Source organism: Apodemus sylvaticus, chromosome 9 (assembly GCF_947179515.1).
Source record: "Apodemus sylvaticus chromosome 9, mApoSyl1.1, whole genome shotgun sequence".
Lineage (NCBI taxonomy): Eukaryota > Metazoa > Chordata > Mammalia > Rodentia > Muridae > Apodemus > Apodemus sylvaticus.
In genome coordinates this window covers 90,280,065-90,352,153 of record NC_067480.1, presented here as the reverse complement: position 1 = coordinate 90,352,153, position 72,089 = coordinate 90,280,065, and the positions used below count along the sequence as shown (strand labels likewise).

Here is a 72,089-nt window from a genome sequence, read left to right as displayed (position 1 = left end):
AGCCATAATCAAAGTAACTCCAGGGTTGCCAAGAGGGTCTTAGGAGCAGGATGAGTGCAGCTGCAAACTCTCACTTAGGATCAAGTGCAGATTCTCTAGAGTGACAGTGTTTCTTCAGGTTTCAAACAGTCTCACAACAATTCTCAGCCTCCGCTAATTGACCCAAACATAGCAAAGACTTTGCTGAAACAGTTCACTTAAAGCCAGACATAGAGGCTTTACTATACCTTTCATTTAAAGTCAGACATAAATGCTTTACTGTACCAATCACTACACACACACACACACACACACACACTGGATTTTGGTGGCTTACAGGCTGTCATCCAGCTAGTCCAACAACAGCTGTCTACCAACAGAGGGTCCAAGAATCCAGTAGCTGTTCAGTCCACAAGGCTGGATGTCTTCAGCATATGCCAGGATTCCAAAGAAGTAGGTTCTAATGCCAGCGAAGGAAGGGACTTACTAGTGAAAGCAGGCAGGTAAAGAACAAGCACGCTTCCTTCTTCCATGTCCTTTATATAGGCTGCCAGAGAAGGTGTGGCTGGGATCTTCCCACCCATAAGAGGTGAGGTCTTCCCACCTCATAAGATCCTAAGGGTGTGTCTTCCCACTCCAGATTATTTAATTAAGAAAAATCCCTCACAAGTATACCCAGCCACTTGGGTTTTAGCAAATCCCAGGTACAGTCAAGTTGACAACCAAGAGCAGGTACCATATCTGCTTTTCCTTTGTAGCTGTGTATCACAGCAAATCGTCTAAAGTCATTACCGGAGATGACTACACCTATTCACAAAATTCTTTTCTAGTACTTCTTCCTTTCTCTCTACTGTGATTCATTCCTGTCTGCTGCCTCCTCCTCCTCCTCCTCCTCCACCTTCTTCTTTTCTTCTTTTGGGACAGCATTTCTTTACGTATTCCTTGCTGACCTCCTGGACTTCTCTATGAAGCCCACACTTACAGAGGTTTGTCTGTCTCTGCTTCCTAACGCTGGGATTAAAGGCATGCACCACAGCTGGCAGCGCTGCCTCCTCCCGCTGCTCCTCCTCTTCAGACAGTCTGGACTGTGTGTGCCGCCATACCCAGCTCTTGTCCCTTTTAAAAAAAAAAAAAAAAGAAAGATCCTTTTTTCTTTTCCTAGTGTATATTAGCTTAATAAGGATCTCACCCTCGGTATTTGATTAAAACCCTCAATGAGTTGATTATCATTGTGTCAGTTATTGAACCCTTGAAAAGCTCCTGCCTTTGCACCCTACCCGACCCATTGACAAGGATGGCGACTGGGAAAATTAGTCACGATGAACATCTCAGCCCATCAGCTTCCCACTCCTCAGGACCTCGATGCTGCTGGGTATCCAGGATCCATGGCGAGTGTCTCACCATGATAGGCTCACACTCTTGAAGGTCCACAATCTCTCCTTTCATATCAGTTCTCTTGAAGGAAACCCCAGGACACATGAACATGCTGAGGAGCCTTTCTGGCTGGACAGTCTGGATCTATCTTCCCTGGTGTGTGCAAGGGAAGGAGCTTGTGGGACCAGAAGGGTCAGTCACACTTGAGGGAGGAGTCTGTGTTTGAGGAGTGACTTCTGTCCATGTGCTTTTCCTTCAGAGAAAATCCTACTAGTCAAATGATCAGCAGTGTGTCTTTTATTGACTTTTGTACCACAGAAGTGCATGGGTAAAGACAACTTCTGTGGTCTGTGCCCTTTAGAAATTGCTACTCATCCTGAGAGATGAAATTCCATTTAGAGTCTCTGCAGTGGTTTGAATATGGTCTGTCTACTGTGGTGCTTATGTTGAGATGCAATTGCTATGGTGGTAGTGAGCATGGTGGTGGTAGAAGGTTTTGTCTTTGGGGTGACTAGGTCATGGGGCAGCTGCCTCCTGAGTGGATTAATGCCTTTGTCTGGTGAGTGAGTTGTGACTCGTTAGTATAAGAAAGTGTCGTTACGAAGCGAGGTACCTTTTGCTTGTCTCTCCAATGTTCTGAGGACTGTGCAGACACCACATTCTTAGATTGTCCTAGCCTCCAGAAACTTGAGTCACCACAGAATTCTCTGTTCTATCTGGTGTATGCTGGCACATGCCTAGGGTCCCAGTCCATTGGGGAGTGTGGCAGCTTCTAGGCTGAACTGAGCTTCACAGTGAAAGTCTACCTCAAAAAACCAAATCAAAACCAAACAACCGCAAATAGGATGGAAAAACAGTAAGAACCAAAGGAAGGGGAGGGAGCCTTGGAATGCTGGCTTTGGGTCATGACATGGTCTTTGCAGTCATGGTGGACCAAGCTTTAATTTTTTTGCACAAGACTTGTGCATAATTGGGCCCATAAACACTCCATCATAGATCGAGAAGGGACTCATAAGGCTGGAAGATGTCTCCTAGGGAATCCGATGGTACTGGGACTGAAACATCCCCTTTAAGGGCTATTTAACCTAATATCCTTCACTTCTTTGACTCTCTATGTAGAACTGACTTTATGGTTTCCAATCCTGTGGTCTCCCTACTCTTCACTTCTTAAATTCCCAGAACAAATTCCAAATGGCTGTGTCTGTGTCCTGTTTTATGTCAGTGATGATTTTTCTATCCTTCTCTTTTCTGCTGGACAAAAATAGCAGGCCTTGACTTGGGGTGGGGGTGAGAGGGACACCTGGCCAGTGGCATGTCCCCAGAGTAGCCTCTCATCCCATTCCCATTATCGTCATCCTCTGGAGCATCTTATCTTAAAAGAGGACTGACCTTGCCGAATGTCCCACACCTGTGATCCCAGTTCTCTGCAGGGAAGGCAAGAGGACCACAAAGTCCAGCATCTTATGTCACCTTGACACACAAGCTAGAGTTGTCTGAAAGGAGGGGTCCTCAACTGAGAAAATGCCTCCATAAGATACAACTGCAGGGCATTTTCTTAATTAGTGATTGATAAGAGAGGGCCCAGCCCATTGCTGGTGATGTCATTTCTAGGCTGGTGGTCCTGGGTTCTATAAAAGAAGCAGACTAAACAAATCAGAGGGAAGAAGCCAGCAAGAAGCCAGCAAGAAGCCAGCAAGAAGCCAGCAAGAAGCACTCCTTCATGGTTTCTGCATCAGCTCCTGCCTCCAAGGTTTTGCCCTGTTTGAGTTCCTGTCTTGACTTCTTTCAGTGATGGTCTATGATGTGGAAGTGTAAGCCAAATAAACCCTTTCCTCCCCAACTTGCTTTTGGTGCTCTTGTTTCATCACAGCACAAGTAACCCCCTAAGACACACAGGAAGACTTTGCCTTAAAAGGGGGACTGGAGGTTGGTAGGAGATGGCTTAGTCTGTAAAGCACTTGGCAGGCAGCTATGAGGACCTGCGTTCAGATCTATAGCACCTCTGATGTCCAGCAGGTAGATAAGAAAATTCCACCTTCACATAACTGTAGGAAAAAAGGCAAAGCTTAAGGCTACAGTTATTCGGGAGTCATCGGACAACACCTCCATGGAGAGCAGCTAATCAGCTAAGTACTTTTACTCGTGTTGGGATAATGATAATTATAGTAGCCAATGTAAAGAAAGCTGAGATATCAATGTCTAAACCTTAATATATAATGACCTCAAAGAGGAAGTAAATGATAGTGTGACTCAGACCATCCCCATTGTGGTGGTTTAAATAAGAATGGCCTCCGTAGGCTCCTGTGTTTGAATGCTTAATCTTCAGGGATTGATGCTAGTTGAGAAGGATTAGGAGTTGTGACCTCATTGAAGGAAATGTCTTACTGAGAATGAGCTCTGAGGATTGAAAAGCCCAAGTAAGACAGGCTCAGTGTCTCTCTCTTCCTGCTCTCTGTGAATCTGAACATAGAACTCTCAGCTACTTCTCCAGTACCATGTATGGCTGCTTTCCTTTATAAGAGTTGCCGTGGTCATGGTGTCTCTTCACAGCAATAAGACATCCATGTACTCAAAATGTTATTTTCCACCCGAGTCATAAGGAACAGCATGAGACACCGTGCCCAGTTCAGTTAGGATCGGAACATATACTTCTGGAAGCACAAAGAATCAAAAGAAGTGCTATCATAAAATAGGGTCCCCTCCTCCTGCAGGGTCAAAAAAAAAAGTTGCAGTGCAATGTTGTTTGGTTTAAAAGCATTTTATAAAGCCTGAAGATAGAGCTGGTGATGCGCCAATGAGACTGATCCTATACATAAGGAGGCTGATACTGCTGTGGCTGCCAGTTTATAGCTATAGTAATAAAGTTAATTGCACCTAGAATTGATGACACACCAAATAAATGAAGAGAGAAAATGGCTCAATGGATGCTTTGTTATGGGCTAGGCTTCCCACTAACAGTGAATATACAGTTTAGCTTGCACCTGCTCCTACTTTACCTATAGGGAGAATTAAGAAATACATGTTATTAATCTGAAGAAATTCTGTACCAGGAGCACCAATCACTCAAGGTCCCAAACAGTTACTGAAGCTGCTGATTATTATAGATATCACTATGAAATGATTATGACAAACTTATGAGCTATAATGACAACATTATACATTTAGTCATCACCTAATAGGCTCCTAATTGATCTAATTTTGCTCATATTAGGTGACTTATGGTAGTTCCTCCTCTCCCTGCCTATGCCTCAAAAAATAAGCCATAAAATCCCTTTTTTAAAAAAAAAAGATTTTATGAGGTCCCATTTGTCAATTCTTGATCTTAGAGCATATGCTATTGGCGTTCTGTTCAGAAACTTTCTCCCTGTACCGATGTCCTCAAGGGTCTTCCCCAGTTTCTTTTCTATTAGCTTCAGAGTATCTGGCTTTATGTGGCGGTCCTTGATCCATTTGGATTTGAGCTTAGTACAAGGAGACAAGGATGGATCAATTCGCATTCTTCTGCATGCAAAAAAATGTGGTATATAGACACAATGGAGTACTATTCAGCCATTAGAAACAATGAATTCATGAAATTCTTAGGCAAATGGATGGAGCTGGAGAACATCATACTAAGTGAGGTAACCCAGACTCAAAAGATGAATCAGGGTATGCACTCACTAATAAGTGGATATTAACCTAGAAAACTGGAATACCCAAAACATAATCCACACATCAAATGAGGTACAAGAAGAACGGAGGAGTGGCCCCTTGTTCTGGAAAGACTCAGTGAAGCAGTATAGAACAAAATCAGAACAGGGAAGTGGGAAGGGTTGGGTGGGAAAACAGGGGGAGAGAAGGGGACTGATGGGGCTTTCAGGAAGTGGGGGTACAGAAAAGGGGAAATCATTTGAAATGTAAATAAATATATCAATAAATTAGAAAAAATAAAAAAATCACCTCTTAAGCAAAAAAAAAAAAAAAAAAGATTTATTTATTTATTCTATGTATATGAGTACATTGTCACTGTCTTCAGACACACCAGAAGAGGAAATCAGATCCCATTACAGACAGTTGTGAGGCACCATGTGGTTACTGGGAATTGAATTCAGGACTTCTGGAAGGGCAGTCAGTGCTCCTAACCACTGAGCCATCTCTCTAGCCCCATAAAGTCCCTTTATCTTGAGAATAATTATTCTCATATACCTATGTTAACATAGGTACTACAGCTGAATAAGAATTAAACTATAAGTCTAAAGACAAAGGTTTAAGGGATCAAGGAATGGTTGGCTAGTAACTATTTCCTAACAATGTTTTTTACCTTAATTCACTCATAGCTGTGGAGATAAAAGACATTCCTCATTTAGCACTGGAAAGATACTCCGGAGTAATAAAGCTTCCAACTGTACACACACACACACACACACACACACACACACACACACAGAGAGAGAGAGAGAGAGAGAGAGAGAGATGGTTGTTATGATGATGATAATAATATCTATTATGGTTTGGGCTTCCAAATATGGACAGGGAAAATGGTGGCTTTCAAATAACAGGGAATCCAGGTACTGTGATTCTAGCAATCAGGAAGCTGAGGCAGGAGGATGACAAGTTTAGTATACTGATCTGTATAGTGAGTTCAAGGCTAGCCTGGGGAACTTTATGGAATGGAGATGCATTTCCAAAAAACTAAGGGCTGGGATGTACCTCGGTGGCAGAGAGCTCACCTAGAGTGTGCAAGCCTCTGGGTTCATTCCCAGGACTTCAGGATCCCTGCCTTGCATCCTGCCAAAAGTGTACAGAGAATGGTTTTGATGTCATCCATCGGGATGGCTGAAACTCTTCTTTCGTCCCTGTCACATATGCACTGTAGCATGAAAAAAAAAACAAACCCAGCAGATTATATTCTTGTAGCCATAGTCTTACCCTAACCGGGTTTTAAAGATTATAGTGTTTGTGTAGACCAAAGCCAAGTACCTTCTGAAGTCTTCTGTTCTCTCATAGCTAAGATGACAAGTGATACCCACTGATTGTTATTGAGTTGCAGATCTGTCTTGGTTGATCTCCCTGTTGCTGTGATTTTAAAATACAAAACAAACACTCAGAGAAGAAGCAACTTAAAGGGGAAAGGTTTGAGTTCAAGGCCGAGCCCATTGTGTTGGGGAAGAAGGCAAGAGCTTCAAGGAGTTGGTCACCTCACACCCACAGTCAGGAAGCAGAGTGGGCATGGACCTTGATGCTGCTCAACCCTGTCTCCATTCCCACAGCCCAGTGTCCAACTCCAGAGGACAGGTTTTCCCACCCCAGATACAATCAGGGTCATGCCTCATGACATGGCATGCCCAAGGACCCATCTTCCAGGGGAGTCTACATCTTATCAAGTTAACAATTGACACTAGCCATCACAGGTATAGTGCAGGATTATTGTATGTGCACAAGTGAGTATGCCATTTCTATGTCATTCAGAAGACAATATAAAGTAATTGGTCTTCTATCATGTGGAATGGATTCCACATTGGATACTAGAAATTGGACTCTGGTGCTAGGGTTTGGTAGTAAGCCACTTTCACCTGCCCTAAACCAACATATATATACACAGATATATGTACATACATATATTACATACATATACACACATACATATAATATGTGATATGTGATGTATGGTATATGGTGCACGGTATATGACTGATGGTAAATGATGGTATATGGTGTATGTTGTATGGTATATGGTATATGATATATGATGTGTGATGTGTGGTATATATGATATATAATATATATGATACATGGTATATGATTGATACGATATATGATATGGACATAGACACACACATATTATATAGTCATGATTAGAGCATAATTGGACCAGGGAGTCACACTATTCAGAGGTGTGGCCTTGTTGGAGTAGGTGTGTCACTGAGGGTGTGGGCTTTAACAAAGACCCTCATCCTAGCTGCCTGGAAGCCAGTATTCTGCTAGCAGCCTTCAAATGAAGGTGTAGAACTCTCAGCTCCTCCTGCACCACCCCTGCCTGGATGCTGCCATGCTTCCACCTTGATAATACTAGACTGGACCTCTGAACCTCTAAGCCAGCTCCAATTAAATGTTGTCCTTATAAGAGTTTCCTTGGTCATGGTGTCTGTTCACAGCATTAAAACCCTAACTAAGATATCTATTATAGTTCTGTGAATTCAGTGAGTGAGTTCCTGTGAATCTATTGATGCATCAAGCTCTTCCCTGAAATCTATGTGATGGATAGAAGTCCTGGTGGAACCCCAGATGGGATAAAGTAGCTGGTTGGAGTAGTTGACATTTCCAAGACATGAGATCTTGCTCTGCCAATGCATTCTAGATGGATGGGGCCTTACAGGTTAAAAGAACCATGAGCAACAGTGAACTGGTGGCAGTGTGGGCTCTGTTGGGATCTTGATACAAACAATTAAACCTCATGTTGGTTAGTTATGACATTTGTGAAGTTACTGGGAATCAAATATTAGATACTTAATGATGTCAAGGAATTGGTTAGTATTTTAGACATGGTAGAAGTATTATGATCTTTACTTTGGAAACATTTCACCTTAGCTAGATGTTGGATTCCTATAATCCTTGCACTGAGGCAGGTGGATTGTTACAAACTCAAAGACAGCCTATGCTACATAGGAAATTCTGGGTCAATCTGAGTCACAGATGGACAGTCACCTAATCTCTGAATAAGTACAAAAGTAAACAAAAATTCAGTAGATTTAAAAGAAGAAGAAGAAGAAGAAGAAGAAGAAGAAGAAGAAGAAGAAGAAGAAGAAGAAGAAGAAGAAGAAGAAATACTCATCCTTTAAAAATAAACAAGGAAGCACCTTGGGGGAAAGTGCCTGATTTGCTGACAGGATGGGGCTACAAATGAAATCAGGCTATCTACGAGTGGACAGTTGTCGACTTGTGTAAGGATTCGCTATACAGGTCTGTTTGATTTTTGTCTATGTTGGAAGTTTCTCCATAATACAAGAGCCAGACAAGGGGAAGAATAGAGGAGAAGGAAGAAAAAAAGGAAAGAAAAAGAAGAAGGGATGGGGAAAGAAAGACGGACAACCTCTGAACAAGAAGTATAGATTCTAATTCTGAGCCAGGCGATGGCAGCCCATGGCTTACAGCCGGCACTTGGAAGGCAGAGACAGGCGGATCCCTGTGACTTTGAGGAGAGGGAGTTCTAGGACAATCAAAGCTACACAAAGAGACCCTGTGGGGGAAGAGAAACCTGATTCTGTCTCTCTTTTACCAGTTCTGTGACCCGTTGAAAATTTGTTAATCTCACCCTAGTTTTGAAATGGGATAATAACAGCCAACAATAATAGTATTCACACTAATAAAAATTACAAAGTTGTGAAGAGCACAGAACGAGTTAGCACGGCAGCTCTCTCGGTAGTTACTGGCATCTTGTGAGTGCAATGACTGTGGTAACCTTTGTCTGGTTGAGAATTCCAAAAGGATAGTTTGAAGGGTGGCTGGGGACTGGGAAAGCTATAGATGATAAAATTAAGGTAACACTAAAAAAATAATGGGGAGGGGAACCTCGTAAAAAGTGTTCATTTTTCTGTGTATGGGTTTTTGCTTGCAGGAATGTGTGTTCTATGAGTGTACAGTTCCCGAGGAGGCCAGAAGAGGGCGCTGTATTCCTTGGAACTGGATTTACAGGTGATTCAAAGCCACCACGTGGGTGCTGGGAATTAAACATTGTGCGCTCTCTGTACTTTAATGAATTCCCTAACTGGGGCGAGCAGATATTTATTCACAGTTTCCCATGAATAGTGCAACACAATAGTGCACGTGCGTGCGCGCGCGCGCGCGCGCGCGCGCGCGCGCGCACACACACACACACACACACACACACACACACACACACACACACTCTCTTGCGCATGCTCAGGCATGTGAAAGCCAGGGGACAACCTTAGGGGATCGCTCAAGAGCTGTCTACTTCATTTTGAAACAGGATCTCTCTATAATCTAGAGATTGCTGACTAGGCTGAAGAGTGGGAGCCCACGGGTCCCCCATCCCCAGGTCTCCCTACCCCTGCCCTGCACCCAGCACTGGGATTACAAGTATGCAACATGCTGCTCATTTTTCAAAAATATGGTTTCTGGGGATTGAACTCAGGTCTTTGCGTTTGCACAGCAAAGTATCCTTTTGGCATACTTTTTTTCATGGGACACAAAACAGCTGGGAATTAAGGCGGGAAGGAAAAAGGCACGGTGAGGATTCTTCTATAAACTTGGGGACCACAGTGACAAAGGATGGGTAAGCAGGCCTGCCTGTAGTTTGGGGACTCTTCCCACCCACTCTCTGCCTAGGAGAGTCTATGATCACTGGAACTAGGTGGGCACCAGGGAAGAAATGTCAAAGAAAACAAAAGAAATTGCTCTTCAAGATACAGCAGAACTCCTTCTCTACCTTTATGTCTGGGAGAATGAAGCACATCTTTTTCTACACTGGTGGAGAGAAAGCCTTCCCAAATGCAAAGGTGCCTGCTCTGGGAGAGACGGTTGAGAGCCCAGAGAGAGGGTGCTGGGCTGGCCGTTATATAGAACCTGCAGCATCCTGTCATCGTGAAATGGTCGGAGTGGCCACCAATAGCGGCAAACAGCCCCAATAGCCAAGCTCTGGTATTGTTCCTATATCAGAACCAGATTCCAAGAGACAGTCTGTGGAATGCATATTTCTCCAGCTGCCTTTGAGAAGAAGTTGGCTCAGCCTGCACTAGTGCTCAAATCTACACAAATGAGAAACGGGGATGCGCTTACAGCAAGCATCGTGACTCCCAAAGGCATATGGAGAGATGATTTGAGGCCAGTTGGTGGCCCTTTAAGCAGGTTTATGGTCTAGAAAGTCTTTCTGGGGGTTATAGCTGAATCCTGGCACTGAGCACGTATGGAATTTCATCTCTGGCATCAGCCAGCCCAGTAGTGTCACGCTGAGGAAACGTGTGGCCTGTGTGTGCAGAAATGCACCGAGAACTGCACAGAAAGGTTTGCTTTACTTACTGGAGGATGTGGAGGGAATCTACATCGCACCCATCTATGAATTTAAAAGCTTTCCTAATTCACACGATGATGTGAGGGAACATTTTCCCCCCTGTGTTTGCTTGATTCTGATGGGGGAAGAATGGGAACTTCAGGCCTGAGCTTCTGGGAGATTCCATTACCAAAGTAGGTAGTCCTGTGTTGGTTTATTTGACTTATACCTCAGTTTCTTACTGTCAAGCAGGGACAACAAAAATGGCAGCTACTAACAGGCTTGTTATCAGGGCGTGTGCGAAAGAAACTGAGAAACTCAGGATCCATCAAGCATCATATAAGCTGTTGCAGTTATTTATAGACTCTGCTGACGATGTGCCATTCCATGTCTGCCCAGAAAATTACCCAGAGGACAATTCAAATGTTAACAGAATGAGGAAATGTTCCAAGTCTTTCTAGGAAGTGGAACCCGGCCTCCTGGGCAGTTTAAAAATACTCTGGGAACAATCTGCCACCCCCAAAAAGTCTACCCACAGGAAGGCAAGAGCTCGCTGGGACAGGCCCAGGAATCAAAGAACTTAACAATAACCTGGTTTTGGGTAAATGGTAGGAAATAGAATCATAATGAGTAAGCGGTAATTTAAAAACTTAAGAGCACCGGAACACCCACACCCTTATGTGCTCCATCCTAACCACCTACCTCTGTTCTCACCAGTCTCCTTTCTAAGCCGGCCTGCTTTGGACAAAACGCGTCCTCACCTCCCTTTCACAATGGATGGGTCTGGGGATGTCACACAATTGATAACACACTTGCCCAGCAATTAGAAAGGCCCCGATTGGACCAGAATCCCTCCATAAAATCTTGCTTGGTGGCACAAGTCTATGGTCACAGTCCTGTGGAGTTGTAGGCAACAGGACCAGAAGTTCAAGGTCATTCTCAGCTACATAGCAAGTCTGAAGCCAACCTGTGCTGCTGCACAAGCTTCTGTATCAAAACCAAATAAGGGCTGGGGTGATGGCTCATCTCTTAAGAGCTGATGGTGGCTCATGCAGAGGACCTGGGGTCAACCCTCAGCACCCACATGGTGGCTCACAACCTCCAGGAACTCCAGGAACTCTTTTCTAGCTCCCATGGGCCCTATACAGATTGGAAGCACAGACAGACTTAAAGGCACAACACTGTGTTCGTAGAATAAACCAAACCAAACCAAACCAAACCAAACCAAACCAAACCAAACCTGCACCCCAGTCCTTCAGCTCACCCCTCTTCCTTGCTTTTTCTCCTGGCACCAACAACTTCTAGCACAGCAAATACTTCATTTACTTGGTTTTCTGTTTCTCTACAACTAAGGGGACTGTGTGTTTTCTTTGCTACTTGGCACTCGGCAGATCTAGCTATGTGTGTGATGACTATCGGTAGATTCACATACGCACTTCACAGGCTGGGCTGGCTGGCTGGGCTCCAGGAAAAGGCTCTCTAACACAGTCCTTGCTGGGCATTTGAGTCTGAGGTGGCGTTTCATACAATTGTCTCAAGAGGAGAGGCAGTGTACCGCTGACGCTAAACTGGCATCATCAGGTTACCTACATAGCTTAATGTCTGAAGGGAGTACAATGGAGCTCTTGGTGCTCCTGTAAGCTGAACTGAAGACTGTTGATTTCGTACTTTAGAAGATGAAAGTAAATTAGTTGCTTAAAAATCTTTCGTTCCTTCCCCTGTCCCCAGGAAGTCTTCCATGGCATTATTAATGTATATTTTATGATTGAAAATGGTTTGATAAAACCTTTTCTATTTCCCTCAAAACATTTGTTATTAAATGGGTCTGTGGATTACCTTTTCTTCTCACTTTTCAACATTTTTTTCAGCATTCAAATATTGCTTTAAAAAAACAAAATGAAACAAACAAACAAACCCACCTTTCTACTGGTCTACGAAGTTTGCACAGCTCCTTGAAAGGTGGGGGAACCTTTGTAAAGCCCCATCCTAATCGTAGCTCTTATCTGTCAGGGGCAACCAAATGCTTGGGGAGGGACAATTCCAGTGACATGTGAGGGGGATTTGGGGTCAGGCAAGATTATCAGACAACTTTCTCGCAGAAGGGTCCAACACTATTTTCAACAGACAGACTTTGTGGTGCACTCAGGATGACTGAGGAACACACAGTGCTCTTTGATAGCCAACAGTTGGTGTGGACTCAGATCACTTTAACAGCAAAAGAGACAGCGGCATAGCTACTGCCACTCAGGAGGTGGTGTTCAGCACCAGAAGTTCCAGTGAGATCCGCAGGCTGCGCGGGACTGTTTTGTACACACTGCAAAAGGCTATAGATCTTTGGAGCCAGTGTTTCCGATCAGCTTGGGCCCTGAGGTTTTCGGAAGGGACAATATTTGAACATTACAGTGAGTTCTTGAGACAGCACCGCCTTTCTCATTCCCTCTAGATCGGCAGTTCTCAGCCCCTTTGGGGTCAAACGACCCTTTCATGGGGATCACCATCGGAAAATCCTTATCAGTAACAAAATTAGTTATGAAGTAGCAATGAAAATAATTTTGTGGTTTGGGGTCACCACAACGTGAGGACCTGTATAAAAGGGTCACGGCATTAGAAGAGTTGAGAACCACTGCCCCGCATCAGTAGAAACCCTTTGGCTCCCCTCGCCTTAAACCTAACTCAGCAGCTCAAACAGATATGAAGGGAAGAGCGCGCTGTGTTAAAACCTGATTTGATCAGTCCTCTTGGAGTCTTAGGATACCGCGAATACATCTTTAAGAGCACTGACTGCTCTTCCAGAGGCCCTAAGTTCAAATCCCAGCAACCACACGGTTGCTCACAACCATCTGCAATGAGATCAGATGCCCTCTTCTGGTGTGTCTGAAGACAGCTACAGTGTACGTAGATATAATAAATCTTTAAAAAAATGTCAGTATACAACAAAACCCTCCACTTTTGATATACTAGCAAGCTTATTCCCTAAACTTAACAAATCACACACATATATTCTGGTGGAAAACCCACATGACCTTCGTAAAGGGGGGGCATTATGTTCCTGAACGTTCTAGATTGCTTTTAGTAATTCTTAATTTTTATACCTCCAAATAATGTAGGCTAAAATCAATTCAAAATGCCAACATCTTTAATAAGGACTGCTAGGAATATCTATGCAATTATATTGAAATCCGCTGAGAAAGCAACTCCACATTTCTTCAAAGGGTAGTTTGTTCTGCCTACAAGTAGAGAACGTTTTTATGTCTTCCTAGTTTTAGATGGATGTAGTGTTCAGCCTCTTTCAGCTGGCAGTGTCAGGCTAAATAAAACCCAGCTTTAGAACGAGCTTTGGATCCAGGCAAGGAGTCGAAGAAGCTAGCTTTCTTTACATTACCAACACGACAAAAATCCATGTACAAAATCTGTTTAATGATTATTCACGTAAGTAGGTTTATAGAGACAGAAAATCATCCCACACTTTTTCTTTAACCAAGCAAAACACAGTTCTAGCAGTGAAGCCTTGGCGACAAGCTCTGGGAGCACTGAGTCAGACAACATCGCCCTCTGGAGGATCCAGGTGGAACTACAGAGCAGTAACCAAACAAATGGATGGAGATGGAAACAGGGCTAACCAGGCCTCTTATCAGGGCTCTGAACTCCGTTTCGTTTCAAGCTTCCAGTCCGTGGCTTGCACTATTATTGTTGAGAGATTTGAGAACTGAAACTGTAACCCTGACATCTTTAAGGACTTTAAAATTAGTTTGATTAGAATTGGATGTGGTGTTGGTGCCTCCTGTGTTACCAGCTCCTTTGGCCGACTACGACGGGAGAATCAATCCGGAGTTCCAGGCCAGCCTGGGATGGATACACAGTGAGGTCCATCACAAGCAAAACAAACAACCTCGAATCCGAAACAACAAAAACAGCTTTCACTGGCAAACAAAAGTCAGGATTCTGAAATGAGAAAAACGGCACCCCCACATGTATCCTGTGGGCCCCTCTTCTTGAACTAAGTAGGGGCCTTATGTCAACCCACAAGAATTTTATTCATGAGCAAATGTAGATGACTGATAGTTTAATTTTATCAGAGGCATTTACATGTTAATGGGTTGAAAGTCTTACTTAAGAGAGGCAGCAACCAAAACTTCTAGTTTTGGAGAGCAAGAGAACTATCTCCCTTATACCTTTCTTAACATTATGCTGATTTTGCAGGGTGGCAAACTCCACTGTAAAATCTCAAGAGGCATGCATACTCCTTTTAAACTAACCTGGTCTTTACCATACTGATAGGCTCATTTCAATGATACTGTTTGAGGAATCTGAAGAGTTAAAAATTACCCATTTTGTGTTTGTATTTGTAAAGGCATTTGCATTATTCCAATTAGATACTGGTGTTTCCAGGGAAGATCACAGTCCTCCACCTCAATGCCCTCCCCCCCCACTATCTATTATACATGCACTGTTCCTTGACCTGGCATGTAGGTCAACGGGGGAATTCTTGGTTAGCATATTGTAGGTCTTGGGTTCAAATCCCAACTCCATTGAAATCACTTTCTTTTTTCTTCCTTATCAGTTCCCAAAACAATAGTTAGCAATATCTGTATAATTAAACTAGAAATTGAATTCCAGTATCTCACGGTTTTACATGGTTTTACACTTAAGGTGTCGTAGACCCATGACGAACAGACTTGCGCTTGACACTGGGCTGCAGGACCATTGAAAAAAACAGATCTCTGTCCACAGGCTGAGTGCTGTGCACACCTTTAGGCCTGCCACTTGGGAGGCAGAGACAGGTTGATCTCGAGAGTTCTAGAGTTCAAGGTCAGCCTGGTCTACGTAAGGATTTCTAGGCCAGCCTGGGTTATACAAGAGATCTGATCTGAAAGAAAGAAAGAAAGAAAGAAAGAAAGAAAGAAAGAAAGAAAGGAAGGAAGGAAGGAAGGAAGGAAGGAAGGAAGGAAGGAAGGAAGGAAGAAAGAAAGAAAGAAAGAAAGAAAGAAAGAAAGAAAGAAAGAAAGAAAGAAAGAAAGAAAGAAAGAAGAAAAAAGAAAAAGAACACCAAAAAAAAGAAATGAAAGAGTAAAATCTTTGTTCACAGACACCACCACAAGAACACCTTCCTCCTCCCTTTCCCTCTCATGTTTCCCACCAACTTTTAAAAGAATACAGTCTTTGAATCCATAACAAGAGAATTTCTAACACTTTCTGGTTCCCATTTTAAATAGACCCTCTACTTGCAGCATTTACACATACACCCCCCAACCAGCCTTTGTTCAGTTCAAACCAGCTCAGTTTTGCTAACATCCCTGGGCATGAACTTGGCCTAGAACACTGGAAGCTTCGGTCACTTGGCTAGTTCATCTTCTTGAGCACAAATGAACAAAAAACGCATTTAATAAAACAGTGCAGGAGACACATGCTTTCTTGATTTAAAGGCAGTAGGGATACTTCCGTTGACCCCCTCCCCCAAATACAGACTAATAGCTGATTGACAAGTCACTCTAGTTTTCTGGGGTTCCTTACACAAAACAGATAATTCCATGTGTACATACATTAAAATAAAAGAGTTTAGACATTCCCATGTATAAGGCACAAAATTCACAAGTCGCTCACACACACACACACATACACACACACACAAAGATAGAAGACAAAGGTTTTAAGACTAGCAAGTGACCTAATAGTCGAGTAGGTTCATTAAACTGGAGTTGGAAACTTTAGCTTCCCTTTTTGTACACAGGGACTTTATACTGATAGGAAATGCACGCAGCCTGCGAGGAGAGGGCGTCTCAGCCCTTCCTCGACCACAGCCTCCTTCACTGGATTCATGCAGAAGACAGTCCTCAGGGAGAGCTGTGTGGTCAGGACATATCGGGCTGCGAGCATCACTCCCCTCACATCAGGGGCTGACAGCGATGTCACAAGCAGTGTGCTCAACCTTGGCCATCAGGTGTCTCCTTCTTACTCAACGGACCTTCAGGAGCCAACGGCAGCGAGCACACATTTACCCGGTCCTAGAACCCGTTTTAAGGTTTCTTCTCAAATCCAAGGTGGAGCCTGAACTGGGTGGGGCAGCTGGGTTGGTCCTTCATGGGACAGCATTTAACAGAAACTTGAACCTTGGATCTTAGGATCCGCTTGAAATAATCGGCTTTCTCGAAGAACTTTAGAGCAATGCTTTTGAAAGGCTCCGTTCAAACCTTCAGACAGTCAATCTCCTGACCTGCAAGGCAACCCTAAACGCCTTGCAGTTAATACTGCAGTCCACAGATATGAACTACGAGGGCCCCGTGGGCAGCAAACAGGCAAGGACATCCATGTTTGCTGGCTGGGTCTCCCGGTAGCTCTTGGCACTGTCGAATCTGTCGACGCTTCCGTGTCACAGGACAAGCAGCTTCCGGAATGGTCATGTGGCTCCAAGCATTTCCTGGAAGTGAATAGCTTCGGGATTCTTTATATTACCTCGCAGCCTAGGAGCGAGAACAGCAGTGTGTCAGGCAAGTCGGCCAGCTTAGTTGATTATCCTGAGAAAAGCCGGAAGTGCCGTGGTTGAGACCAGACATCAGATCAACTGAACAGTCCATTCTGTCTGAGAGTTTCCACGAATCTTCTCGAAGATTCTCATTTTTTTTCCACGCTAGACAATCTGAAATCCTGATAAGACAGAGTCTGTGGGTGAGTTTACACAGATACCAAGCCCAGCAGCGGAGAGGGGGGCCGTTCTGTTAGGGAGAGGGTCAGCCCGCGTACTTGGAGGTCCAGTTTGATTATCTGTCTAGTTTCAGGACTAGGCTTTGGAAGCCACAACCAGAATTCTGCTCACGGTTCACCGGTGAGGACGCTTCTCCTTAGTCTGGGATCTCATAAACCTTAGCCAAGATCTCTTCCCAAACAAGGCTATAGCCCAGACAGAAAAGTGAAGGCTCCGATTTAAAACTCTCAAATGGCCTGCATTTGAAATTCCATAGTCATACCACGCCTTTGCAAATACATAATAATTTTTTTGAGATGGGGTATCATGTATCAAAGGCTAGCCTTGAACTCACTATATCTCAGAGGATGACCTAGAATTTCTGATCCTCCTGCCTCTGCCTCCTTGAGTGCTACTCTCCTGGCTTCTGTGGCATTGCGGATCAAACCCTAGGCTTCCTGCATGCTGTATAAGCACTCTCTACCAATCGAGTTTCATCCTCAGCCCGTAATACACATTAATTTAAAAAAAAAATCAAGCCTTAAAAATAAAAAGTCAACTTCTATTATTGGGTCAAGTTTTCTCCAAGTCACAGTAGCCCACCTCCACACCTTTCCTCATCTGCCGACCTCAGGAATCTTTCTTAATCAGTCTGTCCTTGACCTTGTGCCTCAGGAGGGAGGCAGTGGCCGCACTGCATGCGGCTAAGAAGAAAAAGGAGAGACAGGCGGTGTAGACAGACAGGGGGCCGTGGCGCTGGAGGAAGATCTCATGGCGTCCCTGGTAGTCCAGAAGGATGGCCTCCAGCTGGGAGAGCGTGCAGACGGAAAGGAAGGCGTGGAAGATCTGATGGCCGTGGCCCACGATGTCACAGGAACCGGGGAAGTACTTCTCGGGTACGGGGCACGAGAAGAAGTAGGCGCTGACGAGGAAGAAGAGGATCTGGAGGGTGTGGTACCAGGCTGCCTGCTCCTGGCAGCCGGCCAGGTGGCAGAGAGCCACGCGGTGTGCCACGGGGCTGATGTCTAGGACGAAGGCCAGCCCGGCGGGTACCACTTGACAGATCTTCCGCATGACCGGGTAAGGCCGCCGGTAGCGATACTTGGCGTAGCAACAGCCGGCACAGGACAGCCAGCCGCAGAAAGCAGCCGCCGGCAGGAAGAAAAGCCAGAAGCGCTCATACCAGGCCTGGTCGGAGCTGTAGAAGAAGTGGGCCAGCGCGCTGCCATACTGGTAGACGCTGACCCCGACGTAGTCCACGAAGTAGAAGGTGTAGTGGGACAGCTCTGATTTGGACTGCAGCAGGTGGGCCAAGAGGCTGCAGGTGAGGTAAGTGATGGACGACAGGATAAAGAGGAGCAGGGGGAGGGTGTGCGGAGAGGCCCACTGCAATGCCCCTGCCTCCACAAAGGCCCAGAATCGCAGAAGGACCGCCAGGGCCGCCAGCAAGTGGGTCCAGACGTTGACCACCTCGTTGTGCTTCTGAAAGAGGCTGAAGAAGTAGTACCGCCACTCGTGCCCCGTGGGGCGGTAGCCCGCGTGGATGTACGGCTCCCTGAAGAGCTGGGGCACGTCGGTTTCCTGGACGGTGCACGGCATCTTGGGGAGCCCTTCTTCCAGAATCTTGGGCAGGCGGCGCAGCTGCTGCCCGCTCACAGACAGGGTGCTCAGACGCTCCAGGATGGCAGTCGTCATGGTAGCGGTGGTCTCCCCCCACTCCCTGCCCCCGGGGCTCCTCAGGGCTCAGCAGGACAACCTGAAGGAAAGAGAGGAGAACAGAGTGACAGATGCAGCAAAGGTGGCCAAGGAATCCTATCTTTTCATCGTGGAGCACGGCTTGCTCAGATAACCCGGGAAGCACGGGATTCCAGATGGGTTCTCGGGGCTTCGTTTTCTGTATCTGTACTGTGGAGTTGCGGCTTCCTCTGTCACGGTGGCAACATTCGGACTCCTTGGTTACTGTTCTCTACCGTGTGAGAGAGAGGCGTCTCATGTATAATGGCCGTGGTAGTCCCGCATGACTTAGTAGTAAGATCTAAGGATGCCTAGAAAATAAAGACTACCACGGTATTCCCTAGCTACTTCTTAAATGTAATCAGTCAGTCAGTTGTCCTTGGATTATTAAGTGGGTTAAAATCAAAGAATAAGTTCCAGTTGGGAATGATGTCATATGCCTATAATCCCGGTACTTGGAAGGCTGTCAGTGGGAGGGCAGCCAGAGTTCTACAGTTCGAGACCTCCGGGGCTATATGGCAGTGTCTTATCAATAGATAGATAGATAGATAGATAGATAGATAGATAGATAGCGAGTTTGAGGCCAGCCTTGTCTACAAAATGAGTTCCAGGACAGCCAGGGCTATTACACAGAGTAACCTTGTCTTGAAAAGCCAAAAGTAAATAAATGACTAAATAAACACACAAATAAACAAGGCATCTATTTCTTTCGCGCCCATTTAATCTGAAACTATTCACCAATCTTCCTGGAAACTTTAAAATCTAAGGCAAGTAATTGTCTGACACGGAAGCTAAAGGCGGTTTATTTTGCCAGGGAGATTTGGAAGGAGCAGTGCACACTGTGGAGGATTCTGACCAGTGTAAAGTCATCATCGCTGGCTGGTACCCATCCGCAGAGCCTTGTCACATTCCAGGCCTGTTGCTGCACTGAGGCCTCTAAATAGGTCAGTCACAGAAGCCCAGGCACACGGATCCCTCTGCTGGCTGACTGTGGAAACACAGCTTTTTGTTTTTAGATGACTGCATTCTGATGAACATTTTCTTTCTTTAAAACAAAAACATTTATTTATTTGTGTGTGTGTGTGTGTGTGTGTGTGTGTGTACCTACTTGGGTGCCATGATACATGTGTAGTGGTCAGAGGACAAGTGAGGAGTTAACTCTTTCCTTCTTTCTGTCTCTTAGGTTCCAGTGATCAAATCCATGTTGTCAGGTTTACCAAGGGGTCTTTATTAGCTAAACCCTCTCAACACATCTTTTCCGTGTCATTTTCTTAATTCTGTACTCTCTTCCTGACCAAGTCTGTAAGCCCTAATATTCTTACCTTTAACGCCTGTGTCAAGCCTTCATCCAACAGAGGAATTAAAAACATGGCCTAAATATAACTAAAGTCTGACTGCAGAGACTGCTCTGCTTTTCATTAGCTGGTGCTCAGGGAAGCAAGTGGATTGGGATTTGCCTTTCCTGGATAACTACATCTGAGGCGATGAATTTCAGGCTTCTGAAATACTTTATACTTACGACTTCTGGGTGGTGATCAGCCAGATGCATGCAAGAGTTACAAAATTGATGGGTTTTCATGTGTGTTCACTGGGTAAAATACGTTTTAACACACAGGCACTTTGTGTCTTTTATTTTCTAAGCTTTTTCTTCCCTGAAGAAACTTAAATTCTTGCTTTATCTAAATGGCCCCCTTCTTCCAAAGGTCTTCATCCAAAGAGGATATAACAAGTGCTACTCAAAGAATGGAGTCCCTCGGCTTCCCATTTCTTAATGCTGAAAGGAAATGTCTAGTAAGGTTTAAAATAAAAGGTCAGGAGTACAAAGAATAAAAATGTATTGAGTACAACCTGGAGCCAAGTCCTGGTTTGGCTGTTTCCTGACTGGCCAGCTAGAACTTTACAGGTCTCCGTCTCTTCCTCTATAAAGTGAGGGCAAGAATTTTACCTGCTGTGTACGTTGCTGTGATGTCTAAGTTGCCTGGTCTGAGACGGTGACCGGTAAGTGTTACATGGTCCTGGTTTGGGCACTGTGTTAGGCCAGAAGTTCTAGGTAGGAGGCTACAGTGACCTTTAAAAAGGGGGGCTACTTGCCTTTGTAGAGATTACTGTCTGTGGTGTTCCATAGAGATGTGTAGTGGGATTATGATGGAGAGGTGCAGTCCACACTCCAGATGAGGCGCGCAAGGACCCACAGGGACTCTGCAAACAAGCAGGGAGGTGGAGCTGCCAGATACACTACCTCAGGCGCTTCGATCAGGACTTGAGGAACTCCTGAAAAAAAACAAACAGATGAAACACGACGTAAGACTTCAGGCAGAGCACAGGTCATTTACTTTATGCAATTATTTTATGAGTGTGTGTGTGTGTGTTATTTGATGTTTTGCTTGCATGTGAAGACATGCACCACACATGTGCTTCCACTGGAGCTCAGAAGACAGCATGGTTCCCATGGAGCAGGACTAACAAATGGGCGAAACCTGAGAACTAAACCCGAGCCCTTCACAAGACGGACAAGCGTGCTAACCAAGGAACTGTCCCGTTGTCATCGTCGCTGCTGCTGTCATGAGACAGTGTTGTGTTCTGCAACTCAGGCTACCCCCCTTGAACACATGAAACTCCTACTTCGGCCTCCCAAGTATGGGATTCCACCATGGCCTGCAACTCAAAGAACTTTTGTTTAGTCACAAACCTAGAAAACCCAGTCTCTGAGTGAACTCCTCTGTAGGACCTGGGCCAGGAGACCTGAGCTCCAGTCCTGAACACCACTGTCACAAGTCATAAGCCTCTAGTCTTCAGTCTCTCATCTGTGAAATAGTTAATGAGAAGCTGCCTTGCACACTGAAGTAAGAGCGACAGGACAGAAAGCCTGGAAAGTTGTTAGCAAGATGCTTAGTTCTAAACCCAAAAACTCACTCACTGTTATTATTACCGTAAATTATTTGAGACATAAGCTTGGTAGTTTGTGCATACCTTGTTCTATAATAGCATTCATCACCCTGTGCCGAGACATCCACTTAGCCAGCACCCATTAAACAGTAAAACACACACACACACACACACAGTATGTCACCAGGAACTGACTCTGAACTGAGGCTCAACATAGAAACTGAAGGTACCAAGAGAAAAAACAACAGGAATCTCAGAATATTCCAGAAAGAGGAACACAGAAAAGGACAATATAGAAGAAAGTAATTAGGATATCTTCATTCATCTAAAAATAGAAAGAAAAAGAAGAAAGAAGGAAGGAAGGAAGGAAGGAAGGAAGGAAGGAAGGAAGGAAGGAAGAAAGAAAGACAAGAAAGAAAGACAAGAAAGACAAGAAAGAAAGACAAGAAAGACAGACAAGAAAGAAGAAAGAAAAAGAGAAAGAAAGCTACTTGGTGTCTCCACCATTGGGCCAGCAGAGAGATCACAGTGCTTGGGCCTCTACTGCTAAGCTTGACCCAATGACAACAGAATTTCTAAAGACTAAAGCTTTAGGGTTTGGTTAATGGATGGGATGGAACATAATTGAGTTCTGGGAACTAGTGGTTGTCAGTCTGCTCTGAAAGCAAAGATGGAGTGTGTCATAGGGACCCATTCCTATCCTATTCCAGGTTAGGAAGATGGGAAGGGTGGATTTGTGCAGTGCCACATGGTTTACCTCTGGGTACAGAACTATACATGACCGATATGAGTTTCTCAACACTATGAAAATGTCCTTTAATTGATGTATCTGAATGGAGCCTATTATTCAGTGTCCTTCCGCACAGCTCCATGCCCTCGGTGTCTCCTAACCATAAAACTGGAATGGGGGTAATTTCATTTCTTTTTAAAAAGAAATTCTAAACCTGTCAGAAAGACGGGGTACTATTTCACTGTTCTCTCCTTAGTAACTACCTCTTTGTCTGATAGGAAACCCTCCCTTTGAGAGTAACCAACAAAGCCACAGTCATAACGGACACTCAGTGCTGTTCTGTTAAAAAACCACTGGCTCCTTATCATCTCCTACAAGCAAGCTGGTTGCAAGATGAAAGTGTGACATCGCTGCCTTCACGGTAGATCTGTCACCTTTACTTTGGGACAGTCTCCTGCCTGAGTCTGCACATGCATATTAACTACTCAGACTGCCTTCCCAACCTGTCTCATCTTCTTTCAAGGTTGAAGCACAGAGGCAAATCACTGTCCTAAACCTGCAGTTACCTTTAATTCCAGGACAGCCAAAAGGACTTCATGGGACTGACCACCCTCTTACCCCAAAGGAATTATCCAGGATATAACAGACCATCACATCACATTGAAGACTACATTGATTCCTTCAAGAAGTAAGGACTTCTGAGTACCTCAAAGAGCCAGAACTGAATCTATGATGGACAAGACCACACCTAAATGGGGACTGCTTATTGGTGAACACATTTTGCCCTTCTGCCTCAGCTCTTGTGCTGGTCAATCTAGATCTCACATCAAGACCAACTTGGGAGTCCCTAGACTCATTTGTCTGTTCCTCTTCCCAATGTGTTGAGTACTCCCCCTCTCCTTATTTTCACTATCTCTTGAGAGTTGACTTGGCATATTGGGATAGGTCAGTAAACCCATCTCCTCATGGATGCTGAAGCTTGCACTTTGGTGCTTATAACTCCAGTTATGTAGTCATGGCAATGAGTTATACTTTTTTTGTTTTGTTTTTTGGATTTGTTTTTTATTTTTTTTCAAGACAGGGTTTCTCTGTATAGCCCTGGCTGTCCTGGAAGTCACTCTGTAGACCAGGCTGGCCTCAAACTCAGAAATCTGTCTGCCTCTGCCTCCCAGAGTGCTGGGATTACAGGCGTGCGCCACCACTGCCTGGCGATTTATAATTCTTATTAACACTAAATTCCTAAGACACTTCTTGTGGAGCCTTGATCTCCTACCCAGTAGTCTTTATTTTCATCAAGCAAGAGTGGACATGGCTTGTAGAAGGAGGGCTTCTAAGGGCCAGTCATAAAGTTTGAGTCCATTTTGAGTCTTGACATCTCTATTGATTCAGGTCCAGTACAGTACTTCCACATTCCTAGTGGCTATTCTCAGTCATCCCACACTCCTGGCTTCTCCCTTACATACTCCCTCCTATGATGTGGTTAGCAGCCAACCAAGATACCATCTCAGAATGACATCCCTTGTACAGATACACTTGGCTGCCCTGTTCCCCCTGGACAGCTGCAAGTTCAAACTTCAAGACTCCTCTTCAAATAGTTAAGCTCAAGTCAATCATTTTGACCAAGAACTTTCCTGTATCAGCAAATAGCCTACTCCAGGCTCCAGGCCACAGAGGAAGATTAAAACGAGACCCCTTTTCTCAAAAGAAAATAAATTCTAAAGAGATAATTCTCCAGCCCAAATCACTAGCTAGCCCAAAATCAAGTGTAAAATGGAGTGAAGTCCAAACAAATCTCTGTGGAACAGACTAGTGTAGGCCAGTCATGAGGAACACGGATTGGTGTAGAAGGCTACAAAGGGACAAAATATGATGGAGGGATGCTGTGGTTTCTTGGTGGGTCCATAGCAGAGGGACTATTCGGGAATAATAGGAGAGGAATGGGGTAAGTGTAGTGACATCAGCGAGAGACGAGGTTCAATATTGTAGAAGGAAAATGGGGGTTGTGCACAAAAGGAGGGATGCACAGGCTAATAGACCCAGGGAGTACCCAGAAAGCAGAGGGACCGAGGGTTCGAGGACATTCTTGACCGCATCGTGAGACAGTGTCTCAAGACAAACAAAAGAGCAACAGAAGTAAGTGCAGGAAGGCAGCAGCTCTGTCCCCTTTTAGCGGGTTCCAGTGCTTATCTCCCCTGAGTACACTGCCACCACACGTCACTCCAAGCTCTCTTCTTTCTCTCACCATCCCTGTCAACTATGGCGGACCCAGAAGCCACCCCGAACATCTTCATCCCTCCTCTCACTCCTGTTCTTCTCCCAGGCGCTTCAGCTACTATCTATACCAGAAGATTCCCAAAGAAGATAAGCAGAGCATTCCTGAGATTGGGGTTTTAATAACCGACTGCTCTAAAAGTGTCCGGCTGCATGTGGCATAGGCAGTTCAAAGTCACTGTCTTCAAACATCATCAGTCCGGACTTGCTCCTTCCCCGGCTTCTCGGGACATCCAGGCCTACTGGCTTCAGCACATCAGCTCTAGAATCCATGTACTCTTTCTGTTTCTGCTTCCTCCCTTTAACAGTAACTTCCACAATAGCAACATCAGCCCCATGAGTATCCTTTCTTCTGTTAGGAAACCTCCCCTGCCTCACACTCTCAACCTTCAGTATGGTCTCCACCCACTTCTTGGTGACAGTTAAAATGGAACTCTGTCGCCTTGTTCCTCTACAAATGCCCACTTGCTTACAGTGCAAGCTCTATGCCTTGTCTTTCAGACTGGGCCTTTCTCCCTGAAACCACACCCCCAAGCAATGTCAATGGCGTGGATCCTGGATCACAGCAATGACTCTTCCTCACCAGTGCCCAGCAATCTCCACCTTCCACGCTTGCAGCCTTACTATTCTAACCATTCAACTCCAGCTCACTCTCCAAGACAAAGCCCTTATCTATTAGGTGTGCCTGGTTAGGGCTTTGCCAACTCGTTCTTGTAGTATCCAGTTTTGCTTTCTCTACTGACTTCTCTCCTGAACATGATCATTGGTGTGCTCCACCTACGTCCTCATGAGTCACCAGATAGTTCAAGACAGGGACACGTTTTTGCAGAAGTTTCCATATTTAAAGTAGCATCTAGCAGATGGAAGATGCTTAATGACTATTTACTGAATAGCTCTTAAAGGGGTGGGGAGAACTATGGAGTTGTTAGTCGGGAAGACTGGTTGTCAGGGTTTGTCATGCTCAGTTAACACTGAACTCCTCAGTGTGATTGCCAAAAGATGTAGGTAAGAGGAGGTGACTTCCGCTTTAGCTATGTCCCAGGAAAATAAGCAATAATAGTAAGGTGGGCAGAAGTGGATGGTACTTTGGAACGATAAAATACGCATATTAATGTTCTAGTGACATTTGGAACAATGAAGCCACCACTTAGCACGACAGGCACTTAGGGGCCGCTTTTGCTAAGAGCCTCTATGATTTAGCTCTGCACTTGGCTTACAAGGTAAGTAAATGCAGGACACCAACCCAGCAGATCTGCCTTCAGCTTGCACCTGTCTCCTTTAGGTATTTATAGCCAGCTCCTAAAAGGCACCCTCAGGTGTCCAAGGATTGTCCTGGAAGTCATCTTGGATTCCAGAAGTTTCAAGACAAGTCACCCTATGCAGGAAGGATCATCTTTTGAGGGGATAAGTAGCTAGCTAGCTTATCCCCTCAAAATACAAGGATTTCTTCAAACCACCCTGTAGAACCAGCTAGCGATCAACCAGACCAGACCAGTTTACCTAGGCTTTTTAGTTATGTATAGTTCCTGTTTGCTAGCTGATTCCTAGAGTAAAGCTACCATAGACCTTTGGAAGATAGATCACGGAACAGCTTTATCTGTGCTCTCAGGATGGCCACATTGGTTACATGTTCTTCATCTGCCTTACCAAGCTTCTCTCTAATAGGCACACCGAAATAGGTGGACACACCCCATCAGTTGGAATTCCTGGAGCTGAGCCTTTGGCCCCCAACTCTTATAACATATTCACACCCATACCCCCTTAACGCCACAGCTGTCTCTGTGTCTGTGAGTTCTGCATCCAGAGTCCAGTGATTACAGATTAAAGATTTCGCTGGCCTACCTGGTATATCCACATTCCAGCACTTGGGAGGTAGAGGCAGGCAGGTCTCTGTGAGTTCAAGGCTAGCCTAGTCTACAGAGTGAGTTCGAGGACTGCCAGGGGTACACAGAGAAACCCTGTCTGGAGAAAACAAAACTACAAACAAAAAAATCTTAATCATATGCCAAATATAGCATGTGTACCATGAATTCCTTTAATATCAAAAATAGAAGTTATAAAATGTTATAACATTCATGTGTCTTGTAAGGCTCCATTCTGAAAGTTTTGCACTAAGAAACTCCTAAATTATTTAGAATAAAAATATAAAATGAAGGCAAAACAGAAAAATGAAAGTAGAGTAAATGTTTTTAAAAGGATGTCACAGGCTGGGTGTGGTGGCACACACCTTTATCTCAGGATTCTTGGAGGCTAAGGCAGGAAGATCTTTGTGAACTTTAAGATGGCCTGATCTAGACAGTGAGTTTCTGGCCAGCCAGGGCTACACAGTGAGACCCAGTCTCAAGCAAATAAAAAATAAACCATAGCACTAAATGAAGTACTTTTTTAAAAGAATAAATGTATCATTGTTGTTGCTATTATTATTATATTTTATATTTATGGGTATTTTGCATACATATATGTCTGTGTACCACATGCGTGCCTAGTGCCCTTGGAGTCCACAAGAGAGTGCTGGATCTCCCGGAATCAAGGTTATAGATAGTTGTAAGCTGCCATGTGTGTGCTGGGAACTGAACCTGGGTCCTTTGAAAGTGCAACCAGTGCTGTTAGCCATCGAGCCATCTTTCTCGTCTCGTCTCGTCTCGTCCAAACTTAAGGTTTGGTTTTGTTTATCTAGTTTAGACTGATGACTACTACATAGAATACATTTCCTTTTTAGTAAGGACAAAAATGACAAGTTTCTGGTGGTTGCTATAATGCCCTGAAAACAGTTAAAATACATGTCCCTGGTGGCATAGAGGAAAACCCAACTGGCTCCCTCCTGTCGTAAACTCGCTCCTTGCTTGTGTGGTCCTGAGGATGTGTAACGATTTCTCCCAGCCAGCAAACATCAGCTCTCGGAGACTGAGATCACAGTCCCAGATTTCACAGTTGTGATTCTAGTGCCTGAGGGGCCAGCAGAGGGCATCAGATTCTCCTGCAACAGGGGTTTATGGGCAGTTATGAGCCACTCTGTGGCTACTGGGAATTAAACCCAAGGTCCTCTGCAGAAGCAGCAAAGAGCTCTCTTAACAACTGAGCAATCTGGCCAGACCCATTGTGGCCAGATTTGCAAAACTGATGCACTGAGACATTCCAACCTAAAGATGCTAGTAGGAAGCACAGCAGCACAAAACACGTGTATGAAAATGCCATAAGGAAACCTCCTATTGGACACTATATAAGTAATGCACACTAACAAAAGCTAACGCAAAGAACAATTACTGCACTCTGCTACTCAGATTCCATGCAATCCAAAAAAGTCTCTCCCAGATCAACAAAGCAGAAAATTAAATAGACTCCATATTTGGGAAACTGAAAGACATTTTAATCATTCACCACCAAGCCACCCTCCAAAGCAATGGTATTCCTTGGCCTATTCCAAAAATTGTACACGACCCTACCGCAAACTTGGACTTGCTGATTGCATGGGATGAAGCCGGTGGGAAGAGAAGTTCCAGCTGTCGGTTTGGCTCTCCTGCTAACCATGAGCCGTGCCGTGAGCCATCATCTCTCCATGGCTGTGCATCCTGGCCCATATAAGCTCGGCTACGGTAGGATTTTAGAATTCACCCGGGCTATGTTTTGCTCATACTGATATCAACAAATGGTTTCTGTGACATTAGCCGATGCCATCGTGTACAGGACGCACAGATGGCATGGAGGTGGCCCTGCTGGCTGTTGGGCAAAGAGCATAAGAGCAAACGTTCTTGGTAGAGGTCAAAAGAAATGCTTCCAGAATCCCCAGGTCAGCCTTGCACATGGCTGCATAACCACAGGGTCTGAGAAGCAAGAGCAGCTAGCATAACAGCATGGGCTCAATTAGACTTGGAGCCTTGCCCCCAGGAAGCCTTGAAAACCAAGATAGAGCAGGGCACAGACTCGGGTGCTTCCAGAACCTTCAGTCATCCATCAAGCAAGGGACTGCTGGGCTCTCCCAGATCTTCATAATTTCTGCCAAGAATCATACCGTTGTTTATAATGTCATATTTTAAGGCATAGTGTTACTGTCCAAATACTATTATTAGCTGAGATAACTTTAACTTGGCTTCACCAACAATCAGTGAATGTTTCCCTTATATTTGAGAAAACCCAACACACAGTATCCTGACATCCAAAAATGGAAGACCAGACTGAATAAATTATAAGTCTATGCAATATTTATTACGTCTCATTTCTGGAAACACAGGGGAATTGCATGTTCTCATTTCTCTTGAAGCATCCCTGCACTTTGAACAGAGACTGCAAGCACACCATGCACACTCAGAAAGGACTCATTAAATAAGCAAATGAAAGGTATTATTACAGGGAAAAAAATAAATTTAAAGTGTGTCCTGTTTTTGTGAACACAGAAGTGTGACACAGAAAACATACCTGTGCATAGAATTAACTCAACTCTGATATCTCTAAGTGCTGAGATTTCAAGAACTCTACTTTTCTTCTTAGGTAAATATAATCATGATGGGATTTCTCAACATTTACCTGTATAATTGGAAGACTAGGACTATTTCCATTTGGCAAATAAGAATGTTTGACATAAATATCTGAAGACTGGCAAAACGTGATTAATTAGTAAAATGAATATTAGCAATTAAACTACCACCCTTCAAAAAGCATGTCAACATCTTAATGGAATATACACTTTGTGGGTTTTGAACGCGTCTGGTTAACATGCTGATGAGGCTGTTTGGAATAATCTGAGCAAACCTGATATGATAGAAGCCAGTGGTAGGGAGGAAGACGTGCTCTACTTATGACAGGACACTGAGAAGCCTTTTTTTAGCTTTGTGTTGGGTTTCTGGCTAGAGGAATGGACATTAGGTTTTGTTGTATTTGTTTGAAGGTGCTGTTTTGAAGTTGGTTTTATTTTGCAGATAAACCTGAGCTCGGTAACTTCCACCTGGAATGTTAGGATTGGTGAACCCAGCAGCGGCTGAACTGCCTGGCGGCATTGGCCCTTGTCTTTTCAAATGCTTTTCATATTAAAGAAAAACAGATCAAGAGAAAAAAATCTCATACTCCCATTCCCCAAGCTACATCTGTCTGATATTGACAGAGATGCTTGTCACCTTCTAGACCTTCTGAACCTTCCTATGTGACTCTGTATATAATGAAGAGAGAGAGAGAGAGAGAGAGAGAGAGAGAGAGAGAGAGAGAGAGAGACCCTCCAGATAGAACTCCCATCTGTGTTTGTGCTTTCTTGCTTTGCCACTTACATCTCAGCCAATGTCACTTGAGCAGGTGCTCGCCTCGAAAGGCATCGCTGTACGCAGAGAATGCGTCTACCTCACAGGACAGGCGGCATCTGTGTCACGGGGAAAGAGAATTCAAAAAAGCTGGTAACAATTAAGTTGAGTGCACTGAACACACGAAGGCCAACCAGGTAGAAGGCTGGCTGGGTAAAGAGTCTTATCTCTTCTTTCTAGACTGCTTGTTTGGGTCAGGGTAAGCCCTGCTGTCTGAAACACCTGCTAATTAAAGGCTAGGGACCAGGAGCCTCTCTAGACTTCCCTCTCAGGCATAGCTGTTGGCTTCGCTGGGTGTGGTTTGGCTGCAGTTCTGCACCCCGGCGGCTTTTTCTAGCTTCTGGCAGGCAGGCGGCTTCCATGGAGCTGTGAACCTGCCGGGACCTAGGCTGTCCCAGGTGAACTGCCCACCAATGCCCATCTCCACTGACAGGTCTATCTGGGGACTGTCCTTGCCTTCTTGGAGTGGCGTTGGAACACCACACAGATGCATGTCTTCCCTAGCAGCTCCATGCTTTCCACCAACCTTTTGTAAGGTACACGCTTCAGAAGGTCCCCAGATCTGGCCTTTTTGTTTGCTCTAAGTTCAAGCAGATCACTTGATTCTCAGTTTCTCTCTAGATGATGCGGAGGCTTTAGTTCAATTCTGAGTTACCGGGATGCCATCTTCAGGCCATTTCAATCTCTCTCCCTCTTAGAATGCTCTCCTAACGGCTCCCTCTTAGAATACTCCTCTTAGAATGCCCGCCTAACGGTTTCACATGCTATGGCCAGATGCACATGTAATTTCATTACTGTGGTAGAGAGAGCTTTGTCCCTCCAGCCTAGGCTCTTTGAGACCATAACATGGCCTTATTCCTTCTTTCTCCTGGTTGTAAACTAGCAAAGTAAAGGGACCCCAGGATTCATCAATAGATAACAACTACTCAAAGGCAAAATGAAATAAGACATCCTTCTAAAGATGCAGTCAAAGCATTGGTGGCACACACGTATAATCCCACCGTCTAGAAAGTTGAGTCAGGAAGACTGTTGTAAGTTGAAAGCCAGCCTAGCCTAGTTAGTGAATTCAAGACTAGCCTGGGATATATGGCAAGATTCGGGCAAAGATAACTAAAAACAATAGTGGCTGGCAAGATGGTTTAGTGGGGGAAAGAAAGGCACTTGCTGACAGGCCTAATGACCTCAGTTCAATTCCTGGAAACCTACATGGTCCAAGGACAGAACCAACTCTCAAAACTTGTCTCAAACCCATGCAAAAGCAGTGAATTTGTAGGCAATGGTGTGTTTTACAATAGTAGACAGCATTTGCATTGGATACTAGAATCTATGTCTGGTTCCTCTACATGATAGATAGCTATAGCCATCTTTAAGTTGCTGACTGAATTGCAGACCAGCAGCCTGCTTTTACTCTTTCATTTTCTGTCACTGGTCGTTTTGTGTCCCAAGAGGGCCTAATAAAGATTCAGGGAATGAAGATCTAGGCAAGGAGGGGGTTGGGGGGAGAGGCAGCCGACAACACTGGAGACAAGACACAAGTGAAGAGTCAGGGACCTAATTTCTAATTCTTGGTGCACAGAGAAAGCCGGAACAGCCTGTCCCGGTTGCCTATGCGAACCACTCACTGCCAATGTTACTGTACCCCCCACTGTTCCTGGCCAAATCTGCTTCCTGCTTAAACCCAGGCTCAGAAAGAATCTGTGACATTGAGAACAGCCTCAGGCAGAACCAATCAAGTCCTGGCATTTCACATTGCCATAGCATAATATCACAAACCAGTGGGGTTTTTTAAACAGCAAATATTTATTTCTCCTAGCTGTGGAGGTTTGAAAGCCAAGAACAAGGCACTAACAGGCTTACACGGCTTGGTAAGTGTTTGCCTCTGACTTACAGATAGTCCTCTAGCTGGACCCTGGCAAGGCACAGGAGCCACCGAGCTTCCTTTTATTAGGTTACCAATGCCTTTTATTAGGTTATCAATGCCATTGAGCTCCTAATGCCCTCATATTGGGATGAAGATTTGAACATATGGATTTGGGGGAACACTTGAAGTCTATAACACCATAGTGTTAATTATACGCTAACCGGCCTGTTTTCCTTTCCTTGGAAATGGTGAGCTTCACCAAAATGCGCAAGGAAGTTGTCCAAATATTTTTAATTTTAATTAACTTGAGCTTGCTATGCAAGCATGCTATCATAAAAATGTCCCTTCATCCTAGTTTGAGGCACTTGAATGAGAATAGTTGAGATCCAGAGCACTGAAGCCTTAAAGCAAACCGATACTGTACACAGACTCCAATGCCTCCAACTATCCATCCCGAGTCCAACGACTTGAGTGTTGCAGTAATATATATATGTATATATAAAACATTGCAACAATGATATAGGTATCGACATAGACATTCACATAGAGATAGAGATATAGAGATATCAACCACAAACTTACAGGTAGATCTAGATAGCAAGAGGGGTGTCCTCTGAGATGAAGCTAGGTGAGGAATCCTGGCTGTCACACTACCTAGACTCTCTTTCCCCAAGTTATTCCAGGAGAGCTTTCTTAAAGGTACCTCTGAAGTCACCAGTCATCTCTAGTGCAGCCTTTTCCATACCTGTTAGTAACAATTCATAACCAGTATCATTGAAATGATTAGAAGTCACTGACTATTTGACGGAGGGGCTTCCTTTGAAATGTCAGCAAGTGCATGTCAGTAGGAGCTGCCACACAGCTCAGTCATCTCGAGGGCAGCCTCTGTACTTGAGTCCTGACTGAGCTTCCCTCCTCCTTACACTGACTGCCTACTGGCTGCCCTGCACTGCCTACAAAGGTGGATACCATTTATCACCAGGGTTACTTTAGCTCCAAGATACCGGGTTTATACCGCCTTCTCCTGATTACCAGGGTCCAGACTCCTATCAGTGTCTTTGTATACTACATGTTCCTTACAACCTCCAGGCCTTCTTCTCTTAGTCCAACCACATGACTTGAGCATTTAGCATCCCAACACAAATGTGACCCGGAGCCAGCCAGTTCTCTTAATCCCTATCGAGTACACCATAGCTCCCATTTCTCCCTCATTACCATTAACTGAGTCTGCCTGCCCTTTCCCACCCGAATTATAGTTTCTCTTTTTGTTTTTCCTCTTTCTTTTGTCTTCTCAAATGGTGTGCCATGGGAAGTCTTAACATGTTGTGAGACCATTACGGGTTCAAGCTTTTTAGCCATGACTTCTCTTTATCCACCTGTCCTTGCCAGCACCACAAGGCATACCTAATTTTGTTATTGGCATGGCTAATTTCTTACTTACAGACCCTTGAAGTCTAGACTGAAATCCATTACCAGGTTTGGTGGTACAGGCCTAGATTCCCAGCTATTCAGGAGGCAGAGGCAGAAAGATCAGAAGTTCAAAGCTGGCTACACTACAGTGTCATCTCGATGGCAGCCTATGTACTTCAGTGATATCCTGCCTCAAAATCAAAACTAAGATAGTGGGGAATATATAGACTTTGAAGATTTCTAGTCATTAAAACTTAAACAAGTTTTAGTATATTAAAAAAACAACCTGTTCTTTCTGAGCCAGGTGGGTGGTGAGTTGGAGACCAACCTGGTCTATAGAGTGAGTTCCAGGGTAAGCAGGGTTCACAGAGAAATCCTGTCTCAAAAACAAAACAAAACCAAAAACAAACAAAAACAAAACAAAACCAAAAACAAACAACGAACAAACGAACCTGTCCTTTCTGACAAGATAAAGTGTGTTCTGGGTAGGATGGCCATAGCGAAAACCTACTGCCGCTGTTTAGTTCATGTCTCCTCTCAGTTTAGACCTGCATCCTGACCCAGCAACACCGATGGTAACAGTTTCCTGACTGGTCTTGGCCTGAGTTCTATCTTATTTGATTGGCTAAAACCCAGCTCAAAAAAAAAAAAAAAAAAAAAAAAAAAAAAAAAAAAAAAAAAGAGCTCCACAGCTTCTGGTAACTTCCAACTGCCAACGAAAGCTCACATTCCTGAGCTTGTCGGTCAAAGCGTTTCCACGGCGCAGGCCTGGTTTACATGTGTGGGACTCATCCTCCTCTGAAGTGATGCAGGAGAGTAAACAGAACGAAGCACCAGAGGCCATGGATTTCTGTCTCATGTCTGTCTCTCTGTGTCTGACTCTCTTCTGTCACTATCTCCTCCATCCCCCAGTGTGCATGTGTGAATGCATGCGTGTGTGTGTGTGTGTGTGTGTGTGTGTGTGTGTGTGTTTTATTTATTTGACACAAGGTCCCCATCATATCCCAGGAGAGCCTGTAGCTCACTAAGTAGGGCAAGTTGTTCCTGAACTTTGAACTCATGGCCTTCCTGCCAAGGCACACTGGGCTCCAAGGGACCTTCGGACATCATCTGCTGAGCCTTAGGCTCCGAGACTTTCTCTTTCCTGAACTTCTGATTTCCCGCCTCTGTTTCCCAAGTACTGCCAGTCCAGGTGTGTGTCACTCATGCTCACTCACTTCATTTAAAAGTTATTAAATAGTCCAAGTGTGTAGAAATATAGACATTTTTCTATAAGCAAGGGTTTGTCAAATCTTAGTGTGTCATATTTACATCAGATTTTAAATATATGCATGAGTATAAACATGAGTATAAACATGTGCAGTGTTCTTCTATTCATCAATCTCTGTCTGCAACACAGATTCACCTGAAAGCTCTTTTTCTCCCCAGCAACAGTTGCTATGGACTGAATTACTTGTTTGTCTCACCACTGTTTTCTCTTGAAGATATTATGAAATTATGAATAGGTATAAACATTAATGATAATATCAAAACATTGTGAAATTACACATCCACAAATATTATATCCTTTTATATATTTTTAGCCTTTATGCTATTTTCTTTTTTTTTATTATTTGATATAATTTATTTACATTTCCAATGATTTCCCCTTTTCTAGCCCCCCCACTCCCCGAAAGTCCCGCAAGCCCCCTTCTCTTCCCCTGTCCTCCCACCCACCCCCTCCTTTATGCTATTTTCAATGTTCTACAGCCTCCTTCTGTCATTTAATATGGTACTTAATTTTTCCCACATTAACCATTTTATAATCTATTTAATTTATTTTCCCATATGACCATTTCTCAATGGTTAAGTCTACCATTCCTTTGACCACCCTCTTGTGAGTAAATAGATTGTTTCTAGATATTTATCTTCACAAACAAACCTGAGTGGTCACATTTTTTAATTAGATGCTCAACTGCGGCTTCCTTTCTAGGGTCTTTGTCTAAGCCGATCTCTTTACCTGGAGTGACTGTCTCCCTGTTTGTGAATTTCCTCCATCTCTGAAGGCACCTCTCTGATGCTAGCTCACCTGTTCTCCAAAGCCTGAAGTCAATGCACCACCTTCCTCTGTCCATCCTCAGCAAATAACCTGCATTTCTCTTAGTTGGATGTGGCATTCAAACACAATCTTGTCCTGCACTTATCTGGGTGTTTCTTCTACGCCCATTTGAGGCTGTGATTTCTTACAGATAAATACCGTGTTACATGGGATTACATTTCTTTTCCTCTCGAGTGAGAACCCAGACTGTCTACTGAATAATTCCCTGGGCTTTTCTTCTTTTTCTACTTTCTTCGTTAGGGTTTCTATTGCTGCAATGAACCACCAGGGTCAAAAGAGCCACTTGGGGAGCAAAGGGTTTATTCAGTGTGCCCTTCTGCATCACTGTTCACCATCAAAGGAACTCAGGACAGGAACTCACACAGGGCAGGATCCTGGAGGCAGGGGCTGATGCAAAAGCCATGGAGGAGTGCCGCTGTCAAGGCGTGCTGCCCCTGGCTTGCTCAGCCTACTTTCTTATAGAAAGCCAGGACCACCAGCCCAGACATGGCACCGCTCACAATGGGTGAGGGGCGGGGGCCCTCCCCCATTGATCACTATTTGAGAAAATGCCTTACCACTGGATCGCATGGAGGCATTTGCTCAACCGAGGCTCCTTTCTCTCTGATGATTCTAACTCCTATCAAACTGACACAAGAAAATCCGCCCAGAATGGCTACTAAGTCCTGCTTTCCCACCGATAGAGATTTATCAGCGTAAGAAGTTGCTACATTTCTGTGTCATCAAGTAAGACACTTGGCTTTATTCCCAACACTGTCTGCCAAGAGAAACCAGAGGTACTGGAAGTTCTCTGGGCTCAATTTACAAGGGAGAGATGACTGCGCACAGACGGGTACGCACAAAGATGAAGAAAATACCCCTTTTCTCTCTTTCCTGTGAAAGCGCCTAAGTTGGAAAGCACGTACCCAGAATTTTATCCGGTGATAGGGACGCAGGTTCGTGTAAAGCATATATTTAGTATGTACAAAGCCTCAGGTTCAATCCCTTGTAGAAGAAATAAAAGGAGGCCTGCCATGAGACGCATTGCAAATGTGGCTAATGTGACACACGTGTGTCAGTAGGTGGCAGAGAGGAGAAAGCCTATGTTTATATTCAGTGCTGTGACAAATGCACATCTGAATGATTAGTGGGCTAACATTCCTTGAAAAAAACCAAGCCTGAGATGACAAGTAATCCTGTTCCAGGCAGGTCTGGATGGGCTCCCATGATAGGAAGCCAGTTGGAGACTAGAAGAACACTACCTGGGACTGAAAGGATAGAAAATAATACAGCCTAACTCTAATGACCCCAAGAAGTCAGAAGTTTAAAAACTAGGTAAAAGGTCACATTACAGAGCCCGCCCTTTGTTTAGACCTAGCAGAAAGGCCTTGAATAGGTGATCCTGGCCCTACAAGGTAACTGGAAATGGGCTAAGCTTATCTTGCTTCTGTAAACTGCTTACGTCATTATCCCTATGCAGGAGGAGTTCATGCAGCTATAGACATTCAAGAAAATAGGAAACTAATTGGTCCACTGAGCGCGCTCTGATAATTTAAACTGATTGGCCTAAAAACTATGGAGTGGTACAAATCAATTGGCTCACATTTCGCAGGCTCTCCAAGCTAAGAAATGATTGGTTTGTGATTCGTGGGCTTTGTATATAAAAGCTGTCACAATTCGGCACTTGTGGTCCACAGTCCTCTAACCCTGTGTGGTGTGTACGGCTGTGGAACCCAGAATTCTGGAATAAAAGAAATTCTCATGTTATTGCATCGAGACCGTTTCTCGAGAGTGATTTGGGTGTCGTCTTCTGGGGTGTGGGGTGCTGGGGCACCCTCGGTTTTTGGGGGGTCTTACAGGACCTTTAGCCCACCTTCAGCCTCAGGTGGAAGTAAGCCCGGACAACTCTCGCAAGGGGCCAGTCGGACAACCGGTGAGGAGCAAGACAGAAATGACCACCAGATTCGTGCCATGGGGCCTGGACAGGGAAATAGCCTGAGATGACCATCAGTCTGGTGTCACAAAGGCTTGAGGGAGCAGATCATGCCCGAGATGAGCCCTGCCTGGTGCCACAATGTACACCCAAGGCCTAACACTCTCAGGAGACCACTCCTGAGAGACTCCACACATTTTGAGTGTTGCAGGTGAGCTAGCCCCAAGGATATGAGCACGGGAGAGCAGGCCTTACCACTCATCTCTGCTGTGGTAGCGTGGAGACCTCCTCCCCCTTCACCATCACCATCTGTGGCAGCCGGGAGACCTGACCCTGGGGTCTTGGGAGCAAGAGAACTTGCCCTGCCTTTCACCAGCTGCAGCCCTTGGGAGAGCAGGTCCTGCACCTCACCTGGGCAGCACAATAGAGCTGTGCCTGGTGGCAGGGGTACAAGCTAGCCGTCCCCAAAGGTACAGATGTGGGAGAGCTGGCTCCCCCATTGTCTGTTGTTTCAGGAACACGGGCAAGGCAGAGATGCTCCCATCCACCCCTTGCCACCTCTGGCAGGCAGGAGCGCTGACCCTGAGGTCATTCGAGCAGGAGAACTGTCCCAGTCCCTCACCTGCTGCAGCAAGGTGGCAATCTGCAAGGTTGGTGGCGTATTTTTTTCAGGCGATCGACTGTGACTGTCATTGTGTAGAAAGGACACGTGTTGAAAGAACCTGTTTCTATCCCTCCCGTCCTTGTCCTTGTAGTGTAGTGTCAGAACCCCAGACTAGAGAACAGGCTTGTGGGAGGGGCAAAGTCATGGGCCAGCCCCGCGTGTGTGAACCACCTCCTCGCAGTCAGTGTGTGGTTTCCGGAAATCTTCCTGATAGCAATAGCAGAGCAGAGATTCACTCACGCTCAGCATACCACTTTTCTCACCACATCTAGAAAAGTGATATCAAAACTGTCTTGTGGGAATCAGTTCCAGACTGCAAAGGGTATCGGTTTCTTCTGAATTTCGTCCGAAGTACAAAGTATCGTCTTAAACAGTGGTAAGCTGACACCCGTTTATTCTGATCTCCTGAGTTCACAGTAAAACAAAACCAGGTCATAGACTTTTCTAGGCGACTCTTCATTCCATGTCACGTGGTGTATCAGATAAAGAATAACTGAAATAAGAATATCTGAGCTCCCTCCTTACTTAGGAGTGGACAGGAAGGTCAGATGAAGCTTTGCAAATCCCAAGGTTATGAGGGACTTAAAATTCATACTGAAAATGAATGTTTTCTCAGCTCCCAGGAAGCTATGAGAGAGAAAAAGAGAGAGAGAAAGAGAGAGAAAGAGAAGACAGAGAGAGAGAGAGAGAGAGAGAGAGAGAGAGAGAGATCACACTTCTAGTTTTTTTACTTCTAGGCTAGTTTAACTGTAGAAAGGGTCACAAGCGCTTATCATTGCAGTAGCCTGACCTGTGTGTTCTCAGGTGACATCTCATTAACGCCAGGGCAGGTGTCACCTGAGCGTCTGGGTTGTCTTTCTAATCAAGTTGGAATGTGTCCAACTCCAGTTTCTCCATCAGCTGCCTCCCAGTGACACTGCTTGAACACTGTGCTTTGTCAGGGCACCCAAGGGCTCCGGAAGATTTACCCATAGATTGTGATTACCACAGCAGCCAGAGATAAACAATTCGTCCCAGGCCTTCCTCAAGCCTCCCCTTCTCAAGGAGCGACCCAGCCACCCTCCTGATTTACAGCTGCTTGGCACTCCACCGGGCACCACGCCCTGCCCCTTAGCTTCATTTCAGGTTTACCCCTTGTAGCTGAATGTATTACTTTCTCTCTGTGTGTTCAAGAACACAAAATTTAACAACTTAACTTCTTTCTTCCTCCTCCTCCTCTTCTTTTCCCCTTCTCCCCCTTTTTTCTTCCTCTTCCTCCCTCCTCCCCCTCCTCCTCCTTCTCTTCCTCCTTTTCCTCCCAAATGTGTTCCTCTCTCCTCTTCCATGGTCTCATTATTTAGTCCAGACAGCCTCAAACCTCTCGCGCAGGCTGCTAAGCCCTGACATCACAGACACACCTCCGATTCAGCCGCCCATCTCATCCCTTCTCAGAATGTGGTTGGGCTCACCCATCTGTCTAAACCAGTCTCCACAGCTCTTTCTCTCCTGCAAAACAAAAGCCCACTATCTCCTGAACAGTTCTTCCCTTCCCCCACCTCTTCCCTCTGGTCCCTGGCAACTATTTTTTGTTCGTTTTATGAACTCATTTTGGGACTTCATAGTCATGCACTCATAATCTTTTTTTAAAATGTATTTGTTTATCTATTATATATAAGTTGACTATAGCTCTCAGACACACCAGAAGAGGGCATCAGATCTCATTACAGATGGTTGTGAGCCACTATGTGGTTGCTGGGATTTGAACTCTGAACCTCTGGAAGAGCAGTCAGTGCTCTTAACCACTGAGCCATCTCTCCAGCCCCACTCATAATCTTTTTATAAGTGACATTTCACTCGGCACCGTGTCCCCTGGTTTTAGCCCCGTGTGCGGTATGTGTCAACACTTCTTTGAGGGTCAGCATTTCATTGTGTGTGTGCATCACGCTTTGTCTACACGTTCGTCTGTCAGAAGAGGGGTGGTCCCACCCTTTGGCTATTGAGAGTGATGCTGCCCTGAACGTGGGTGTATAGGTATCTTCTCAGTACTGTGCTTCCAACCCTTTAGTACACACATACCCCGAAGTGGGATTTCTGGATCATAGTAATTTCATTTTTAATATTTTGAGAAGCCACCCACACCATCCTCAATGACAGCTGCAATTTTTGTTATCCACCAGAATGTTCCAATTTCTGCACAGCTTCAATATTGGCTTCTTTTCTGTTTTTCTTTCTTAAGAATATTATTCTATTTGTATCAGTGCACCTCCCCCCCCCCAGCCCTGCATGTGTGTCTGTGTGATGCCTGTAGGGCACCAGACTCCCTGGATATTGGAGTTACAAATGTTTGTGAGTGACCATATGGATTTTAAGAACTGAATCTCCATCCTTTGGAACAGTAGCCTTTGCTCTTAGACACTGAGCCCATTTTCTAAAACAGCAGCCACCTGAATGGATAAGAGGTTTATATGTTGTGTGTTATGTTTATTGTCTGGTTTTCCTAGCCTCCATGCTGGCCCAGACCACAGGTCCCCTCAGCAAAGAAATCCTGGTCTGTCGTATTCCCTGTTGCATCCTTGCCTGGAACAGTGCATGGTACCCAGTCAGTGCTCAGGGAATAGTCTCCGTGTAAATGGATACACAGAAGCTGGACCTGGTGAAGCAAGCCTGTGATCTAGCTCATTCAGGAGGAGGAGGCAGAAGGACTACAAGTTCTAGAACTGCCTGGACAACTTAGCAACTATACCTCAAGTAAAAAGTAAGAAATCGTATGCTGGGGATATGGCGCTCATTGGTACTGCCCTACATTGACATACACAAGGCTTAGTTCAGGTCCCAGCACAAAAGCAAAACAAAGCCAAGAATGAACTGAATGGGTAAGAGAAAGACGTGAGAAAGGTGGACTGTTGCTTTCCCTAATTGTATGTCCAGTCTCGGTGCTTCTTTGACTATGGCATGCTGAGGTAGAAGACATTTAGGACTTTAGGGGACATTTTTTTCTCTAACACGAACTTAGTGAGTTTGTCAGATGTGCCATTATCATCCTAGTTATTATTTGTGAATCTGGAGCGCGTGGAATGTGGGGTTGTGGGGACCTCACGTGAAGCTGGCAGGAAGACCAGAGAGTCTGCGACATGCAGAAAACTTAGCTGTCATGTAGTAAGAGGGCTGCTGTCCACGTGATGTGGCTGTAACATCTCTGCTGAGCTGTAACAAAGCTATTTCAGACTGAATGTTCTCCAAAGACAATCAGACTTCCCCAACTAACCTACTTCGGTCCTACATACCTTGTTTGTTTGTTTGTTTGTTTGTAGACAGAGTCTCAAAGAACCGAGGGTGGCCTCAAAATTCCCACTCAGCTGACAAAGATCTTCTCCTCCTGCCTCCCCCTCCCTCAGGCCTTCTCCACCATATCTAGCTTTCCTTGAAGCCTGCCAGATATGGGAGCTACCTTTTTCCCCTCTTCTTAGCTCTATCCACCCACATAAATTATCATTATGATTCCCATACACTGAATACTCAGCCGATGCTAGGCACAGTTTTAGGTCCACTGCATGCATTAACTCCCCATTCCTTTTAACCAGATGACATAGAGTCTACTAAATTTTTGCTGTGATCTGGATAAGGGAACAAGTTAAGTAAGTCCTTTGTCCAACATCACTTAGCGAGGAGATATTGAAGGCAAGAATCATCTGGCTTCCGAGTTTGCCCACTAAGCCTCTGAGCTATGTCAGGCATGCTTTCTGTCTCAACCTTGTTTCCTGGAAAACACTACAAAATGTCTAGGTTGGCTTCCTTCAGCTGATGTGAGAATGTGATTGTTACCATTCAGACCCGTCTACACCCTCCCACTCTATACAAATTTTGGCTACTGTAGGTAACAAGAGCCAGTGGAAGATTGGCTAAGTCTAAGACTGCTGAGAGGCTGGGCTTAAGGAAAAGTCCTCGTAGCACTTGACTTTCCTGCATTTTGATGTTTTATTTATTTTTTTCTTCAAGTAGAACATGTCGGTAAAAATTTAATTAAAGGCTGTCCCAAACCAACTATATTGTAGTAGGTACATTCATTAATATCAAGTAGGCACATCTATTATCAGCACCGAGTTTTGTTCTGGGATGCCTGGCTTGATATAGGGTCATTAGGATTCGAACTCTGATCCTCTCGGTTGCACAGCAAGCTCTCTTCCCCTCTGAGCCATTGTTCCAGCCCCCGAGTTTTGTTCTTTGGTGTTTTGTTTTGGTGTTAGAGGTAAAATGGGCTGCGAGGCAGATGGCCCAAGCTCTGCTCCTGTCATATTAAATGAAGTATATACTTAAAAACAATCCATCACAGTCCTGCTGGACCCCAACAGTGCATTCCAAAACTGGGAAGGATAAGAAAGGCTCGACCCCCGGCTGCAGGTGTTGAGACCACCGCTAAGGGCCAGCAAACATCTCTTCTCAGTTTCCAACTTATTCCCTGTCTAATCACCCACATGAGGCCAATCTGCCATCAGATGGATATTCAAATGAGATATGTTTTAGCCAGATGTCCTGGCTTGTCCCTGTCATCCTAGCCCAGATCAGGCTGAGGCAGGAGGACAGCAAGTTTGAGGCCAGCCTGGTCCCCAGAATAGGATCCCATCTCAAGCAGAGCAAAACAGAACAAAACTAAACAAAGATTCAGTTTAAAACCAAAAGGGCACACCAAGAAGGCCCCAAGGGAGTTAGTTCCCTTTAGCAAACAAAGGAACCAACAGAGCTGTTTGCAAGTCCAAACAGAGGCTGGGAACAGCCAAGTACTCAGTGTTACCAGAAACTTCAAGGTCAGCACTTGCAAGCTTCATTTCCATCAACCCAGCACTGCCTTTCACAAAGGATTGTCCTATATTCTGAAAAGTTGCATTCATCCCGGGCTCTCTATCTAAGCCTCCTGCAGAGAATCCTGTTACTTCAATGCTCCCAAATGGCGTTTGGCCTTTTCCCTTCTTCCTTTGGATACCATCCGAAAAGACTCAGAAGATTCAAAACAAAAAAACAAAACAAAAAACAAACAAACAAAGACCAATGAGCGCTAAGTGATTTCTGCTAAAGACTTTTAGATAAGCATTAGCACACAGAAATAAACTTAATAGAGACAGAGAGAGCATTCTCTAAATCTTACTTGATTTTTTTTTTTGAAGGGAAAACACTTGGTCAAAGAAGTGCTGTCTGACCTATATGGGTTTTTGGCACCTCCCTTCCCCATCACCAACACACAACTGAGACTTTTCAAAAGGCATCTGTAGTTCCTTGCAGCCAAATCAGAGCATCTTCAAAGAGGCTGGGTTTGACTTTGCTTTGCGGGGGTGGGTGGGGGTTGAGGAATGGTGGTGTTGTTAGTTAAAAGAGCCAAAAGCAGCAACAAAAAGCAAATCTCAGACATCCCAAAGACAGCCTGGCACCCTGTGTCAGTCTTCCTTGGAACAGCCAGTCCTTATGAGGCAAAGCCTGCAAGCCCCCAACCTACACAGCACAGCTGAACAGCTGGAAATGCTTTCTAGTGCCCACAGACCTAAAACATCCCTATTGCACAACAGGTTACGTGTGGGGGTTACACGAACTATTGCCAGGTGCACAGCAAACAGCTTCTGTCAAAGAAAATCTCATTCTCTTTCTCTTTTTTCCCCTTTGGTTTTTTGAGGCAAGGATTCTCTGTGTAACATTGGCTGACCTGGAACTTACTTAGTAGACCAGGCTGGCCTTGAACTCAGAGATCCGCCTGCCTCTGTCTGCGTTAGGATTATAAGCAGTGAGGCCACCTCTTGGCTATGTCCCATTTTCTTATCACTTTGCAATTTCTTGAAATTCAAAAGGAAGAGTGCCAGTTGTAAAAGACCCTACTGGGGGCAGAAAGGGAGACCTCAACCCACAGAGCCTCTAGGAAAGATTAGCATTTGAAATATTCTTTTTTCATTTGGGGCTGTAGAGGTACCTGTGAGTTCCAGGATATCCAGGGTTACACAGAGAAACCCTGCCCCCCATTAAAAAGCCAAAACAAACCAAAACAAACAAACCAACCAACAGCAAAACCAAAAAGAAAACAACTCTTAGCTGGGTCTGATGGTACAAGCCTTTAATCCCAGCACTCAGTGAGTTCAAGGACAACTAGGAGTACATAGAGAAACCATGTCTCAACATAAAACAAACAGATGTCTTTCCTGTCATCTGTATTCCAGAAATGTTTTAGTTCCCTTGAGTGGTAAAATGTCCCCATCCTTTGCTCTCACTCTCAGAACCACTTCCCAAATATTCGGGAATGAGCTAACATGACCTCAGGCCAAAGTCTGGGTTAGCAGATGCCATGCAGGTTTCCCTGTTCATATCCTCTGCTGTTGCTTGGTTAGAGCTTCCTGGAGTAATGGGGGATGTTCCAGGCCTCTCCTGGACCTGGGAAGGAAAGTTGTTGTGATTGAAATGTCTACCATAGGCCAGTAAGGGAGGCCACCCTCTGCAGAGCTGTGGCACAGAGCCATGATGTTACACCTAAACCCACCCCACTGGCACTCCATTGTTTTTCCCATTAGACTCTTTTTTTTAACCGCAGAAATCACATCAATAATGAAAAGCTATTTAAAAGTACTTTCTCGACAACCAATGTTTGAGGGAAACACGAGTCGGAGCTGGGGGAGACATCTTAGTGGGGACCGTTCTTGCTCAGCAAGCATGAGGACCTGAGTTTGGATCCGCAAACCCACCTAAAATGTTGGGCCTCATGGTGTGTACTTATTACTCCTGTGTTAGGAGGCAGAAACATGAGTATCCTTGTAGGGGGAAAGGGAAGGTTGGGGTGGTTGGTCACAGGGTACAAGGAAGGTGTAACTGGCCATCTAGTCTAGCCAATCAAGGAAATCTAGGTTCAAATAAGAGACCTCCCCAAATCTGAACTGGTAAGTGATCCAACACCTGATCTCAACCTCTGCCCTCTGCACATATACATGGGACACACACATACATACACATAAACCACATGCACAAAGTAAAAAAGAACATGCGTGTTTCCTTGAGCAAGGACCTCAACTGAAGAACTGGTTGGCATATGTAGTGCCTAATCCTGGTTGTCAACTTGACAATATCTGGAATGAACTACAATCTAGAATTGGAAGGCTCACCTATGATCCTAATCTGGAGGCTCAGAGATATAAGTGTCTGACCTGGATCTTGGCATGGAGATCTTGAAGCATAGTAGCTATGAATTTCAGAAGATTATGACAAGGAGATCTTGAGTTCAAGATCATCTGGGATTAAAGGCGTGGAGGCACACGCTTTTAATCTGGGCCACACCCTCTGTTGGAGACTTACAGCCTTTAATCTGGGCTACACCCTCTGCTGGAGATTTATAAGGACTTTGGAAGGAGGAAGATTTACTCACTCTTCCTTGCTTGCTTGCCTCGTGGGTCTGAGCAACTGCTAGATCCTTGGACTTCCATCCACAGCTGCTGCTGCCCATTGTTGGGGAGTTGGACTATAGACTGTAAGTCATCGACAAATTCCCTAACTACATAGAGACTGCCCATACGTTCTGTGACTCTAGAGAACCCAGACTAATACAGTATACTTCACGAGGGAAGTGGGTGGAATTTGTTCTCAGCTTCCAGAGCAACATGACAGAGGACACCCTCTAGTCTTCCACAGTGAGGGTCGTAAGAAGGCACTGGGCAGCCCTCAGCAGTTGCACAACTTCTGCGATGGGGACTGGCCAGGTGAGAGGACAAGAGACAAAATACCAATTCAAGAATTGGCAAACGTAGTGATATCAGTGAGCAGACAGTGAATGTGCTGCTTGGTTGATGGAGAGAACAAGATTCTAGCTTCTTAGATTGGAGGCGGCCAAAGTGTCTTGACCAATGGAGAAATAGGATTTGCTCGCTGCTCTGCTCTGCAGCATGCGATGGACCAAGCGGATGCCTTGTAAGGGAAAAATCATGGTTCTCAGTGGGTTTACCCAGCCTCCGAGTCTTCTCCTCCTCAGGCCTCCATACTTAGGAGGCCTGCCAGGTCAGGTCTCTGGTGGGTAGAATTCTCCTGCCTCCTGGGATCTTCTTTGTTTTGTCAGCCAACTGGCTCCCAGGTGGGAAGACATTTCTGGCATTGAAAGCAGTACGCAGCAGGCAAGAGGCCTAAGGAAAGGCCAGGGACCAAAGGCAGTCATGTGACTGGGGAGCCGCACAATTAGCAGAGTGCTACAGACAACTGAAAAGATTCAGTGGGAAGCCTGACTGGCGCTCGCTTGCTCTGCCAAGAGAGAAAAGCAAAGGAAAATTCATTTAAAAAGAAACCTTTTTTGTTCCCTTGGTAGAGGCAGCCAGTGGAAGTCGCATTTTCCTACGACACCCGTCCTTTCTCAGTGTGGATTTCTCCAACACTTCAAACTCTCCACAATAAGAGTTTGACTGCTTCATCAATGCTTCTTACTCAATAGAATCCATTAATCCTTCAAGTTGGTCCTGCGGATGACGCCAGAGCCTCTCACAGACTCTGGATGAGCTTACAGAGACCGAGTTAGCAATAATGGCTGGGTAACTGAATTCCTGGAAACCAATATGGCGGCTCTTGTCGTAGGTTTGGGGGATTACAGTCATATAAAACAATGGAATAAAAATTGTTTCATGAAGTCCTCCCTCTTAACTCTACCCTATGCTGCTGATGGAGTCAGGAAATCACTGATATCAAGTCAGTCGGCACCAGATCCTCTTTAATCCCATCTCTATGGTATTCAGTCCCAGTCCTAGAAGTTTGCTCCTAGGAAGATGTGGGGTCTGGAGGTGACTATATGGTATTTGTTAAGAAGGACAGGCTCTGGAGCTAGGCGGCATTAGTGTGGTGTCTCTGCCACTACTAAGCTGGGTGACCTGAGCAAGTCTGTTAACCTTGCGGTCTAACTGTCTTTACAGCACAGATCATAATGGCACCCCATTAATAGGGCTGTTGTGAAGCTGAAAAAGTAGACAATGAGTCTATATCTTTTAAGTCACATTTTACAAGACTGACCAGTGATATTTGGGCTATACTTTGAAATAATCTGGAGGTAAAATACATAAAAAAAGACAAATAAATAAAAACCTTTGGCAGACTGTGCACCAAGTCACATACTTTTAAAGCTAGCATTCAGAAAGCAGAGGCAGTTCTGTGAGTTCAAGGCCAACCTGGTCTACATAGCGAGTTAAAGGAAGGAGGGAAGGAAGGAAGGAAGGAAGGAAGGAAGGAAGGATGGAAGGAAGAAGGAAGGAAGGAAACTTGGCTAGAGTTATCCAGATTGAATGAGAAACTGGTGAGGTTACCATTCTGTCCCAAAATATCTATAATATAAATTTAAGAAAGAGAATGCAGTACATTAAAACTGTTCAAATACAGCATACCTGTGTGCTCAATAGATATAATCTGTTAGAGATGGGGTAGAGTCTCAAAGGTTTACTCACAATTACAGTCATCAGGGTTGAACCTGCCTTGGGACACCAGCACAAAAGCACATGGATGGGTACACAGCCAGATTCACTGCCACTTGAGGCCACCCACGACAGCCCAAGCTTTCTGCTTGGAAGTTTGCTAACTTACCTGAACTCAGTAAGTATTAATCGTACCATGTCCAAAAACAATCGCAAAGTCCTATAGAGTCACTGCGTCTTCCACAGTGGTCACTCAAACCCAAAGCAAAGCACTTCTACATTGCAACAACTTGTGCTGCTATTTGACACACAGGTTTGAGGGATTACAAGCATGTGAAATAATGCAATAAAAAATGTTCCAGGAAGTCTTCCTCCTATCCCTACCCTATGCTGGTGATGGACTCAGGAAACTACTGATACTAATTCAGTCAGCACCAGAAACTCCTTAACTTTTGGAATGTCTTAGATAAGGTGCTTAGCTGGACAGGAAGACCTACCCTGTAGTAATTCTAAGTTGGTTATTCAGGGAGTACTTAACTTAAAATTAAATCAGCATTTTTAAATGCCAGGTCCCATCATTAAGAAAGAATGTAAAGTGCCGGCCCTGGTACAGACCAACTTGGCCCAACTTGGCTCTTCTGAAAACTGGGATGACTGCTCTCTCCTCAAGTCGCTATAGAAGTTGAGCAAGTTAGAGAAAAATCCAAAGGAAGTGCATTGCACAAGCCTGGAACGCAGCTGTTGCTTAGTAGAAGTTGCTGTTGGGTCTCTATGCAGGAATGGCCACATTATCTTCTTTGGAATTCAGTTAGTACTTAAACCCAGTGGTTCTCCAAGCAAGAGATATGCCACATAATTACAGTCAGTGTTTTCTATTTCATAAGTCAAGATTTTTACAGAGCTGCAATGTCTATACAGAGTCTAATGAGTGAATGACTATAGTATTGTCATGGATGCCTATTTGATCTCCCCTATGCAATCCCAGCTTCTTTACATGTTTTGTGACAGTGTGCTTCTTATACCAAAAGAAAAGATATACATAAAATGTAGAGAGAGACACATGGCCCAATTCAAGTCTGCGAACCCGTTATTATTATGGTGTGTCAGCTGAAAAGCACTGTCAGATTGCAAGTGTGTGTGTGTGTGTGTGTGTGTGAATGTATGTATGTATGAATATATATGTATGTGTGTGTGTGTGTGAATGTATGTGTATGAATGTGTGTGTATGTGTGTGAATGTATGTATGAATGTATATGTATGTGTGTGTATGTGTGAATGTATGTGTATGTGTGTGTGTATGTGTGTGAATGTATGTGTGTAAGTGTATGTGTGTGTGAATGTCTGTATATATAAATGGATGTGTGTGTGAATGTATGAGTATGTGTGCGTGAATGTATATATGTGTGTGAATGTGTGTCTGTGTGAATGTGTGTGTGTGTGTGTGTGTTTGTGTAAAATAAGACTGGAGCACCCTTAGTACAAACTTTAGAGGTCTTTGCTTCTCTAAGAAGCTGAGGCATACAGTAAAATCTTTATCTTACTCTTATCAACAGTCAGTAACTACTCTCCCTCCTCTTTTGTCTTTATTTATCTTACTGTACAGCAATTCTGACTTCCCAAAATCAAACTCCTCCTAAAGAACCTCTTGTAACCTTGAACTTTCTGTTTAGTAGGATATGACCTTGGATTCCTGTTCCTCTAGAGTTTGCCTCCTAAGTGCTGGGATCACAGTGCCACTCCATTCTTGAGCGCTATATATAATCTTAAAATTTTATTTTATTTATTATTAGTGTGTATATGCTTATGTGAATTCGGTGTGTGTACGTGTACACACACCAAGACAATGTGGAGGTCAGAGGACAGCTTCCAATTGCCAGTCGTTTGTCTAATTTGCATAGCACTTTTACCTATCAGCCAGATCACCAGACCCCAAATGATAATTTTTAAGGAGCAGGTTCCTTTCCTTTTCCTTTCTCCACTCAACAGCAGAAGAAAATTTAGAGCTGCAGCCTGGCTTTGTGAAACCTTATGTGGCTGAGCACTAACTTGCAAACACATGGAGTAAGCATGCAATGCATGGAGCGTTATAGAGGACAGTGGAAGCGAAGGCCTGCTTCAGGCCTGCAGCATGCATGGCCCTGGTTTCTGCCTTCTGTACTATCCCTGAAGCTGTCATATCATCAAGAATAACAAAACCCCCTCTCCATCCAAATGCTACCTTTCAGGGGCTGTTTCTTCTGCACTAGACTCTGAGCCCAGAGATCACAATCTGCCTTTGCCTTAACAGTGTGGCACGGAATCTTCTACCACAGCCTCACAGCACAACACATGGTACTTAAGTCTAATGTTTCCTTTTATCACTCTTAAGGAAAAATTGGAGTCCTTGTGTCTTACAGGATCCTGGTGTGCATGCATAAATTCATGCATACATACATACATGCATGCATGTGGGTGGTATGTGTGTGCATGTGTGTGTGTGTGTGTGTAAGAGAGAGAGAGACAGACATACAGAGAGACAGACACAGAGAGAGACGTATGTGTTTCTTAAATCATATTGTCCTTTACTATGCCTAGCTTACTGTTGGGTGCTTATTAAGTGGTCAAAACCCCTGCAGATGAACTGGAATTTCTTCCTTGAAGCACACCTGACATCATTTATAATCCAACAGTACACATTTACCTTTTTCTTCTGTTACCTCTATGTAGGAGTGATTCTCTAGCTTCAGATAAAACAGACAACCGTCACCAAGGCTGAGCCTGGTGGCACAGGCCTGTGATTCCAGATACTTGGAAGTCTGAGGCAGGAGGATTGAAAGTTGGAGATAAGGAGGAATATTATTAAAAAAGGGGGGGGGGAGGAAGGAGAGGTCAGGAACGCTGTGAAGTAGGGGAGTTGGGGTACAACCTGAGAAATAGCAATAACATTTCCTGAATTAATCTGTACCTCTTGAGCAGAGACCCCATGAACCAAACCTTCCTGACATGCCACCCAGCATCCACAGCTCTCTGGAATTTGCCTGCATGGCCTTTAAATACCATAGCCATTTCAGTATTAGCCCATGCAGAAAATGAATTCCCCTTTCCTGGCAACTCAAGAGAACACCATTCGTGCTGTTGTTTTGCTTAAGTGAAGAACTAGGAAAGCTAAGGTGGAATTTCTTTCTGCACCGAATTCATTTTGCAGAACAAAAATTTTGTAATTTGTGTAGCCTCGCCTTCCACTGCTGATTTCACATTACTCTCTGCTTAGAGTTTCATCAATGCGTTCTTGAACAAGTCCAAGACAAAACAAGAAGACAGCTTTCCCCAATAAAAGGCTTCATTGCCTGACAGAGCCATTGTCTGTAGGCTGAGAATGTGTATGAATTGCCCTTCCCTCTGCAGTCGGTTTGAGGAAGCACAGTCTTCCTCCAGCCTCTCTAACTCCTCCCTCAGCCCTTGTGGATAGTCTCTTGGACTGAAAAGAGTCGATTCTAATGGACGGGCCAAGCACACTCTTTTAAGACGTTGATGAAAAGCTGCAAATGTTCTCGTATTTGTGGAAACAGAATCTGTTTTCCTACTTTTTCTGTTTTTAATCTTTGACAACATTAGCTGAGAAGGATAAATGTCACCACCTCTGCTACTAGCTATATCTCAGAGCAACAACAAAAAAGCCTCCTAAATCAGCAATCCTTCCCCTGGGCTCTCTCAGCTTCACAAAGGCCAGTGTGTGTGTGTGTGTGTGTGTGTGTGTGTGTGTGTGTGTGTGTGTGTAGGGGTGGTGATTAAAATAGGGAATCAGCTTGCCTAGACTGGGAGGTACGTCATGGTCATTTAGGTTAGCTCTTCTTAAAATCTGAATTGTCGTTATACCCGTTGTGGATTAAAATAATGATTATTACTAATTTATTCATTTAGTGATTACTGCTCTGATATAGTATTGTATCCTCTTCACATAGAAAAACAAAGACTGTAATAGTGAAATCTTTATTGTCAACTTGACTGGACTTCAGAACCAGTGGAGAGACAGATCCGCACCTCTGGACATGCCTTGGACAGCGGTTCCAGAAGGTTTCACCTAAGTACCCACCCTGACATGGACGTAACCATCCCAATAAAAAGGGGAAAAACTAGAAAGCAAGCTGAGCCCCGCCTTTATCTCCCTCTCTCTGCTGCTTGACTGCAGATGCAATGTGGCCAGCTGCCTCATGCTCCTCATTCCAGGCCTCCTGGTCACGACGGACTGGCTGTACCCTAAATTGCGAACCAAGACAAACTCTTTCTTCCTTTTCATAGTCCAGTTGTGTGGGAGCTGGAGGAAAGATGAATATATGTATGTGCACATGTATTTGTGCACATGTATACGTGTGTACGTGGGCTTGTGGATATGTGCCCAGGTGTGTGGGTCCACCATGTGTGTGCACACACGTGTATGGGTCCGCATGCCTGTGTACGAACTTGCAGAAACCCAGAAGTCAATACGGAGCACAGTCCTCTATTTCCTGCCATCTTACTTTTGAACCAAGCTCTTACACAGAACCGGCGCTCAATGTTTCAACTAGCCTAGCTGGTCGGCAAGACCCCAGCAATCTGCACGTCTCTGCCGACCCCCGCCCCAGCACTGGGGTTAGAGATACACAGTGCGATGTCTGGCTTTGCTGTAGGTTCTGGGGATCTGACCTCCGCAGGTTCCCATGCTTGCTCAGCAAGCACAAGACCTCACTGAACAATCCCCGTGGCTCTCTGCCTTCCTTCTATCAGCTATTTCACCACCGCATTGACAGTAGTTAACAAGTGGAGTCTGTTAGCCCCATAGATGTCCTTGCAATGCATCCTTGGGCATAGAGAAAAAGACATATCTTCCTTCACCTCAAAAGGCGTACCTCAACGTGATTGTCCAACTTGCTTAGCTTGTTACAGAGAGCAGTGTCTTCATCTTTAGTGAAGAGCAATTTTAAATCCAATGTGAGATAATATGACATTTAATTAAGCTATTGTAAACTTCTCAATAGGTAAATAACTATTGCCCCACTATTTACTGGCAGTCTTAGCTCTGTCACATCTGATGAAAGACAGCGATGAAACTATTTGGGGGTGGGGAGGGGGAAGAAAGGGACAAGAAAGAAGGGGAGGGATGGAAAAGGGAGGGCAGGGAGGCCAGAAAAGTACTTTCTCCACCTGACTCTGAGGGACGGTGTTGTTTCGAAGTTATCTCTAAAGTAGCCTCTAGAGAAGCAGAGATTGAATAGCTGCTCATTATTGGATCCACAGTGTTTACTGTAGACCCTGGAATTTGGCAGAGTCTTTAAATTTGACAGACAAGTGAGCGAATGACTAAGTTTTTCTGTGGTCCCCAGACCATGAGAAGTCCATCAAACATCTCGGCGCAGGGCCAGTAAATGACTCAGCCAGAGAGCAACCAGGTGACCTAAATTTAATCCCTGGAATCCACGGACAAAAGTGGTGGCAAGCACCTGTAACCTGAGCATCCCTAGAGCCAGGCAGATAATTTAGAGAGAAACCAGAGAATTTCTTAGGCGCTCCTGACCCAGCCAGCCTGGAGCGCCAGACACAACTGCTGTAACAAGAGAGACTCTACTTCAGCGAGGCGGAAGGTGAGAACTGACGGCTGATAGGTGCTGTCTGACGTCCCCATGCAGGCTGTGACATTCACACAGCTGCCCTTACACACAGAAACACCAGGCCAGCCGTTTCTACAGCTCAAGTTCCAGGACAGCCAGGGCTACAGAGAAACCCTGTCTTGAAAAACCAGTAAGAACAGCAGTAGCTTGAACAGTGGAGGGCTCTTCTTTTTCAAGTCAGGGGAGAGCAGCTGACCCCGGCCACTGATATTACAATTAATTAATTAATTAATTTTTAAAAGCCATAGGTTCCCCCAAGACATTTCCCTCCTCTTACAGCGGGAATCCAAAGGTTAATTTAGACACATTAACAGATGAATATGGAGGCAGCAGAGAACGCAGTTCAGACTTCCGTCTGAGCTGCCTTTTAGACAAGTCCCAGCCTCTCTGATCTCAGTGTCCTTGTCTGTGAAATGGAACCGAGGATAATACGTCCTATGTTACAGGACTGTCCTGAGAACTAAATGAAGTGATATAAACACATCACCTGACACGCGTCGGGTGCTCAGCCATAGGAATGGCTCATAGGATCTGTTTAGTGAAAACAGGTACAAAGATATGACAGGCAGTCCTGTAAGAAGGGTCTCTGTGACATTTCACCCCATTTTCTCATTGTTATTTTGACAAATTTATTATGATCTTCAGACTTAAGTTGGAAAAAAGAAAAAAAGAAGAAGAAGATGGTTCAGAAGGTAAAAACACTTTCCACAAAGCCTTGCTCCACACCAGAGGACCTGGGTTCAATGCCCTAGACAGGTATGGTGTAAGGAGAGCCAACACCCCACCCCCACCCCACGTCATCATCACATGACTTCAGCACGTGTGCCAAGGCATGCATTGCCCCTCCCCCAATAAATGAATAAATACAATTAAAAATTGTTAGAATCACTGTGATGGTGTGGTTGTCCATGCTACACAGGCTGAAGCAAAGCTGCATTGGACAAGGTTTGAAGCTGTTTGACTGATGTACACACAGAAGTAGAAAATGAGGTAAAGCTGTCAATACAAAAAAAAGTCCCATAAGGCTTTGAAGCAAGCTTGCATACACCCGTCCCTAAAACCAAATAAAGCAATGCTTTTATTAGGTGTGTGTGTGGGTGTGTGTGAGAGAGTGTGTGTGTGTGTGTGCTGTATGTACATGTTCATGTAGTTCTATGTGCAAATGCACACCAATGTACACATGGAAGCCTGAGTTCGCATCTGGTGTCTCCTTTCTTGAGACAGGGTCTCTCAGTAGAACTTAGAAAACTTAGAACTCTCACTGATTGACTAGGCTGGCTAGCCAGTGAGCAGGAGGGATCCACCATTTCCCACGGACTCTGGGAACCAATACAAGTCTTTATTATTTCACAGCGGGTACCCTAGCAACAGACCCATCTCCCCACCCCTGTCTATTCTATTTTGTTTTCTTCTTCCTCCTCCTCCTCCCCCTTCTCCTCCTCCTTTAAAAAACAAAACCCTATTCTGTTTCTGTTTGTTTTAGTTTGAGGCAAAGACTCACAATGTAGCCCACACTGGGTCTGGAACTCATATCGAAGCCTTCAGCTTCCCAATGTTGAGATTATAGACATAAACCACCACAACTCAGGCCCTCTTACACACACACACACACACACACACACACACACACACACACACACACGTCTGCGCCTGTGTGCCCTCCCCCACCCCGCCCAGGTTATTAATTTCACAAGGCAGTAGCCCTCAACTTTCAGAATCATCTGAGAAGCATTCTAAAAATCTGATACCTAGGCCCTGCCCAGAGTTTCTCCAAGGATGGTTTGCCATGAACCTGGGGCACTCCCAGGTGTGTCTATTGTACGGAAGAAACAGAGCCATGGCTAGCTTTCTGCTAAAAAGCCTCTCTTACATCCCTGTCTATGAAGCACCGCACCTTCTCCAGATTGTGCCCTGCCTCCGACGTCAGGGTCTCCCCACTGTAGCTCAGGCTAATGTAGACTTTAGGATTCTTTTGTCTCCATCTCCTGCGCGTTAGGGTTCTTGGTGTGCACCAGCACGCCTGACCCTGGGCGCTTCAATGTCATCTCTCTTCATGGCAGCCCAGCCTATCCTCGAAGAGCTAAATCACCTCAAAACTAGATTACTCACGAGAGATCTACCAGTTTAGTTTTCTCCAAGAGATGGGGCTGGAGGCAGGAGAGCTGTGAAGGCCATTCTTCCTTTGGAATCACCTAGGAGAAACACCCGTAAGCATGTCCTTGAGGTCTCGCCCATGGGGAGTTAACCAAGAGAAGCCCTGAGGGTTGGGTATTGTCATGCCCCGGGGTTCTAGACTGAATAAAGAGGAAAACAGGAAGTGAGCTGAGCCAAAGCATACCCCTCCCTCAGCTCCTTCTTCCTCCCTCTGCTCCTCCTTCCTCCTTCTGCTCCTCTTTCCTCCTTCTGCTCCTCCTTCCTCCCTCTGCTCCTTTCTCCCTCTGCCCTTCCTTCCTCCTTTTGCTCCTCCTTCCTCCCTCTGCTCCTCCTTTCTCCCTCTGCTCCTCCTTCCTCCTTCTGCTCCTCCTTCCTCCTTCTGCTCCTCCTTCCTCCCTCTGCTCCTTTCTCTCTCTGCCCCTCCTTCCTCCTTTTGCTCCTCCTTCCTCCCTCTGCTCCTTCTTTCTCCCTCTGCTCCTTCTTCCTCCTTCTGCTCCTCTTTCCTCCTTCTGCTCCTCCTTCCTCCCTCTGCTCCTCCTTCCCTATGTTCCTTCTTTCTCCCTCTGCTCCTCCTTCTTCCCTCAGCTCCTCCTTCCTCCCTCTGCTCCTCCTTCCTCCCTCTGCTTCCTCCCGCCGCCAAGTTCCATAGGGAACTGTCCTCTCAAACCATGAGCCAAATAAGCCTGTCTTTAGTTGCTTTCATTAGATTTGTTTTTTCTTTTTGCCTCAGCAACACGAAAAGTAGCTGAGCTGACACAAGAACCTTCAGTGAAAGTCATCTTAATTCTTGGCCCAGCAACGAATTATGAGAGAGAGAACCTTTGCTAGCACATATCCTCAAGACAGATAGAAAGCACAAACAAGAACTCTGGAGAGGCAAAGACCCTGTCTCAAGGCTCTTACACTCCTGCCACTTGCTGGCTTCCGTCCGACCTAGCTCTCATCAAACACTGAACACTTCATAAAATATGGTGTTTTATATCCCTGTCATTTGATTAAAGTTTTGTAAAATTATTATACCACCTTCCTAGTTTATACTGGAATAGTAAAACTCGCAGAGAAATGTAATGCCAACATTTACAAAACAGCTGAGAACTGGGTGGCAAGCTGTTCTTCCTTGTCATTAAAGATTAAAAAAAAAAAGCATAGTGAACCCACATTTTAATAAAGAGGAATGTTCATCACAAGTATGCCTTCAAGGCTGGGGCCATCGCTGTTTGGAAGAACACTTACACAGTATGAAACAGGCACAGGGACAGGAGGGACCTGTAGGTCTAGAATTCATGGTGGAGAAAGGCGGGTCAGAAGTGCAAAGTCACTCACAGCTACACAGTGAGTTCTAGGCTCAAAATATGCTGAGCAAATTATATGTATTTCATTGGAAGGAATTGAAGGAGGAGACACACACACACATACACACACATACACACACACACACAGAGAGAGAGAGAGAGAGAGAGAAGAAGGAAGAGGATTTTTGTTGAATCAGGATAGGAGAAAAGGGCTACAGAAGAGACTTTTAAATTATTTTTTCCTTTAAATTTTCACTGCCATAGTAGTGCTGTAAAATATAGCCATAACAGCAATGTTCACATTAAAAATATCGAAATTAAAAGAGAAGTAACCGTGGTTGCTTTTAAAGCCACTATTAAAAACACAAAACAAAACAAAACAAAAAACAAAGATGTTAGGATGATAAAAATAAATCTTTCACATTCACGTATTAAGTCACAAAGCTCAGCTAAAAAGAATATTATTCCCTAGGAAATGATAAATGTTCACATGAAATCAAAAGAGTTTGAATACATACCTACTAATAAATAATTTTACTAATAAATATAGCCAGTCTCCACTGAGCACTTAATCTGCATATTCTGTGTTGGGCAGAGAATTCAGAATTGTTTATGTCCAATCATATTTAATTTTCCTCGCAAATACATACGGCCCATACCTATTACGATTTTCATTTTAAATCATTTTAAAACTGATGTCACTTGAAATTGAAATTGTGTGGTAACAACCGATGTCCAAGAACACCTAGCTTGGAGTCGCACCGTGGTGGTGTGAAAGCGAAGGAGAAAGAGGAACTATGCTCTGCTGGCTTCCATGTTCACTGTGTGCCATGGGAAGCCATTCTCTTCCATTTGCCTCTAGACAAAGTAAAAAATCAAACTCAAAACTCACGCTCTGAGCCTAAGGATGGGTAAGTATGGCTTTCTGGGTACCTGAGGGGCGAGTGGGGATGAGGTGGGGGTGGGTGAAAAAAACAGGTCTCTTATTTTGCTGCTTATAAAGAACTGCTCTGCCAAGAACATGGAGGTGAAAAGAGACTTATTGTCACATGCCCTAATACATTATAAGCTATACTAATTAAGTGGTATTTCTAAGCTATTTTTCCTATACATACTCAAGATACCCAAATGAAGGTGGCACTTTTATTGATTTGGATTTTTTTTATTTTTATTTTTTGAGATGATCTCCCTATGTAGTTTGGCTTGAACTTGCTATATAGATCAGGCTAGCCTCAAACTAATAGAGACCCATGTGTTTGCCCTTCCCTGACGATGAGGCTAAAGGCATGTGCTACTACACCTGGCTAATTTGGAACTAAATGTCTCCCAGTGGCTTCCACCTAGAATGCTTTCCCTGTAGTATTGGGAGATGGCAGGGAACCTTTTAATGGGGGAATCCCTTTAAAAGGTCCTGGGACCCTTTCAACTGTCTCTCTCTCTCTGTGTGTGTGTGTCTCTGTCTCTCTCTTTCTAATTACTGACTACCATGAGGGGAACAGCTTTGTCCTAAAATGTACTCCCAGTCCTGCCGTTTTGCCCTTTCACAAACCTAAATAGAGTAGACAAAAATTAATTAATTAATTAAACCTTCTAAATCAGTGGTTCTCAACCTGTGGGTCTCGACCCCACTGAGGGACTCATATCTCAGACATCCTGTATATCAGATGTTTATGCTACAATTCATAACAGTAGCTAGAATTATAGTTACGCAGTAGCAATGAAATGATTTTATGGTTGTGGGTTCACAACATTAAGCACTCTATGCGAAGGGTCACAGCCTTAGGAAGGTTGAGAACCACACTGCTCTAAGACTATCTGTCCCAGGCTGTTCTTGCTTCTAAGTTAATTTTCTCAGGTGCTTGTTGCTGTCCTAAATCTGCAGCTTCTGAATAAGCACTGATTAAAGAACAAAAATTCGCGTGTTTACCGGAAGCTCCACTTTGGACTGCTAAAACCGTCAAGAGAACCGTCACCATTTTCATAACTTCATATTCTAACCCCAGCTCTCCACAAGCCCGAGCTGGCCTCATTCTGCCTTGGGCCCTGCCAACGGCAGGCTTGCAGGCACCGGGACGGGCAGCTAAAGTGCTTCAGAATCTGAAGGCAGGTCGTAGGCAGGCGCTGGACGATTCTTAGCAGTAACAGCATCCCTGCGTTCAGTACCCAGCTTGCCAAGGGAATGCTTTTGAAGGGGAGAAATATTTGTCTGAATGTATACACACAGACGTATTTATTTTAATGCTTGGATAAAAAAATGAAAGCATCAGCTGGCTTTATGTCGAAGTGCATAAATACACTGCTTGCAACAAGAATACTGCGGCTCTTTCCTGCAAGGGTCAGCCGTTCACCAAGCTCTGCGCTCTGCGCAGCAAAGTGCGTTCCATTCAGACACAGCGTTCAGCAACGAAAACGTGCTTTTCCTGTAAATTTGCATAGTTCTTAAAGGTTTCCCTTTCCCGAAAGAAAAAGGAAACATGCAAACAAAAACAAAAGACAATTGAAAAAGCAACACTAACATTTTTAACAGCAAAACAACATCACCACCACACTGGGATATCCAGGGTGGAGTACCATCCCAGTACCAGGGAGACAGAAGCAGGTGGAATTTTATAAATTCAAGGCCAGCCTGGTCTTGCATACTCAATTTCCCAGCCAGCCAGGAATACACAAAAGACCCTGTTTCAAAACAAAACAAAAAAAACCACAGGCACCAAATGTTAGTTTCCAAAATAGGTCTTGGGGACTGGGGCTGTAGTTAGGGGTAGAGCACTCCTTTAGCTTGTGCTAGGCTCAGTGTTTAATCCCCTGCACTATGGAACAAAAGACTAAACTTCGAAGTGTATTGACACATACTTCTAATCCCAATACTTGGGAAATGGAGACAGAAGAAATGGAGACAGAAGGATTAGCTACGTAGTTAAGTTTGAGGCCAAAACCGGGGTACATGAGACCTTGTTTCCCCCACCCCCACCCCCCGAAATAAAACAAAGTTAAAAAGACAAAAACAAACAAACAAACAAAGGCATCTTTCTTGGGGAGCAAGCATCTCAGTGTGCCGGAGGATGAACCTATCTCCCCAGCCCAGAAAGGAAAGATATTCTAGTACCTTCCAAAGTAAAGAAATCACAGAGAAAAGCCGTGAATCAGTTTTCACACCCAAATAAACGACTCACCACAGATAATCAGCAATATACGCTAGGCCAACCAGATGCTGAGCATTACTTTAACTAAACCAAACAACGTGAACACCCAAGATAAACAAAAGAGAAGAGAGCATGCGTAGGTCATGTTTTCAGATACGCACTCCGACACCTAGCCTCTGAGATGCCAGGGGTGGACCAGTACAAGGGCGGAAGATCCCAGACGTGGGAGCAGACTATGAATAACCTTAACAGGGGAACTGTAGACAGTGCCTTCTGTGAAGGTAACTTCCTACTAACCCGTGGGAGAGCAAACCTTCACTAATACAAACACGCACTATGGGCCACCCGGACACTAAAGTTTGCCTGTGGAAGGCTGTGTGCTTGTTGACCTCCCTCAAAAGCCGTCTCTCACTGGACAAGAACAAACAGTACCTAGGGATTATAGCGCTACACACACCTACATCATACGAGCTCTGCCCAAAGCAGACAAGGTAGATTTCCCTTGTGTATCGGAAATCTCACCCTAGTGTCTCCTCGTCGCACCTTCCCCCCCACCCGCCCCCCAAGCAAAGCTATTTCTAACCCAGGTCAGAAATACGAGGTGCGACATAAGCAAGACAAAGTGCTCACTGGAACCAAGGGTCTCCCTAACTACTCAGAAAGTTGAGACAGTTGGCTGCCTCCTGCTCCTTCCATAGGTCCCCAATACTCGGGCTCGCGAACTCTGGGTCCCCACTTGTCCTGTCTAAGGTTCCTCAATCTGCTGTCAAGGGAATACCCTCTCGAGGTGTTTCACCTCCACTGAAAAGAGAGCATTCTGGTGGCTGAGATCCTCCCAGCACTGTCCCGCCGGCCACCTCCGCCCCCTTTGTGCTTTTCCATTCCTGGGTCTTCCGTAGCCCTTGAGGTCGGCAACCTATAGCTTTCAGCACAGCTCTCTGCGGCGTCTCCTTGGAGAATCCTGCTCCGTCTTCCTCAAGGAGGAGCTCATGCCTCTCTTACCTTACTCTTTCCGGGGGTTCCCCTCTCTCGGGCACCCCCTTCCGCCCTGTTCTTCCTCTACTCGGCATTCCCCTCCAGGATTCCGTTTCGCTCTGCCCTGTGGAGGGCGCCCCAAGAATGCGCACAGGGCTATCCCTCCTTTGCATCCCTCCTCCTCTCCAGTTCTCTGGGCTCAGACACCTTCAATCCACGGTCGTGACATCTACTCCACCCCCCTCGCTCCCCAGGCTCCCATCCCCAAGCTCCTCACCATCGCAGTCCAGATTCCCTAGCCCCAGCCCTTCAGGGCTCTGCAGCTCCCCAACTCCACGGTCTGGTCTGTCTCCTCTGCATTCTAAAGAGCGATATTAAAACTCTAACATGGGGTCCCAGCTCGGGCCCCTAGGTTCGGGGCACCTGGCAATGCGGGTGTACATCCTCCCTGCAGGTCGGGTCAGGCGCTCCCCTACGCTGAGATCCTGACAACCCCGCCTCCCGGCTCTGGCAGAGGCTCCCCTGCATCTCCGCGGAGACCTGCACCCTACCCCCACAGTCCGGACTTACGAACACCAGGAGCGGCCGAGCTCCTGCAGCCCACCTCCGCCAGCCGCACTCCGGACTCTGGGCTCCGGGAAAGCTCCTTCCGAGCCTCCCCGACCGCCCGGGCTCTGCACCCGAGAGCGGCCGGGAGGAGGGGACAACCCAGACGGCGACGCCCAGCTCCGCCCTTTCCCGGCCCAGGGGAGGGCTGCCCAGCCGGGTGCACACTCCGCTGCCACAGCCAATGCAGCTGAGGAAGTTGACTGACGCGGTTTCCTTCCACCCTTCCACCCACCTTTAGACCCTCGCACTCACCCCAGACTCCCTTAATTGCAAACTCCTCGGGGGCTTGAGACAGCCAGGGTTGCAATTTACACTCCGTGTTCTTTCCCAAAACCATTTCCTAAGTCCCTTGGGAGGGGGAAAATAGCAAACTTCATCTGCCATTTCCAATCCCGGCCTTCTTTTCCTCATTGCCTTAGGGTGAACTCAGTACAATGCCCAGGAAATCACGCTGTGCACCCCATGAAGGCCCTGTGGACACACTTTCACATCCCCGTGCAAGACTCATACCTCCGCTGTGGTTGCATGTGTGTGTGCATCATACATGTCACTGGACACATGTATGCTGTGCCAAGCAGACCCCTCTACCAGCTCTTCCATGTAACCTCCATCCACTAAGTCTGCCCACAGTGGCTGGAATTGTTCTTCACCCACAAGGCATCCTGTATGTATCATGATTTTTTTTTCCAAATCCATTTAGGAAGCAGGACCATCAGTTAACAAATCGAATTGGCTTTGCTGCTGAAAAGCTGCCTGCATCATGGGGAAGAAAGGGAATGGAACGGTTAGTTCCCGGGAAGATGGCCTGTATTAGCTCCCCTGTGGGAAGAAGGTCCGTCTTCGCTACTGTTGGGAGACAGTTGCGCTGATTTCTGGACTGAGCTTGGGTGCTTTTCGTTTGACCCCATCCTGTCCCAGGGAAGAATCTAACCATGTTTTGACCATTCCCAATATTTAAAGCAAATATTGGAAGCAACGTGTTCATACAGTGGGGTTGTGTTCACTCTATGAATGAAGACATTTGGAATCTGGGTTGTTAAGTGGCAGGCTGAAGCAGATTCGGACCTGTCTCAGTTCCAAGGCTTTCCCCACAGGACAGTGACCCGGGATGCAAAGGCAGGGGCGCAAAAGCTCTGAAGGCTCTGCGAGGCTCTGTGAAGTTCCATTGCCTTGGCTTGTGCGACAGCCTAGAGATGTCCAGGCTGCCCTTGTATCCTGGGAAGCTGTGGCCTTCCATATCAGCAAGTATTTCTTATTTTAGCCAGAGACTTCAGCTGCAAAGCGATGCTATAAGAGGAAAGGACTCCTGCTACCCTCTGCATCCTGCTCCTCCCCCCACCCCAGCACATACATTTCTACTCAGACCTAAACTAGAAACAAAATTAAAACTCCCCAAATCTGAGGGTCTGTCTACCCACAGGTTCAGCTCAACTAATGGGAACTACATCATCAACAACAGAATACATGAAGTGCAGCATCTTTGCCTGTTCTTGCAGTCCCTTCCAACCCTGGGAGAGCTCCTTTATCTCAAACGGAGTCTCCCGAGAAGACTTATTTCTCTGATCTCAAAACTGTGGGTCTCAATGCTGTGCTAGGGAACCCTCACAACAGTCCAAGGGTTTAGAGTGTACAACTGCCAAGGCGTAAATCAAAAACTCCAATGGGTAAGGAAGCCGGGCTATCTCTGGTGACTCTAGCCTCCGGTGTGTAGTGCCACTTCACGGCAGTCGGAGCTCTTCAAGCGTGTGCTCACATTTCCAGCAATCTCTGCAACACACCTAAACATGCTTCTACCATTTGGGGCTGTGTGTTCACGCAAAGCTGTCTTCCCAGGACTGACGGTTGTAAAATCAACGTATGGATCAACCGCGAAAAACCGAAGATGCTCTACATCTGAGTACAAATTATTCAGCCTGTGTAAGGCACTGTAAAAAGAAACACGCACTTGGGCCTCACTGGTGTGTAGTCACCTTCGTCTTTAGTACATGGCAGAGCCATATGCCTGCCAAAGAACAATCTTAAGACAATGGTCTCCTTCTTGTTCTTATTGGGGAGCATAGGAGAGGGGGCTTCTTCCATCTGTAGGAGTGTTCGCAGGTTCTTCAAGCATTTCAGGCTTGTATCCTGGGGGGGGGGTTGCTGGGGATTGGATATGTGGGCATTTTTTCACTATCTCAGACAGGCACTGGGTAGTTGTATGTGTGACCTTGATGATGCCGTTGACAGATCTGGTGTAGGGGTTGAATGGGAGCTTATTACATACACCAAGGCCTGTGATGGTGCTGGTACTGGTGCTGGTGTTGGTGCTGGTGCTGGTGCTGGTGCTGGTGCTGGTGCTGGTGCTGGTGCTGGTGATGGTGATGGTGATGGTGATGGTGCTGGTGCTGGTGATGGTGACTGTACTGGCTGGTTTTGTCTGTCAACTTAACCCAAGCTGGAGTTATCACAGAAGAAGGAGCTCCCTTGAGGAAATGCCTCCATGAGATCCAGCTGTAAAGAATTTTCTCAATCATTGATCAAGGGGGGAAGGGCCCAGCATGGAGTCTATGTACAATCCAACCACCAAACAAGACAAGATGAGACCACTGGCAGGATAGTGGCCAGTCTGTTATGGACGTAGTCAACCTCTTCCTGCTCATATTTGGATGGTATTCCACAGGATTTGTATCTGGTCCAATCAAAAGCCTAAACCTACGCAGCCCCTAGGCCCTAGTTGTTTAGCTAAGTAGACATGCTATCGGGGAAACCCTACCATTGTTTTGCTAAGTAGACATGGGGTACCCATAACATTCCCTTCTAAATAACCATGTAAACATGCCCATAAACCAGTTTTGCTGTCAGTTTTGGTTAGAGAAGCATCCCCCTTCCCACTTCCAGTGGTCAAGCGAGGCCAAAGAGACTCATAACTGGCACTGGCCAAACTACCAAGGCTAAGGGAGTACTGAATGCCCAGCCCAAATGGGACAATAATGCTATTTTTTTTAAAGATGCAAGGAATATCATAGAAGGAGCAGAAAGAATGAGAAAAAAAGGGAGAGTGAGGCATATCATTGATTTCTTGTCATGACGTGGCCTTTGCACTCTTGAGCTCACAACTGTGATTTTTGGGAAAGATCTACCTAAGATTCTACACGTCCGCATCCTGTCATGGAAGGGGTGTGGTTCATAGGTCCTTATCCTCCCTGAGGATTTAAAAGCAGCTAATGACTGATGGGGAGCGAGAGATATTTTCTTCATTGGCGATACCATTAGAAAGGTATCTTTACTCTTGTAAGCAGCCCTAAGGAAGCTAATTGGGCAACAGAAGAACAAAACAAAACCTGAAAATTGAGGGACATTTAGTTGGGAAGAGAACTGGGGTCAAGCAGAGTAAGAAGAGATTAGTGGGGGCTGGTGGTAAATACAGTCAAAATACATTACATCCATGTGTGAAAATGTATTAATGAAACCCATTACTGTATAGAATTAGTATATGCTAATGAAAACAATATATAAAAAGTATTGCATCTCCAAAAGAACAGACTCTTATTTTTTTTTAACTACGAGGTATGGGCAAGAAAAATTAATTTACTTGCTTATTTTTTATAACTCTGAGGAAAACAGGCCTACAGTGACCTTTCGATTCTTGTATCACAATAGAAGTCTTTGGGTGCTCCTCTGCTGGGACATGCTGGATGAATGTGGAAGTTCACAGCCCAGTAGATATCTCTGTAGGTAATATTCTCCACCAGGCAATACCAAGCTCATCTGAGATTTTTCTAAGATCTGAACAGACAGTGTTCACCCAATAAGAAGATCAAATTGCTCAGCCAGTTTCCATTCTACCAGACACCATTGTTTTTCCTTTCAGATTGCCTTTAAAAGCCACGATAGGAACGTCACAACAAGGGAGTCAGTTCTGCAAGTTTAGGAGCTGTTTGTCCCAAAGTCTGACAAAATAATTTGACCTGTCTTGTGTTGTAAACAAACAAAACTGGGAAACCGTTTCCAATAAAATTTCTACTTCGTGCTTGCATATATGACCGATTTTGCAAGGTGCTCAAAGAACACGTGGGAGCATCATATTGTCAGCCTTGGTACATTTGCATGATGTGGGCTGGTGCTGACCTTACTGCAGCACAAGATAAAGTGTTAATTGTAGGTCTGGTGCATATACTGGTTCACACCGGTATAGACCCAAAGAATTCCTCTTATGAGACCCACTTGTCACAATGCACACAATCCACAGAATTGTTTGAAAGCTCTGGTTACCATTGTTTTCTTAGCTCTTGGGAGGACTGAGAGCCATTCATGTTTCATTGTCTTGGTGAAGAAAAGGAAAGGCTCTTCGTGTACTGGTTAAAAGCATGGGCTTGGATGTTAGCCTATCCTGAGTCTGATGTGCGTTAGGGCTTCTCAGAGCCTGAGGCCAGTAACCTAAGCTCTCTGTGAGTCAGAGCCTTTATGTGTAACATGGAAGCAATCATCCCACCAGCTTGATGTAATTATTTCTAGAATTAAATGAAAGACATGCAGCAGGCACTCAACATTGTGCCTAACACATACTGAGAGCTTGATAAAAGCAGATAAAAAGCAAGGGCTTGAATAAAAACATCATTCACATTTTCTGCTGGAAGAAAAGATGTATTATTACAGTGAACCACGTGGGAGGAACTCAGGGAAACTCAAAGATTAACATGAAAAACCAAAACCTGAAATCAGATCTACCAAATCTTGACATCCTGGTTTCTTCACCCCCACCCCCTTTTTGTTCTCTTTGGATACCTTGCAGATAGCCAATTAGAGAAAGCAACCCGGAAACTAATTTCACCTACTACACGTACAGAATAAAAAAGATATGAAAACCAAAACTGTGGGTAAATCAGACTTAGCTTAAAAAGAATAATGATTTTTTTGTTTGTATTGTGCGTCCTCATTTCACAGTGGAATGGTCAGGATTCATGAAACCTCACTGTATTTTAATCTTGTTTGTTTTGTTTTATTTTGAAATATATATATATACACACACACACACACACACACACACACACATACGTATACACACACATATATGCTTGCATGTATGCATGTGTACCATGTGCATACTGGTGCCTGGGGAGATCAAACTAAGATGAATTTCCTGGAGTTACAGGCAGTTGTGAGCCAAACAGATGTGGATTCTCGGAATCTGGGTCTCCTGCAAGAATAGAAAGTCTCTTGACAGATGAGCCATCTCTCCGGGCCCTCTTTCTAATTCATAATAACAATTTCGAGCCAGGCATGTGCCATGCAGCTGTAATCACAGCCCTGCAGATGCTGCAGCAGAAAGATGGGAACTTTCCGTCTGGCCTGTGCAGCACAGTGAGCTCACAATGAGATCCACCTCAAAGGACCATCGCTGGCTGTGTAGCTCAGTGGTCACATGCCAGCCTGACATGAGCACTGCCCCAGGTTCCAGGCCCCACATTGGAAAACAAAACAAACATGAGCCAGAGACCGTTCCTGGGAGCAAATGGATTTGTGTAGACAACAGAGAGAAGAAGCAGACGTTGCCTCTGGGTCCTTGGGAACCCGGGACTCGTGTGGAGCTGGGAAGCCTTGTTTCTGGTCATAACTAGTTCCTGGTGCAAGTATTAGCAGGAGGCAAGCTGTACCAATACACAAGGTAAAATGACCAGCTGGGCACTTTTTTATATTGTTAATAAAATAATGTGGATTCCTAAATCACAACATTTCGAGGTGGGTGCTAAATCTAACACTTGTTTGTCAACAAACCCTAAATTTAGAAAATGCACAGTGTAATTGGATCATGGTTATGTAATGACGAAGAAAAGTATGGTTGTGGAAGGGAGGGCTTTGTCCTTATTTTTCTGCAGAAAATAACAACTAACCGGCCTTATGGTGAATGGCCCTGGTGGACAGCCCTTAAGGACAATACCTCCAGCTCCCTCTAAAGCCTTTAAAGTTCCTGGAGTCTTTTTTCTTTTCCATTTTCTTTGCTCCTGGTTCTTAGTCATTGTGTCCTGGGAACAACTCGGGCAGTGCCCCAGCCCTTGAACAATGAGAAGCCTTCAATGAGACTGATACCAAAAGTATACAAAAGGAAACATTTTTTTCCCCTACGCTTCCCCAATTCCGGTTCAACACAGTTTGTTCTAAAAGACTTTACAGAGAAGGTTGTCAGATTTAGGACTAGAGGAGAAAAGTCACATAATTTTATCCAGAATAGAAAAAAAAAAAAAAGACACTTGGCTCTCTGGACTTTGCCACGTACCACCTCTGTCTCCATTAGTGTGTTGACAGCCCTGGGGAAGTACCTAGCTCCCCACAGCTTACCTCATTCAACCATCCATCATGGGAGTACATCTGATAAGGCATAGGCCACTCTCTGCCCCTCTGCTGGATGCCGTGGGTCAGAAACCCTTAAAAGGACAGTGTGTTCTGTCCATGGCTCCTTAGTTGTAACCTATCTTGGGCAGGCTTATCTTGGCTCAGTTAAATATGATAGGACTGTGAAAATGTCCATTTTGGAAAAGTTCGGCAACAACCGCATGATTCAGACTTGATTCTGGCCAGGCTTCTTGGTTTTAATCATCTACAAAGAAAAAAAAAATCAAAGCAACAATGACCAGTTTGATTCAGCGTGTTTACTGAGTTTGTTTTAGCTGCAGAGGGGTGAGCCAGTAGCAAGCCAACAATTAGAAATGGCCTGCCCATGCGGCCATCTGGAAGGCCTCTCAGAATAAATCTCAGCACAGGAGCAGATGAATTAGGATACGTTGTGGCCTTGGTCACGGATGACGTTAAATGAGCCATAATATATTGAAGTGACCTTTCTTGTAGCTCTTATGTATTGTTTAACATTTCCCTTTCCTTTCTTTGGCTTTTCCACTGGACTGTAAACTTCTAGAGATTAAGTCTGTATACATGGTCCATAGTGTCCTACCTGTATGAGGCAGTACACAGTGTAGGCTTGAGCATGTGCTCAAGCAACATTTGTTGAAAGAATAAACCACACAACACCAATGCCTAGCCCTTTGGGAATCCCCTTGTTTCAGGAGTGCGTGACCATTCACTCTGGAACTCTTGGAAGTTGTTCAGACAATCTAGAAATGGACTAAGACAGGGACACATGCCCCGGGGATAGAAACAATGGAATCCAGAAAAAGCAACTAAGGAGAAATAGGTTTTTCCATCTGTCCCAGCTGTCCTAGTTCTGTTATGATAAAACACTGACCAATACCAACTTGGGAGAGGAAGGGTTTATTTGGCTTACAGGTTACATCACTGAGGGAAGCTCCAGCAGGGATCAAGGCAGGAACCAGGAGTAGAGACCATGGAGGGATGGTGCCTATTTGATTCACCTCTGCTAGCTTGCTCAGATACCTCCTTTATACAACGCAGGACTGCCTGCTTAAAGGTGGCAGCACCCTGATGGGTGGGATGAACCCTTCTCTATCAATTATCAATCAAGAAAATGCTTCACAGAGATGCCCACAGACCAATTTGATGAAGTTCTTCAATTGTGATTCCTTCTTAGCAGGTGACCTGGAAATGTATCAATTTGACAACAAAACAAAACAAAACAAAACCATACCACCATTGGGGGGTGGGTCTGGGGGTGGAGAGAAAGAAAACTAGAGAACAGGAGTGAATCTCAGTCCTCAGCAGGATATGCTGCAGTAACTGACTAGTCACTCTTTTTTTTAAAAGTGTCACATTGAACTTTAAGAATTTGGAACATTTTTAATCCAGGCAGCAGTGATGCATGCCTTTGGTTCCAGCACCCAGGAGGCAGAGGAAGGCAGATCTCTTGAGTTTGAGGCCAGCCTGCTCTACAGAACAAGTTTCAGGAGAGCCAGGGCTACACAGAGGAACCCTGTCTTGAAACACAGACAAACAAATAAATGAAAAACAACACCAAAAGGCAATGTTCTTCACAGTTTAAACAAAACTTTTCACTTTTATTCTCCTTCCCAAATAAGTTCCTGCATCAGTCTTCCCATTAACTTAGGATCCTCTAGCACCAAAGACATCCAGGAAGGACTTTAGTAGTCACTGCAGATATATAGATCCAATTTTATTCTTTCTCCTCAGTGTACCTGACAATGTTCTACAAACCACCCAACAGCCTGGGGGACTTTGACCAGTCCTAGAGTGTTGGCAATGATAATGAGAAATGCTAGTAGGAAGCTCTTGGAGAAAGTGGTCTTTGCAACAAGACAAGATGACGGCGAACTTTGTTAACTGTAGTCAGCCCATGAGGTAGAATGCCAAAGGATTCAAGAATCACATAGACCACATAACGAAGAGAAAGGTACAATCTGTCCTTCTCTAGTGTGTTGGTTGTTTTGTCTTGTTTTTGTCAACTTGACACAAGCTGGAGTCATCTGTGAAAAGGGAGCCATGATTAAGAACAGCCCCCACTGCGCCCCAGATTGGTTTTCATGTTTTGTTATTGATGTGGAAGCAGTCATGGTGGGCGGTGCTGTCCCTGGTCAGGTGGTCCTGAGTTGCAGGTAAAATGAGTAAGCCTGGGGGAGCAAGCCAGTGAGCAACTTTCCTCCACAGCCTCTGCTTCAGTTCCTGCCTCCATGTTCCTGCCTCCATGTTCCTGCCTTGAGATCTTGTCCTGTCTACACTCAATGCCTTGAGTTCTTACCTTGACCACACTTAATGATGGACTGCAACTGTAAGCTGAAATAAACCCCTCCCAAGCTGGGTTGGTCAATAGTTCATCCTTGCAGCATAAAGGCAACTAATACATATTATGGGTTAGCAGAAGTAGAGAAGGTGGTACAGGCTTTGAGTTTGTGTGTATGCACAGGTACACAACCTTCCCAAAAGGAATGGTAAGTAAAGAAAAGAAAAAAAAGAAAAGGAAGCAGATAAGAAAGCTGGATGGTCATAATGGCATTTTCAGAACTCAGTTCCCTTTTCTATAACTGTAGATATTTTTAAAACTGTCCTTAATTAATACACAAGTGAATGTTTCTTATTGATGTGAGCCAAAGTATACTTCTAATGTTCTATAATTAGTCATAGGTTATCATAGTATAAAACTACAGTGAGCTAATTACAGTAACTTTGGTGGTGGTGGTGGTGCAGGGTGCTTTGTGAACGCCCTGTGCTTATGAGCTCACAAAAGCAACAAATAAGAAGGCTTATCTTCTCTTAAACTAGATGTTAGGAGAGGCGACCTGTGAAAGGCAACCACGGGCTGTCTGCCTCATCAGCAGGCTCCGCATGAAGGGAGTGGACGGCAGGAAGTTCCAACTTGCAGTTCAGGCTTCCGGGTCTGATAGCAGAGTGTCACTAATGGGCACAAGTAGCTCTAGCAGACCCGAGCAGTCTCCTGTCCTCCCACACTCCTCTGTGACATGCAAGGAGAAGCCACACAGTCACCCTAAGTCACTAACCAGCTCCCTGGAATGGCACTTTTTGGCTCTTAAACCATTTGAATATTCTTGTTTGTGAATATAATGAACCACCCTTGGAATGACTGTCCAGTGTGCAACTGTTTTGTCTTTTCTGGGAACTGGTCTTATTTTCCCCGATGCTAGCCTGATAGCCAGCCAGAAGGCTTTGGCCCAACTTTGTATCAGTACATGGCGTATGCCCGGTGTTCTCAGTCCCTGGTACCCTTCTCAGTGGCTGGACATTCTCAGTGTTACTTCTTTGCTCCCATTCACGAGGATCTCAGTAGTGTCTCTTATCTCTAGTCAGTATGATGGCTTCTTTTAGTTTAAATTATGCCAAGACACTAAACCTAAGCTATCTTTGTGGAGATTTGGGTTTGGCTCATCCTTGTTCTGTTTCTAATAAGTACCTCCTTTTAACATTAGCCAACACTAAAAAGTAGCCTTTTTTTTTTAAAGGTTTCTATATGTAACATCTTTGGCCATCCTGGAACTTGCTTTGTAGACTGGGCTAACCTTGAATTCAGAGATCTGCTTGCCTCAGCCACCCGAGTGCTGGAAGTTAAAGTGAATCTCTGATACCACAGACTTAAAAGCATTCAGAATTTTATTTAGGAAAAAAGTAAATATTCTGGGAAGATAGGAAGAAGACACCAGAGGCCCATGCACCCCTACCATGAGAAAGAGAAGCAGAATGGTGTGTACACTATGAAGGTGGCAGAACTGGAAATGCAAGGGTGATGAGGTACAGCCTTGATGTGACTGATAGTGGCTGCTTCCAAGGGACATGGCTGGGCCTGTGGCCTGGCAGCAGCAGGGGTCTGTGTCAATGACCATGACGGATTTTACCACCAAAGGCTATGTAGACCTCTCTGGTCTGGGCTGAAACTTTAGGCCTGGGCTGCCACCTCAAACACTGTTGATGTTCGTGTTGGCCCTGCCCTTCATCATGCATCGCATGCACGCATGCGCGCACACACACACACACGTGTACAAGCACACATACACATGACACCTCAGATGGGCAACACAGTAGAGCTGGCACAGTAGAGCCAGCTCCAAGGGCGTGAGAGCTCAGCCTGTCACTCACAGATTGCTGCATTCCAGAGAGCCAGCCCCACCCTTTGCCCAGGCAATTGGAGAGCTGGCCCTAGTGATTTGAATGGGAGAGAGCTATACCTGCCCCTTGTCAGATGCAGACAAAAGAACTGACCCCATCCTTTGCCTGGGCAAAGCGGGCATGCTGGCGCTGGTGGTGCAGATGCAGAAGAGCAGATGGGCTGAACAATTCATCTACTACCCAGGCCCAGATCCAGGGCTTTGAGTTAACGTATCCCATCATTTACCCCATCTATGAACTGGTGTAGCATGTGAAGGGGCTGGTACTGCAGACGCAAACTGCAGGATATCCATGACACGGGGCAACAACAGGACATATCCCTGTGAGGATCCAGTAATGATAAGTGTGGCAGAAACCAGAAGTCTCAAACCAGACCAATGACTCATTGCAATGAATATTTGCAAGTAGAGCTGTGTGGGCCAAAGGGTGTACTGTGTGACACACCGTGACACACTGCAGCTTCCACGCTGAGATGTTATTTGTTTGTTTTCCTTTGGGAGGGATGTTGCAAGGATGAGGGTG

The 72,089-nt window shown here is 45.1% G+C and overlaps 1 protein-coding gene and 1 non-coding gene across 3 annotated transcripts; one reads left to right on the top strand and one right to left on the bottom strand.

Annotated features, from left to right (window-relative positions):
* Positions 1–13,738: 13,738 nt before the first annotated feature.
* Positions 13,739–61,136, bottom strand: Paqr8 (progestin and adipoQ receptor family member 8). 2 transcript variants are annotated; one of them, XM_052192528.1, is made up of 4 exons: positions 61,011–61,136; positions 29,898–29,986; positions 20,847–21,026; positions 13,739–18,777 (listed from the first exon to the last, which is right to left on the bottom strand). In XM_052192528.1, the coding sequence occupies exon 4, from the start codon at positions 18,714–18,716 to the stop codon at positions 17,652–17,654; it is 1,065 nt and encodes a 354-aa protein (XP_052048488.1). In that variant the 5' UTR covers positions 18,717–18,777; positions 20,847–21,026; positions 29,898–29,986; positions 61,011–61,136; the 3' UTR covers positions 13,739–17,651. The 2 variants fall into 2 exon arrangements, with proteins under 2 accessions (XP_052048488.1, XP_052048487.1); XM_052192527.1 differs by lacking the exon at positions 29,898–29,986.
* LOC127693144 (small nucleolar RNA SNORA17) lies at positions 36,304–36,435 on the top strand. The gene has a single exon (XR_007979619.1). It is a non-coding gene; the product is annotated as a small nucleolar RNA SNORA17 (small nucleolar RNA).
* Positions 61,137–72,089: the final 10,953 nt, after the last annotated feature.

Coding starts and splice junctions, on each gene's coding strand:
- Paqr8 (XM_052192528.1), bottom strand. CDS start 18,716: ATGACGACTGCCATCCTGGAGCGTCTGAGCACCCTGTCTGTGAGCGGG.